This window comes from Nymphaea colorata, chromosome 12 (genome assembly GCF_008831285.2).
Source record: "Nymphaea colorata isolate Beijing-Zhang1983 chromosome 12, ASM883128v2, whole genome shotgun sequence".
Lineage (NCBI taxonomy): Eukaryota > Viridiplantae > Streptophyta > Magnoliopsida > Nymphaeales > Nymphaeaceae > Nymphaea > Nymphaea colorata.
In genome coordinates this window covers 9141864-9203354 of record NC_045149.1, presented here as the reverse complement: position 1 = coordinate 9203354, position 61491 = coordinate 9141864, and the positions used below count along the sequence as shown (strand labels likewise).

At 38.9% G+C, this 61491-nt stretch overlaps 1 protein-coding gene across 8 annotated transcripts; it reads right to left on the bottom strand.

Moving 5' to 3' along the window:
• Nucleotides 1-2451: 2451 nt before the first annotated feature.
• LOC116266449 (protein PTST homolog 3, chloroplastic) lies at nucleotides 2452-47899 on the bottom strand. 8 transcript variants are annotated; one of them, XR_007575115.1, is made up of 14 exons: nucleotides 47425-47899; nucleotides 45388-45525; nucleotides 30397-30542; nucleotides 30149-30328; nucleotides 21724-21970; nucleotides 20825-20879; nucleotides 20654-20704; nucleotides 20450-20503; nucleotides 17629-17748; nucleotides 13125-13249; nucleotides 11464-11515; nucleotides 4608-4715; nucleotides 3853-4018; nucleotides 2452-2877 (listed from the first exon to the last, which is right to left on the bottom strand). XR_007575115.1 is itself a non-coding variant. In XM_031647675.2 (13 exons), the coding sequence occupies exons 1-12, from the start codon at nucleotides 47553-47555 to the stop codon at nucleotides 4617-4619; spliced, it is 1398 nt and encodes a 465-aa protein (XP_031503535.1). In that variant the 5' UTR covers nucleotides 47556-47899; the 3' UTR covers nucleotides 2452-2877; nucleotides 4608-4616. The 8 variants fall into 8 exon arrangements, 6 of the variants coding, with proteins under 6 accessions (XP_031503535.1, XP_049937011.1, XP_049937013.1 ...); XR_007575116.1 differs by having other exon boundaries at nucleotides 2452-2832; XM_031647675.2 differs by lacking the exon at nucleotides 3853-4018.
• Between the last annotated feature and the right edge of the window lie 13592 nt (nucleotides 47900-61491).

Genomic DNA, 61491 nt, shown 5'->3' with positions numbered 1-61491 from the left:
TGCTGCTGGGCATTTAAGATCCATAAATTAATAGTTGGAGATGCCAGCGAAGTACGAATTTGATAAGACAAAGTTTTCCAGCCAAGATCCTGCTCTTCCACTTGCTCAATCTGTTTTGCATCATAATAACAACACAATCCCAATCAGCAGCAGTTAGGCGAGATGGGGATAGACCTATCGTTCAACCATATCGTTCACTGACAGTAGTAATGTCGCTATTGAAATAGCAAAGCTGAAAAAATTGGATTTCCAAGCATTAATTTTCATCACAGCAGAGTTCTCAAACTCCTTAAGAATCTCAACAAAGTAGAAAAAGAGCGAGGGGAAGCCTTAAGATAAAAAAACATATTATCCACATACAAAGTTGTAAACACGCCATCTACTCTTCGGCCAATCTTCGAAACATAAATTTTTTGCCTCCTACTAGCTGCCTGGTATTTCCTTGTAAAGATCTCAAGAGCAATAAGAAAAAGATATGGAGACAGTGGATCTTCTTGTCTTCGTTCACTATTAAAAAAGTTGCCCACTCTTCAATTGATAAGCATAGAGTAAGATGTGGTGACCACACAAGTCATAATTCTTTCAACCCAGATTGGATGAAACCCAAGATAGATCAGGAAGACCTTTAAAAAATCTCAGTATACTCTATCGTAGGCTTTTGACAAGTCAATCTTGACCCTGATGGTAGTTGACTTGCTTCGTGCCATAGCATGGATCATTTCATGCGCTAAAAGGTAAGATTGATGCATATTTCAGCCTTCTAAAACAGAACCCTGCTGCTTTGAAATAATCCTGTCTAGGATTGGCCTCATCCTTGCAACCATCACTTGAGATGTAAATTTAAACACACTATTTCCCAGGGCTATGGGCCTATAGTTAGTAATATGCTTTCACCTTTCTTAAGAATTAAAACCAAGTGGTTTTGACCAAGCTTCTTGACCATTCTATCCTTAGCGAAGAAACCAAACCAAGTGGTTCTCAAATTCGTACCGAACTTGAAGTTAGCGACCCAGAAGGATCACATTTAACTTTTTGAAAAGTAATTTTCTTGGTGTTCATTTGTAAAATGCTGAAATAATGCATAGAAGTAGGAATCTAAATGGTCTAGATTCAGGTACGGTTTCCTTTTTACCAAAATGGAGTTAATCAGACCCTAAATGTTCAGATTCAAATTCAGCCTTTGACATATCCTTATTTCTTTAAAACTAAAATTAGATCTGAATAACCTAAGTAACATTCATACATATTGATGTGAGAAATTAGACATCTAAGACCCATATTCAGTCATGAATCACATCGACCAGCAATTGGATTTGAATTTTCTTTACCAGATCCTTCTAGACGACAAAATTGGACCAGAAACAGGGTGATCATATTTAGCATTGCTCACATTTCAGGAGCCCTCTCAGCATGTCTTTAATTTTAAATAAACTATGGAGTGTTCAATTACTTCAAATTTTTTGATCTAATGTGGCATGCTTTGGCTGATGAGGCCAAAATATCCACATTAAAATATATGATTTTTTGTCAAACTAAGGATCATGTGCCAGACACAAGAACTATACTGGAGGTCCTATTTTTCTTGCATCAATCGAAGTTTGATTCAAAATCAGGGAGAAGAGAGTTAGATCATAAACCCAAGATATCAAATTTCAAGGATCACAAATCAAAGTAGATCAAAAGTCATCAATAGACTCCTAAGACAGTTAGCCTTGAATATATTACGCAAGACAGGAATGGGTGTTGGTCTGTTTCACATGTAGCGACATACTTTTTTTAAAGATATCGTTCTCTCATGTGAGAGAAAAGGTCAAGGAAATCTCTCTCGTGGACTGCCAGGGACTTCCACTAGGGACTAAATATGCATGGGTGTCCTCAAATTGCAAAGGCAAGTGGTACAGCCAAATATGTTGACGTACAGCAAGATCATTTGCCACTGCTTCATCTGCTTCTCTCACAGACCACAACAATTAATATTTATTGTCAACTGAGAATCCCAACCTTCAACTGTAAGTATTGCCCCAACCTCCGAGTGATGGCGCGCCGCTACATGTTGAATCCAACTCTCACTAATTCGTTAGATGGCTAACTGCTTTCTTTTAGACGTGGGAAGATGAGGGGGATTACTGTTCTTTTCTCATGCTTAGATGGTTGTCATTTTGTGTGTAATATCTTGCAATCTGGGAAGAGAACACTTTGTTTTGAAGTGCACACGCAGCCTAAATCAAAAGACAATGAAACGATTGACGGAAAAGAAAAACCAGTTTTTGTATTAGGTGTTCTGGTTATTCACTCTCCTTTTGAAAACCAGGTCTGTCAAGACTGAATTTTCCTGAAGGCTGAAACCCAGTCTTGACGTCACCCGAACACCGTTGTGAAGACAAAGTCATCTTGCCTCCAAAACGGCTTTTGGAGTGCCATCCACATGCCGCATGAGAAAATGGAACAAAATTCAGGCTTTCGATGGGATTTGCCATTCAAAAAGGCATCTACAGGTTATCAGTTACGACTAACAGTTTAAAAATGAACATACAAATTCAAAACTGAGTTTATTTATTTGACTTGACAGAGAAATCCAACCTTGAGAAATAGACGATAATGAACAATATATATTATCGGTTCAAAAGAACCTTAATTTCTGTACACCAGTTGGCGCGAAGCCATGCAGGCTTTGACGTCTCAGTTGTGCGAAACTGCTGTTTGTCACCTCTGTCCTAGTTGATGCCCCAACATCAGCTTCCAAGGAAAGCGTTAGACAGCAGAGAAAGTCACGTCTCAACCAGGGGCTTCAGGCCTCAACCATGGGTTTCATAGGCATCTGGCTCGTTGCACCTGCAGCCTCATTCCAGTACCATGAGGCAACTTTCCAAAAGAGACCTACCGTAGAAAGCAAAATATTTTGGAAGTAATTAAACATTAAGTAAATAGAAAGATGACACAAGATGGCAAGTCGCCATTTACTGAATGGTGAATTTAAACCTGAACTACATCAATTACCAATGCAAACAACAAAATGTCTGAAAGTGTCTTGAAGTCTAGTACAAGCAATTTCAAGAACAGCTATTTTATCCTCCCAAATTTGCAAAGACTTAACGAGACAGACAAATTCTAGCATTCTGAAGACAGGCCCTGGGTGGTCACAGTTGCCTTCCTCGAAGTATACATGTGATTAGCCAGAATATCATAATGCCTCTATCCTTGTGCAAAAAATAATACCAACCTTCCACAGTTCAGAGCTTACAAAACCAAGTTGCTTTTTTTTTTTTTTGTGCCAAGCCTGTATACGTCTGCATCTCAACATTTGGTTAATGTGAGTTGCATGTGGAGCATGCTCTGCTATTTAGCATGCCAGAACCATTACTCGCTTATGCTTTGATCTCCATAGCACAAAACTTTTGCAGCCGAGCTAACGAGATGTCCTTGTCAGCATATAGAGAAAGCTAAAGCACATGGTAGCTACCTTTATTTGTCTAACACATTAAACCAGTTGATATGACCATAATTAGAATTCATGAAAGGCAGTAGGAACAATAAAAAAGGGTAGGCATTTGGGCAGTTTGTCAGGACCCAACAAACTGGAGCATGTCAGGTGGGTCTAGAACAAGAAAACTCAAAATGTACACAACACCACTCGAGTGTGGCTCGGTAAACTATATCTTACATAGACGCATACTCAAGACAACCCACTCAACCAAATAACGGCGGGATACATGAGGCAATGGTAATAGACACCCTGTGTTAGGCCCAAGTTCTTGTCAGGCCTGTCCCCGAGCTCTGGCCTTAGTGATTAATAACTAAGAATCTTAAAACAACTCAACTAAAAACATTTTAAAATTTTCTAATCTCGCATACCCTGTTCCAAGTTCATGCACCTCATGGCAATTGAAGAGGCCTGTGTGCCCTCATGGATCAAGTCTTTTGGGAATCCACTTCAGGTGGTGAGCTGAAAATGGGCATAAATCTCCAGAAGTTCCAGCACTATGTCCCATACACCAACCATACAGGCTGAAATTTGTGCCTGTCCCCAAGAACCAGGAGAAAAAGCAGAGAAAGAAGAATGGGTGGGTAGAGGACTAAAACAAATTAGAGCAATAATTCTGTAACAGTTACAGTTTGAGAGCAACAAATGACAAAGTGCTCATCAAAGTCAGCAATAAGGAAACATATCCACAACTATAATTGCCACAACTGGTGGCAACCACAAGAAACTAAATATGTGATGACTCGTGCCTGAAATCTTATAGAATCGATTGGAGAAGATTTTTGTGTTAGGATCAGGCATCGGACCTCTTAGTAAATGGTTCTGTTGTTTGTCACTTTTCTGTCATTTAAAAACAGTCATAGTTTGAGATTTTTGCAAGAGATCAATCTCCAGTCTGCTGCTACTTACACAAGAGGATATCTTTTGTCCCCCAACCTGCCTTTCTCCATGAAATTTTCTGCCCATCATCGTCTAAAAGTAAAAACTAGTAGCAACATTAAAGCGACTCAAAGTGTACATCTAATATAAAGCTATCACAAAATACTGAAACAGAGTACTATTTCAGATATTGTAACTTTTGCATTTTCAGAACCATCAAAAGTTCCTGATCCCAAAAATTACTTACACAAACATATCAATCGCCCACTCTGAGAATGTTGTTCTCTATGTTCTCATGCTTCACACACTCTTGTTGAGAATCTACTTTCCAGATGCCATCAACAATAAATTTTATCTGTCAGGAGGGATAACAGATAATAGCATGGCTGTTAAAAGTGAAACGTTCCCTTGACAGCAAGGAGATAAATAACAAAGGGCATCATATACAGAAAAATAAAAATAAACATGTCTAAACTAATCAGTTGAAGGAATTTTAGAACAGAACCATGAACGAACAGGAATCCACATTAACCAAACAATCAAACACAGAGGTGAATCAGAAATGGCTAGTGAACTCCTCTCCTAATTACAAGATACAGTCAGAAGCCTCTCAGGGATATGATACATCATCGATGACTTAGGGTCTCTCATCCATTATTGACTTTCTCTAACTAATGAGTGGTCTACTAGTTCTTATTCATGATGATATATGTACGCGTGGTGCAAAGCTCATCAGTGCACAAGTTCTTAGAGCTGGATAAACTACAATCTGGGATTGTCTTCGTATGGAGGTTGGCTTCCAGTGCATTCCAAACATCAACATATTTTTACGATTTACATCTCTACAGCACAAACACTCCATGTGTTTGGGTTTGCATGTCCGAGATAGAAGTCAACCAAATTATCCAGTTGTAGTGCCAATACTTCTCCTGAACAATTTCCTTCAGGTCCAACACAAATAGGATGCTTCTGTGTGGCTATATTGTCATCTTAAATGCCAATATAATCTAATAATACATAACCAGCTTCCCAAGTTGGTTCACAAGATGACAAAGACTACCATTTCTTAACCAGCATGTAGCAATCATTCCATCACTACGTTACACAGAAAAGGAAAATGACATGAGACACAAAAGGGACAGTCTTTAAGTAACTAAAGATGACAAAGCATGAACGCTCTTTGCCAACTCTAATTCTAAATCATTAGGCTTACAAGCATTGGCAGTTAATTTTAAAATTCAAAAAAATTACTTAGTGGAAAAAGAAAGAAATATGAGACTTCATAAATTTAAAAAGATGAGATCATGTGTGTTATGGCACAGCGCCAACAATGTCTAGTACAGTTTGTCCATCAAGGCAAAAAATCAGGTTGGACCAGCTTATTTTACTGATCCAACCCTGTTAAAGGATATGTTTGGCCCAATTATTGAAGAAAATTGTTTGACAAAAGATCTGCCAGGAATAAAAGAATGATTCTTTACATTGGTTATTGTGAGTATCAACCAAATGCGGGACCTAGCAAAAGTACAATTGAGGAAAACATTGCTCTCTTACCATCCACACACAAAAACAATTGCACAAATATAGGGTTCATAGATTTGATAGTGAAAAAGGAGAAACTTGAGAGATTTGGTAGGCACATTTCATGCACCGCCAAAATAGTCACCCCTTTGAAAGGTTCGATGATTTCTTTCTTGATTAATTGAAGGACAGATATGATGGCAAAATTGTCACTCAATGATTAATCAGCAGCCATTGTCTTCTGTGAAATCAAAAGATTTTAATGACTAATGAAAGCCACAAAGCATACACATTTGCTTTTTCAGGATACTTGGAATGCCTCCTCTTCTAAATGAGATTGAGAAAACATTTTTGTTTAAATTTTACAACTTGCAAGTAAAATGCGTAATAGAAGAAGATGAGACTCATCAAGCTTCATCTATGTCTTGCCTTGGAATGTATTTGAACTTTCAGTATGTGTCCTCAGCTTTAGAGATCAAATATATAACATACAACATTACTTCCCTATAGTTTCTTTTCAAACTTTCAAGTCAACAACTACAATGTCCTGGTTTGCTACACAGATCTAATGAAACCATTGCATGCTACACGTAAAAATGTAATATTTTTCTTGATAATCACTACTGAGGTGATGCTAAAGTGGTACCTACACATAGATACACATATCTACACACACACACACACACACACACACACACACACATACATATATCGGGAAACTGAAATCAGCTGGCTGCTGGATGTGGCTAGATGGATGAATATCTAAACCCACCACTAAAAAGCACTATAACTGTTACTAAAAACACCATAACCGTGGCTATACCATAAACCATTGCTAATGCTCCTATAGCAGAGTACTTTTAAAGGCAGTTTTCAAATATTGTGCCATCAGACAACATTTGGCAGCCAGATGATTTCAATAGGTCTGGTTACCTAAGTAGTCTGGTTTTTACCAACTTTCCTATACATAATCCCCTCTGTTTCTTTCATGCACTCTCACCTGCTTTGTCTCTCTTTCCATCTTTTTCTTGCATTTCCTTTCCAAAACCATCCTCTCCACCCTAAGACCCATTGATCCTAGGGAAGGAAAGAGACCGGGAAAACCAATCCCAAAATAATTGCTGGTTAACGTATTTTCCCATGTGTATGTGTGTGTTTATGAACTATGAACACTTATTAGGATCATCTAAAAACATAGGTCCAAGTGCCAATCACCTTGGAGATGAATGTGATACAACATCCATATTACTTACCTTCCAACTTCTTTGAAGTTATGTTTTGCAATTAAGAAGCACTCAGTGCATTATGGCTTGTCAGTTACATGGAAAAACAACATATGAAGGGAAAAATGATACATCATCAGAAGATCAAGATCCTTGCATTTTTTGCACCAAATAAGATGTGAGCCTTGAATGTGAGAAATACCACTGTAGAAACAAAGACAAAGAAGAGAAACACGATGTAACGTGGAAAACCCCTCAACACGAGGGAAAAAACCACGGGTGAGGACTGGTGCCCACTAGCAACCAGACACTCTCTCTCTTAGATTTTCATTCACTTACTGAAAATTAGGGTTTACACCGGCTAAGTAGGGCTATAACAGCAATACACTGGATCGGGTCCAGATCCAAATCCAAATAGGTGACCCAAATATATCATACATCAACACTCCCCTTCAAGTTGAGCATACATATCAAACATGCCCAACTTGGATACATTTCTCTCAAACTGAGTCAAAGGTAAGGCTTTCGTCAGAACATCAGCAGTTTGATCTTCATACTTCATATATGGTAGAATCAACTCTCTGGCATCAATACTCTCCCGGATGAAGTGGCGGTCAATCTCGATATGTTTCGTTCGATCATGTAACACATGGTTGTTGGCCAGATTTATTGCGGACTTATTATCATAGTACATCTTCATAGGTCCTTCAATCTTTATACCAATATCAGTCAACAACACCTTCATCCATAGTAATTCTGACACTCCCATAGCAACAACCCTATATTAAGCCTCTGCACTTGAGCGAGAACAAACATCTTGTCTCTTGCTCCTCTAAACAACAAGATTTCCCTCCAAGTAGATGCAGTACCATGAAGTGGATCTTCTAGTATCAACACAGCCTGCACAGTCAGCATCAAAATACCTTTCAATCTCAATAAGCCCTTCTTTCACATATAGAAGCCCCTTGCCTGGATTCCCTTTCAAGTAACACAAAATCCTGTCAACTGCCTTCATGTGAACATCAGTTGGAGCATGCATGAACTGACTCATCACATTAACAACAAAGGTAATATCTAGTCTAGTCAGAGTAAGAGATATCAATCTTCCAACCAGACGTTGATAGTTGATACCTCCCCTTAGCCTCTTCACACAGAGGTTCTCCATCCTTAATACTTAGTTTGTGTCCAACATCTAGAGGAGTAGACGCCGGTCTACACCCTAGTTTTCTTGTCTCATTCAGTAAATCCAAGGTATACTTCCTTTGATTTAACACAAGTCGTACCTGATCTAGCAATTTCAATACCAAGAAAATATTTTAGTTTGCTAAGGTCCTTGAGATCAAATTCAGCAGCCAGTAAACCCTTTAATCTTGTTATCTCATCTTCATCATCACCTGTAACAATCATATCATCAACATAGATTAACAAAAGAGTAACCTTACCCTCCTTCCTCTTAACGAACAGAGTATGATCTCTGTTTCCTTGATTGTAGCCATGTCGTCTCATTACAAGTCTAAGACGTTCAAACCATGCTCGGGAAGACTGTTTGAGCACATACAAAGCCTTCCTCAGTTTACAGCATTTTCCCGGTTTCTCATATCCGGGGGGGCATACACATATACACTTCTTCTTCAAGATCTCCGTTGAGAAAAACATTCTTAACATCAAGTTGGTACATCTTCCACTCCTTCAACCCTGCTAGAGAAATAATAACTCTAACAGTCTTCTCATATCCGGGGGGCATACACATATACACTTCTTCTTCAAGATCTCTCCATTAAGTACATCTTTGCAAGAGGAGCAAACGTCTCCAAGTAGTCAATCCCATATTTCTGACTAAACCCCTTGGCAACCAGGCGAACTTTGTACCTCTCAACATTCTCATCTGGTTTGTACTTAATGGTGTAGACCCACTTGGATTCAACCAGATGAGCTGCTTCAGAGATTTCTACCACTTTCCATGTTTGATTTCTGTTCAAGGCTTCCATCCCTTATTGCATAGCATGAGTCCACTTGGGATCACTTCGAGCCTCTGTAACAATCCTGAGAATCAAAGCCAAAGAAAGAGATGATATAAAACATTTGTAATCTCTGCTCAGTCTAGAATATGACACAAAGTTACCAATAGGGTGTTGAGTACATGACCTGACACGCTTTCTAAGGGCAATGGGAAGCTCCTCATTTTCAGTTTCTGTCTGAATGTCTTCTTCAACAGGTTTATTTTGGGCATGACTTGGGTCATTCAGGGAAGAAGTAGGATTGAGATTAGGAGTAGAGTTCTTACCATCAGTCACCTTATCTGTACGAATTCTTCGCCTCGAGTACACCTGCCCAAACAAGCGACTAAATTCCTCTTCCGTCCCCGTGGAGCACCCTTCCTTCTTCTCATGTTCAAGCACCTCAACAACTGGTGGACTCTCTTCCCGCTTGTACTCTAAGAAATCTGTAAATTGAATTTCTTGGCTCGGAGAATACTCTTCCCTTGACATAGACTTCTCTCCCGGAAGAGGATTCTCACCAAAATAAGAGGCATGTTCCAAGAATGTGACATCCTTGGTAACGTAAACACGACCAGTGGTAGGATCAAGACATTTATACCCCTTTTGAGTAGGAGAGCCAACAAGTATTCCCTTGATTGACCTTGGATCAAGTTTTTTAACATTAGGGTTGTGATCATGAATGAAGCAAACACACCCAAAGACACGATGGGGTAGGTGAAAGGGTTGACGATTCCCTGAAAGCATAGAGTAGGGAGTCCGCCCATTTAACACATGACTAGGCATACAGTTAATCAAGTATGCACTAGTAAGAACAACATCTCCCCAATAATGTTTAGGAAGATTCCTTTGAAACAAGAGGTCTCTGGTGACATTAAGCAACTGACGATTTTTCCTCTCAGCGACCCCATTTTGAGGAGGGGTATAGCTACAAGAGGTCTCATGAACAATCCTCCTTTTCCGAAGGAAATCCTCCATAGTAGAACACGGTAGCAGGAGCGATGGCGGAGGATCAGCCGAAACTTCACGACAACAAGTCGAGCCAAATTTTTTTTTTCTAGAGATTTGGCTCTGATGCCATGTAGAAACAAAGACAAAGAAGAGAAACACGATGTAACGTGGAAAACCCCTCAACACGAGGGAAAAAACCACGGGTGAGGACTGGTGCCCACTAGCAACCAGACACTCTCTCTCTTAGATTTTCATTCACTTATTGAAAATTAGGGTTTACATGGGCTAAGTAGGGTTATAACAGCAATGCACTGGATCGGGTCCAGATCCAGACCCAAATAGGTGACCCAAATATATCATACGTCAACAACCACCAAGAATGTTCTATGTGACTTCTTTTGCACAAGTTTTCATGTAAGTTAAAAGGTTCGTGCAGTGATCAAAAGACCACCTAAATTTGCTGAATATTTTTCTCTAATGACCGACCATAGCTGCTACACTTGAAAATGGTACACTCAGCACCTAGTTTTTAACCATTTTCTTTTTCGATAAGGAAATATAATATATTTGTTTATAGTAAAGACTGCCTTGATTTGGAGAAAAAGAAGCATTAGCTTCTTAGAGTTCAAGGTATTCAACTCATATGTTGTCAAACACATTCAAAATATTGGACCTCAAATGGTCTTTATGCAAGCGTCATTGTTGGTCCAGCGTTCAAACAAAATTTTGACACTTCAACTTGAATACATAAAGAGGTCAAAACAAAAAGAGTCAATGTCATGATAGTTCTTATCAGCCAAAAATTGGCATCAGATCCAAATCCCACTATTGGTTCTAATATAAGGGAATGTCACAAGCATTTAAATTGTGCTTGCTGGCAGCACAAATTTATAGAGGAAACATTTCTTTTCATTTTTCAAATCATTAGTTCAATTGCTTATTGCAATAGAAAAAGGTTATGGTCATCACTTATGCAACGATGGATGTTCTGAGAATAGGAGTGTGCAATGGCATTTTGTTGTTTAAACTAGATTTAGCATGTTACTTTGTCATTTACAAATTATGAGAGAAAATGTATAGAAGGTAAAAGGCCCTTTTGGCAGCCTATGTCAAATTCTCATAAGAAAGATCACCAAGCAAGAAACTTAAGAATTATGATGAAGACTGACTAGTAAAATCCATAGAAACCACTAGCATGGTAGCAAAAATTAACGATGAATCAGACGAGTTGTTGGTCCAGAACCAGTCAAATGCACTGGCTAAACAAAATTTTACTAGTCATAGCCATTACCAAATTAACACAATTGACAATTCATTTAACGATATGACCACTATGAACCAACTTCATTTAGGGCATGAGACCATCAATTGAAACTATAGATCAATCAGGGAAATGTTTAATGCTTATGACCTCATAAACTCCAGGATAAAGCCATAAAATAGTTGACCATGACATTGGTAACCTGCAACAAATGTCAGTAAGAAAAGCAGAAATTAAGGACTGAAGTAAGGCTACCAAAACTTTACAATGCAAGAGAGAAAGAACACAACAATGGTGATCGCAAAAGAAGAAAAAGGAAATAGATAGACGTTAGAAAGAATATCTGCAAAAGTAAATATTCCACGGACCATAACTAAATATGCATAGGCAAAAAGAAGCATTATGAACTCTATGGATCTGTTGACTGACATGATTGATGATTTTACTGAGGAAAAAGACAAGGTGGAAAAGGAGCTTCTCATCCTTCTAATTGTACTTTTGCCAAACTTACATAAGGCTGAGACCAGCATTTTTAATTTTCATTTCCTGCTGTAATGCAACAGTTGGTTCACCTTTCCTGATGATGACATAGTTAAGTGGACTACAACAATTATGAATTACAAGCCGTCAAATTTAACATAAGGACTCTGTTAAGTAAAGTAACTTAATTTTTTTCCCCATATATGAGACTTTGTTCAAAGTGGCTTACCGTGCAATCAGGACTCTGAATAACAGATCAGATGCAAATTTCAAGACATCCAAGTTTGAAGTCACAATTTGCTTTATGGGATTTCTATCCTTAACAGATTTCCCTGTTTCATGTTTCTTACTCCAACAGAAGATTTTACTTCTTTGCATTTTGATGTCATAGTAGTAATCCACATCTGGCATTGCATTTGTTCATATATCATGAACTCTTGCATACAGATGTTTGAAGGGCAAGAGGCTCACAAGTGTATCACACCTTTCGGCAAAGCCATAAGGTATCATGGCCTTAAATTTCAAATCCTTTCTATAGAGCTCCATCCACCTTCCTGGGGGGGTTGAACTTAAGGCCCACAAATTGAATGAAATTAAGTGTTTCAGCACCTCAATTGTGCCTCTTGGCAGAGATCCATGATGATGTCATCTAATGATCTAAATTGGTGCCACATGCCGGGCTTAGCCTCCTTGGATTAGACACGTTTGAATGTGTAGATTTTAGTACTTGTGTTGTACATAAAAGCTCACAAATTTCTCAATGGTGAGGAGCCTTTGTACCAGGCACATGTTAGCAGCTAGTGGTTTCAAGTCAGGCTGCATTAAGCAACTTTGGTCCATCAAGTTTAAAAAAATTTCAGATATGGGATCATTATTCATTTGAATCTAGCCTAATTTGCTTACCATAAGATGAACTTTATAATGTAATTGAGAATTTAGCATGATGTTGAAGTACCTAACTTTACCTATACTTATATTAAGTTACAGAATAAACCTGACTAGGCCACAACCCCGAGCTGGCTTGTTGGAATGACAAGTCAGTGTATGGCAGATCAGATACTGGGTTACCAAAAGATCCAACCATGCATGGAAAAAGCAGCTTATTCTGTGTAAATGTGAGAAAAAAAAATATTCAAAACAATATGTTATTGGAAGGTGATAAGCTTTAACAGAATCAGATCAGCAACCACTCAAACCATAACATATTAGAATACTTTGAGGAGGTTAATGTTATACAAGTGAATTTTTTTATTCTAGGCACTACACAATGAGAAAATGAAACAGAATGTTCTTTAGATTGAGACATGGAAACAAAACTTCAATAGAAAAACCTTGCTCCACTTGTATTCTGGATCCCTGAAGTTGCATCTGCCTCCATTCTTATTGGATGATGCCAACCATTGAAGCTTCCAGCTACCTCAACCACTGCAGCATCACCATGGTACTCAACTCGAACCTAGAAAATGGGAATAGTGTGGTAATGCTATGGAAGGACAATCACAAATAACAAACAGCTTAGGAAGAAATAAGGAGCAGAGTTCATAGAAACTAGCAGCACACTCAATAGCTATGTCTGGACACTCCAAAGTCCAAAGAGCTTTCAGTGTTGGAGTATTTGACACTTTTACACACCAAGACTCTTTGGCACTTCATTTTATGAAATGGAAGTGTCAAAAAATGGGCAACACGATATGTCTGACATTTTAACTACGTGCCTTATATACAACGTTCCCATCTAGGGATAATTCATTTATTTGAGATGAAAGCAAACTTTCTTTTTCCTCTCATTCCATACTTGGAGAACCTTACCCATTACTAAAACCTTGCTGAAAAGATGCACGAAAAACACCTACTCTATCTCTTTCCAATTTGCAACTCACAAGCCATTGTCTCCATAAATGGTTCAATAGGAAGGCCCCACCCTTGGATAAAGGAGTAAGGCAGGGACGTTTCCTCTCCCCTGTGCTATTTGTCTTTGCTCTTGATAGCCTCAATGAATTGATCTTGTCGGATTCCCAAGAAATTCTTCGATTCTCTTCCAGAAGCATATGATTATTCATCTGCTATTCACTGAACTGATCTTATTTGGGCAGCTATTCAAGCAAACACCCTCTACTGGTTGCCATTTCAATCTTCACTGGGCCCATTCATTATGCAGACAACATCATCCACTTTTGGGGAACCATCACTGCAGAAATAGCTACCAATACCAAGCTTACATTATAAAGGTGTTCCGTACACTATTGGGTTTATCTCTACCAATAAAGCTAAGAGTGCCATTTGCTTATTCAAAGCTGATGAAAAAACAAGCCACACAGCCTCTCTTATTTCTGTCTGCCCCATTGTGCAGCTCCAAGCCTAAGTCACACGGGTGCGTCAACTATGGTGGCATACCCACACCCGCATCGGTGTTGGTGCTGGTGCGACCCTATTAGAATGCATGTGTCCATATATATATATATATACATATATATTCTGGTACTTAGGATATTTATGTAATTTTTTCTTTTTCCTTATGTATTTTCCTTTTTCTTTATGTATTTTTCATTTTGTTTATTTTATGTTTTTCCTTTTTGACTAGGCATTGACTAGTCCCAACGGCTAGATTTCTAGTCGTTGGAACCAGTCCAACGTCTAGTTCCTCTTCTCTCTTGTGTAGTCTCCCTCTATATAAAGGATGGCTATTCACTTGTTTTGTTAAGGCTATGAGGCCTGGTTTTGTATTCTATTGAAGGTTAATACATCCCAATGTAAAGCTTGTCAATTGGGAAAACACTATCGAGGTTCCTTTCCCTCCAATTAGAGTCTTTCAAGTTAGAGTCCTTTTGATTTGGTTCAATGGTTATTGATTCGTGTTCCAAATAGGTTCCAGTCTAAATATTATATGATCATTGTTAAGATTTTTCCATGTTATCTTGGGTTTTTCTAACAAAGGAGAGATCTGATGTAATTTCTATTCTCACAACTTTCATTCTTGAAAAAAAAACTCAGTTTGATTCTCTTGTCAAATGCGTTCGCATTGACAATACTCTTGAGCTCAAATCTGTTTAATTAATGCAATTTTATCAAAAAATGAGATTCAAACTCAATTTACATGCCCTCAAACCTCCTAGCAGAATGCCGTAGTGGAAAAAAAAAAACATAAGCGCCTTCTAGGTATTGCCCATACTCATGCTCCAATCAAGTATGCCCTCATCCTTTTGGGGAGATGTCATTCTTACTGCATGCTATCTCATAAAGTGTATGCCATCCTCAAATATTGATGAGCAAATATTTGGAACATTTACCCTGGCCGACCCTTATTTCTGATAACTCCTATAGTATTTGGCTGTGTCTATTTTGTTCATAAACTTGGACAAAACTAGGGCAAATTGACCGCTCAAACAATAAAGTGTGTTTTCATTGGCTACCCTAAGCAACAAAAGGGATTTCAAAGTTATGAACCCATCTCTAAAAAAGAGTATGTTAATGTGGATGTCACCTTCTTCGAAGTCAATCCCTTATTTTTTCCATGTTAAATTTTGTACTCAGGTTCATGTACAGGATTCTCTTCCTTTTGCCTATTCCTATAGAGTCTATTCCCTTGGACTTTGGAGTTAGCCCGGTAACTCACCCACCCCTTTACAAGAAAACCCAAGATGACACACGCACCCCCACGCCCTAATCCCAGATTAGGGCTTCTTCCTCCCAGAGGTAAAACTTTCTCAAAGCTGCGATCCTCCCCTGATCTGGCCTACCAACCCTATTTATAGTGGTTATCAGGTCAGTCCAATGGACCCGGCCTGTGATCCTATATCTGGTATCTAACACTCAGTTTCATCTTCTTCATGATATTAAAATCCACCACTGGTCTACACCAGAAAACTTCCTCCTAATCATGGTCCTTCGTCTTTGTCTTCTCTTGAGATAAGCACTCTTGAGCATGTTGGCAGTTCTAATATTTCTCCTAACTTCATAATAGATGACGATCTCCCTATAGGCTAGAGAAATGAGAAACGACAATGCAAACTGCATCCCATCTCTAACAGACTGAGACTGGGAAAGAGTATACGAAGTTACGAACCTCTATCTCAAATCTATTTGCCATATCTATTCCATTGAGCCATCACCAGGCACTATTAGATTCTCAATGGAAATAAGCCATGCAAGGAGAGATGGATCCACTGATTTCTAGAGGTACTTGGGAGTTTGTTGCACCTCTCTATAGCAGATGTTGACATTGTTGGATGCAAATGAGTGTACACAGTCATGTATAATCCAAATAGCACCATAGAAGATACAAGGCTAGACTAGTAGCCAAGGATTATATGCAGACATATGATGTAAATTTCTTCCAGACCTTCTCTCTTGTTGCCCCAAAATGATCACTATGCGATTGATTATCTTTATGGCAGGTCATTGTGGCTGGATTATAATTCAATTCGATGCAAAGAATGTTTTTCTTTATAAAGATTCGTCAAAAACTGTCTACATGTGGCAACCACCAGGGTTTGAAAGTAAGAGGGAGTGTGACAAGCTATGTCACATAGGTATGGGTGCCGGTGTTGGTACGGGTACGGACCATTTTTAAAAAACTTGGGTACGGGGGTACGGCCGTACACATCCAACAGAAAAAATAATCGTTGGTCGCATCACAAGATTAAGCGCAGCATCTTGTGCTTAGACAAATGGTCTGATAGTTGAGACCAGTTCTGTGGGCGTCAGGGCGTGTCAAATAAGCATAGAAGGAAAACGATGCATAGTTGGTCTGTACCCTAGCCTGTGAGCTACCTACAAACACTACTAAAATGACAGCCAAGTTCCCCTGCCTATTCCTTTTTACTTCTCCGTGTGTGCTCTGTTTCATGCTTTTAACTGCAAAGATAGTAAAGAACTAAATAATAAAATAAAGGGAACAAAAAAAGATCATCTAAAAGGGCACGACAGTTAAAAAAGGCTAATACTACAAGAAAAAGAAGAGGTCACATTAAATATAAATGCCGTTTCGATAACATGACACTGTCGAAAGAGGTTTCAATATTCAGGCAAGGATCGAGCAATAGGAGAGGGCTTCCGGCGAGTGTGCAGGTGGTCGCAGTCACCGTCGGCGATCATCGCCGGCGGTGAAGGCAGGGGTGGAGCCGATGAAAATGAAAAGAAAAATGAAAGAAAAAAAAAAATACCGTGAGAAAGAGGAACGAATGCTGTCGCTGGTCGCCGCTGCCGTCGCAGTCGCCGCTTCTGTTGCCAGTCGCCGCTGCCGCTGCACACTCGCCGGAAGTCGTCGCCAGTCGAAGGCTCGAAGCTGCCGTCGCTCGGTGAGAGGTAAGAAAGAGTAAAGTAGAATGTTTTAAGGGTTTTGTTTCTTTTTTTTTAACGTTAAAATGGTTTTAAAAGTTAAAATCAAATAATCGTTAAAAATAAAAAACGGACGGATTTGGACTCAGTCAAAGTTGACCGTATCCAAAAATGGACGGATACGGCCTTCGGTACGTTGACCGTACCCGGTACCCGTACCGGACGGGTACTCCTCCCTCCTAGCGGTACCCGTGTTACTTTGGTGACAAGGTATGCAGACTACGAAAAGCGATACATGGACCTAAACAAAGTCCAACAGCATCGTTTCAGAAATTATTCAGGGTGATGTTGGTCTTTGGCTTTCAGAGGCCATAGGTTGATTGAGGTGGCTAGCAACAACAACCTCTCTCCCTTCTTTCTCTTCTTTCCCCTTCTCCTCCAAACCTTCACCCTCGTGTCTCTTCTCATGCATATTTATATTACTTTCAAATTATTCCTTGTGGTTAACATATGCATCAATTCTTAGATAACAAAGACTGCAAGTCAGATACAAAGTACCTCTCTTAGACCTAACAGATCCTCTTCAACAGAATTTAAGAGAGCATCCTTTTCAGAAATAAGCTTCATTGCTTTGTCAACCTCATTTTTAGCTTTTTCTTGTAAAATGGATAAAGCAACCTGTAAACAAAGAAAAATCAGCTTTTGCTTGCCAAATGGATAAAATAACATCTACAAAAAAGCAAAATCATAATTTCATGCAAAATATATGTTTAAACAAGATGATTCATAATTAGGCTCCACAAAGACATATACGTAGATTTGATCTTCTGTTACCAGTGCATATTTTGCAGTTTCACCTTCATCAAAGATTAACATCAATTTTGTGTAAAAGCTCTTAGTTAGAAATTCAAAACAAATGTTTGGAACAGAGAGGCAGACAATGGCCTGATTTTGCCTTGGTTATCCAACACAAGGTACATCAAATTAAGCACCAAACAGCCTGAGAGTTTTTGTACTGATTATTGAAGACCAGGTACATCAATTGAGCACCAAACATGATCATGCACATACTGTACCTCGAAGACAAAAATAAATCACTATCTAAGCCACATGGGTAGGGATATGGTTCGGGTAAGGGTACGGAGATACGGGTACAGACATGGCAATTATAGAAAATGTGGGTACAAGGGTACGACATGATATAAATATGCATATATGCAAAATAACTAAAAAAAATCAAAATAAAAGCAACATTTAAAGAAACAAGTGATACAAATAAAAGACAGTACATGTTAATGAAAATAACTCTAAAAACATAATGAAACTAAGTTGGAAAAAATTAAAACAAGCCAAATTAAGCATTTTGGATCAATTTTGATCTAAAAGTACCCAACTGTGTCCAAGTACCCACTTTGGGTATGAGTACAATGACTTGGGTATGTGGACCTTACTGAAGTACCCATGTGACTTAGATCACAGCCACACTGTTTCGTCCAAATAAACTGGGATGGCCACAAACTGCATAAAAGTAAAAATAGATATATGGTTGTTACAGATATCTAGGCATAAAGGGTTATGAATCAGTTCCTTTGAAATAAACGAGCTTGTAGAGGGTGGGTGCAGAGATCATAGAAGGTCATCATTCTCATTTGGAAAGCGATGTAATAGGCATTCAACTTAACTCCTGGAAGTCATGCAAACTATGTCATTGAAATAAAGTTAATAAACTCATCTGAATGAAAATGGCTCAAAAAATTGCAGCAACAAAACCAACAGGATTGTGGTTACGGTCTGTAGCAACTAGCAAGTTGTCCATGATGACAAATATAACCAGACATTTTTAGATATATTCTGCCCATGAGCAGGCATTGTTTTGTTATATATGGCAACCACCAAAGCAAGATCTCGGCATACTGTTTGTTTGGAGCACTAGCCTAAGCATCAGTAAAAAATGCATAGAACAAACAAGCTGGAAACAACACCAAGAAGATGGGTTTTTTAGGCCCTTCACAAAAGCAATTCTTGGGACCAGAGCAAGTTCTGGTCCACCACGTTTCCATTTCCCTCACATGAAGTGGCCTACCTCATCATATTCCTGCCCTTTACATAAAAATGATTAATAACATGGAAGGTAGAAAAGGTCCAATTTTCATCTTGTTGGACTAACATCTGGTATATATGGAAGACAGAAGATCGAGTCGTATGTTTTGTGTGAACATATTAAGGACGACAAGCTTGTGTAACTTTTAAAAGGACGATAAGGTCTGCTATTATTTAAAAAAAAGCTTTATTTCATTCAACATAAAATTTTAACAATGGACTAAAATGACCTTCTAATACAATTTGATTTAGCCAAAAAAATATAAACATGCAACATTATTAATTAATTGATATATATATATATATATATATATATATATATATATATATATATATATATATATATATATATATATATATATATATATATATATGATTGTATGTTATATACAAACATACGTACTTGCAGAACCCATACCCAAGTTCTTTTAAAAATGCTCGTGTCTGCAGCTCACACCCATGTGACATAGTTCCATAGGCTGCACTTCTTTTATGTTCTCAGGACAATAAGCATACTAGCTTTCTTTTAAAATACTTGCAAAGCATTAAGTTGGGCAACATGGAAGGCCTATGCCAATAGAGAAGATTCTTCTCTATGTTCCTTCTGTCAAGAGAAGAGTTGCAGATAGAGAATCATTGAACAGGTGAACTGCCCCAGACATGATTAATTTTTCACAGTTTTTTATATTATGACCTGGGTGTGTTGCTTACTGAGTCATGGTTCTCTTCATTTGCATTGTTAACTGGACATGAGATTGTCACTAGCAAGTTTCTTCTTGATCTTTGCCTAAATTGCCTATGGTAGTTACATTTGTATCATTGATTCCATGTTCCTCTGAAAAGTAGAAGTGCCAAACCTTCATAACCACCAGTCATTGACAACTCTTCAGGTGCAAAAGTTAGAAAAAAAACCGTAATAGAAAGCATATATAATGGAGGCAGTGACAGAGGTCAAAGTTTAAGTCAGCAACCAGGCCATTGGCCCATTATATAGTAAAATGAAAAAAAAAAAGCTACAAGCAATATAATCTGATTTAACAAACTCTGATATCGACAAAAACTCAATGAAAAATGTACAATTCTTGAACCACAAACATACCAACACATATAAACGCGTGAATATCTCAGTTAATTATATTCTAGAAAAAAAATCATTAAACCACACACCAATGGCAAAGTTAAATAGTTCCGTACTCTCAATGGAAGCAGACTGCCATGTTCCAAATAGAATCCACTCTATCAGCAAAAGCAAAGAAGCAAAAGGTTGATTAATGATTACCTTTTCATTCTCGATCTGCTGCCTCAGTTCTAATAATTCAATCTCCTTCTGGTGCTACATTATTGGAAAAAAAAAAGTACTAATGACTTGATTATTTCATCAAAGCTAGTAAAACTTATAGGATGGGTGCATGTCTGTTTGTCTCTGTGTGTATTGGGGTGTGTCTGTGAGAGAGAGAGGAAGAGAGAAAGAGGATCACCATACAAGCATGGCTTTCAATTCATTAATTTCAAGCTGTTTATCACTCTTATTTACCTGCAGAAATGGCAATTGGCAAGTAGATGATGTCATATCCACAAAAGGGTTAAAAACTTAAAATTATAGGTTATGATACCAAACAAAACTTTAAGCAAAATCATTCACCCTAAAAGATACCTCTTCAACTGAGCTACTAGCATCAGCAAAATTGCTGTTGGTTGAAATTTCTTGCCTGCAATTCATTTGGGAGACATTATTTTGTGAGGAAACTGCTTCCAAGACTTTCAAGTTCCTGAAGACAGTATCTAACATCCATTTCATTCTACTCTACATGATTATTCAAACTCAATAAACAAGAACTAAATTCCAACTGAACATGAAAGATACAAAGAAAATGCTTAGAAGTTAAAAAAAAAAAACTTTTTATAGAATAAGCATGATTTTTCAATTTAGGGCATTCTCTTGAACTTGATTTAACTGAAGCCTCTGCAAATGCTGTGTGTTGTGGTTTCCATGAGTGACATAGGTCTTCATGGCAGATATCAAGATGGATACCACCAGGACCACATTTTCAGGAGGGTGTGGAAACTCTCCTACATTCTCCAGGTTCAAGATTTTGTAAACTTAATGCTCTGAGCAGAATTGGAGTTGTAGCTTCAGCATGAAAACCACGAAGACCTCAAACGTGGTATAAGAGATTGAGAAAGGAAGAAAAAAATTAGATCAGTTCAGTCAAGAGTCTACACCCTTGCTTTATATGCAAAAGCCTCAATCTTATCCCCTTAGATGTGTAACCAAAGACCATAAGATAGACTGTCCTTCCACAGGTACCAATTCAAGATATATCATCCATCATAGCCTCACCAGTCACCACTAGAAATCCTACAAATGCCCTCCATTCACAGTGTCCTAATAAAAAGGCGGCCCAGCCATGACCCTTTATGAAGGAAAAGTAAGTGGTTGACAATGGTGTATTATATATATGTATATGTGTGTGTGTGTTGAATGTGAAACTTTATTCCCTTTTAATTCTTTTATTTTTTTTCTTGAGTCAAAAACTCTGATATGGAACAAACCTGGATGGGTAGAGACCAGGAGGAAAAGTTGACCCATCATTAAACGCTGGATACTCTGAACTTTCTACAAAATGATCACTCAAGCTTCCTTCACTAGGACTGCTGATTGTGGCTCCTTTCAAGCCATTCAACCAAGTGATTGGTTGGTTGATTTCAGCAACAGAATTTTCCAGTCCATATTCCCCATCATGGACCATGGATAATTTATTGTCAGATTCCACGGTGCCTGTATCAAATAACATCACCACTGGTATCATATTAAACAAATTTACAAATAATAAGGGATGAAAAGAGAAAAACAAAAAACTGATAAGCAGGAAGGCAGCAAAAAAGAAGAGAGTACGAAAAAGGGCAAAAAAAAAAAAAAAAGAAGGTTATAACTTATAAGGCAGCACTGCTCATTGCCCCATGATAAACAAGAATACATAGATACACCTTATTAAGGGCATAAAAAAAGAAAGAAAAGAAAAGGTGATGGAGTCAGCTAGATATATGACATGGTCAGAGTTGTACGCACAATAAACATGAAATGACATCTATGTCCATTTCAGACACGTTAAGCTTGTCAAAATATTTGAATAATCCTCACTTTGAGTTAGAGTCAAAGTCCATGATTGTCCATTTTTATTTCTTTAAGTTAGGTGTTCTTTTATTTGTTATGTCTAAGGGTTAGGGTTTACTTTGTAAAGGGCTTCACTAACAAGGGGAATCTGATCTCTTGTTGCTTATTTAGTAAATAAGTTAGGGCTACAATCCTCGTATAGAATATGTTTTTTCTGTTCAGCAGCAAACCTGAAGTGCTGCTCCACTTGTATCAAAGAGAAGATTCTAATAACAGCAGATTTGATGGTTTTCATGGTTTCGGTTTGCAATATTCATCAAAGCTGAAGGTAACAATACAACGATATTTGCAAGTTAGGAACAAGGGTGAGATGTTAAGCAATAATGAATATTTGTAAGGAAACTTATCAGTTCGCTGTCAGTGTTCAGAGTGAACACAAGGGAAGGATAAAGTAGCATTGACATATTCTCCCCTACAACACAGGGACATGCCATTTTGGCCTTACGCCTAAATTTGACTTTTAGAATATCATAAATCAGAAATTTTATCAATATGTTTGAGTCACTGTCATTCCTTCAATAACAATACTTCCTACACTTCCAAGAATCCACGTGACTGGAAGCAACTCGGATGCTGATTGTGCATAGAAATGCATGCGGACGAGAGACGTATAAATCAGACTGCCAACAAGATGATACTAAATAGGATATTTATTAATAGGCTGGCCCTTCCAAAGTCCGGTTCCTTCGTGTCTTTATTACCAGATGAAATCATCATTAGCTTCTATTAGTGCATCAACATGTTTTACCTTATATCTGGTCCATCATGTACCACTACATTAGCTAAATAGGTATGCCATAAGATTCTAAACGGAATTCTTCAAGCCCAAAAAGAGAAAATTACGTTGCCTAAGGGCCTTTCTGAATAGTTGATCAAGGTAATGCTTAAACACTTAAAATCCACTTTATATCCAAGTGTTAATCCATAGTCTTATCATGTCATCTACACAAAAAAATAATAATTGTAAACATCAATTCTTGGATATAGATGAGATCTGTTGTAGGATCAAATAAATTTTTATGCATCAAAAAAAAAAAAAACAGCCATAGTAAAGTTATCAAATCAAGATGTTGGACGGAGCCCTGCAAGGCAAACATCCCACCTCCATGATTTATCATACTTAGAAGCCAACTCACGAGACTGTTTTAGATAGTCAGACAAAATCATTTATGTTATGACTGTTGTCACCACAAGCAGTCATGGTTACAACTCACCTGCAACTGTGGAATTGTAGCCTTTGGCTATCAATCCTGCGTTATCATCATATCTCATTGTCTATGTCATAAGGTGCAGGATGCAGTTGCAGATGCAGCTCTCTTACAAATAAAAATGGGTGTGGGTGTATATACAATATACAAAATAAGATTCAACATAAACTATGTTGCAGCGGAGAAGAAGAGAGTGAGAGAGAGAAGCTGCCGTGAGATTGAACTAAAAGAACCTTTTATTACGATAACCCTTATCTCTCTTATAAAAGAGATTAGGGTAAAAAGGGATTTACAAAATAACTCAATGGGAAATAAGGAAAATATTAAAGAGATCTTATAACTCTTTAATATTACAAGGAACCTCCTAAAACATAAAACTTTTCTTATTCAACACTCCCCCTCAAGCTGGAGCATACATATTAAACATGCTCAGCTTGTCACAACATCTAGAGAAATCACCAATAAGAAGATGTATACGTGAATTCATAGGTAAATTTGCCGGTTTAGCTCCTAGCATCCCTGTGTCCTGCAATAAATCAAGAACATACTTCCGTTGAGAGAGAACAACACCCTCCCCATTGCGAGCAACTTCTATTCCCAAGAAGTATCGTAGAGGACCCAGATCTTTCGTCACAGTGTTTTTGAAGAAACAGCTTTGCATCAGAAATTTCTTGATCAGAATCACCCGTCAGGATAATATCATCAACATAAACCACGAGAACAGTTATACCTCAGGAAGCCTTCTTGATAAACAAGGAATGATCAAGAGGAGATCTTACAAAGCCACACTGTGAGACTACCTCGGAAAACTTGTGAAACCACGCACGAGGACTCTATTTAAGTCCATAAATAGCTTTCTTCAGCTTGCACACTTTTCCACACTCCCCCTGTCGTTCAAATCCCGGTGGTTGTTGCATATAGACAGTCTCATCAAGATCACCATACAAAAAGGCGTTTTTGACATCCAGTTGATACATGTGTCAGTCATGGTGGACAGCCACAGAAATAATAAGACGAATGGTTCCCAACCGAGCAACTGGAGAGAAGGTCTCAAAGAAATCCACACCGTAGGTCTGCGTGTAGCCCTTAGCAACCAATCGAGCTTTGTATTGTTCCAAAGAACCATCAGAATTATACTTAACTGTGAATACCCACTTTGAGCCAACAATATCACATCGAGGAGGAGGATCAACAAGTTCCCAAGTGCCCCTCTGCACTAAGGCATCCATCTCATCTTGCATAGCCCGTCTCCATTGGGTGTCTAATAAGGTCTGCTGGTGACACGTAGGAACTGTATGAGCAGCCAAAGCATGAATGAATTGTTGCATATTTTTACCAACCCCATCAGTAGACACAAAATGAGATATAGGATGTAAAGTACATTGCCGTCTGCCTTTGCGAAGAGCAATAGGTAAGTCTTGACAAGGATCAGAATGAGTAGGGTTATGCGCTTCAGATGTACTTACCTCCTGAGAAACGGTTGACAAAAGATTATGAGAAGGGTCCTGTCGACGTGTGTAGACCAGCGGTGGATCACGAAACTTGGACACAACAGACGAAGGAGATTCAACAAGGAACGACTCCAAAGGAATAGGAGGAATAGGTAGTGGGTCTGGAGACCGTGGCATCTCAGTAGACATAGGAGTGAGGCTATAATAAGGTTTTTGAGAGTACATACGACTTCAAACCTTTCCTTCAAAAGGAAAACCCAGGTGACTCGAGAATAATCATCTACGATGACAAGAAAATAACGAAATCTTGACCTACTAGCAGCTCTGCTAGGACCCCACACATCAACATAAAGAAGATCAAATAGTCCACAACTGGACGTATTAAGACTCGATGAATAACTACTACGAGTGTGTTTGCCAAGTTGACAAGCTTCACACCGGAACGACTCAAGTAAGGAGAGACGTGGAAGGAGATGACGGAGCTTGGAGACAGATGGATGACCAAGTCTGAGATGCCACTGGAACGAGAAGGACAACGATGTGATCGATGATGCTGCAATACCCACGGGATCCGACAGGAAGTAGATGCCCCCTTTCTCATAGCCTCCACCAATCGTCTTCCCAGTTAGCAAGTCCTGAAATGAACATAAACCAGAGTCAAACGTAACACGACAATGTAAATCATTAACCAATTGTCCGACAGATAACAAATTTGTGGGAAACTTAGGAGCATATAACACATTGGGAATAGTCATAGATTGAGAGATCTTGATATCTCCATATCCCATAATGGGTGACAATCTACCATCTGCAAGTCTCACATGACGTATCTGAGGTAGTGAGTGTAGCACAGTAAACATAGAAGGCGTACTACAAAAGTGCCTCGATGCCCCTGAATCAATAATCCAAGTAGTACCTGTATCATGTGAGATAGTGTCAACAGACATAGCGCTGTCAGTCATAACTGTGGAGGCCGATGGCTGAGTAGATCTGTGTGCTAGAAAGTCCTCATACTCTGACTTATTGATACTCACAGTCATTGTCTCAGGCTGAGAAGAAGATAAAGACCCATCTACTACTGATGACGCTGCTTGGGCCGCTCCAATAGAAGACTGTAAAGAGTTCTTCCCCAGCTTTGATGTAAGATTTCTCCCTAAGGATGGCGCTGCAGTAGGACGACCATGTTTATCCCGACATCTGTCTTCCAAATGACCTATTTTCCCACAATAAGTGCACTGAAATCTCCCCTGACCTCCTCCTGACCCACGGCCCATGCCTCTTCCCCTGAATAAACCGCGTCCACGTCCTCCTGAAGCTGCTAAGGCAGAGGCATGGATATCACTGGCAGGTAAAGAGAGGGTCACAGCAAGACGACTAAGCCTGTTGTAGGCTTCAGCTAGATCAGGGATTTCTGCTCCAGTCAGCATCTGAGCCTTTGCTACTGTATATTCAGAGGAGAGACCCTGTAGGAATTTCGCAACCATAGACTGTTCACCATGGGTCTTATAACATGTTGGACATGGAGGACGTAATGCTTTAAGTCGCTCAGAGATGGATTTAAGGGAAGCGAAGTACTGAGCAAGACTTTGGTCACCCTGTTGCAGATTAAGTAGTTCCTCCTCTACCTGCAATATTTTGCTAATATTCCTGTCATTCGAGTAAGTCTGTTTCAAGAAATCCCACATTTGCTTAGCCGAGGTGTAGTATGCAATAGTTGATACAATTTGGGGTTGCACACTATTCATGATCCATGACATGACAATATTATTATCTCCCTTCCATGAACTATATTTTCCACTCTTTTCAACAGGTTCGTTTTCTTCTATAACATGCTCCTTTTGATGTCCAATCACAGACATCATAAACACAGGAGACCAAATCTCATAGTTAGATCCATCTAACTTTACAGTAGAACCATACGAAAATGGATTTCCTCCACTTTTAACTTCATGAGAAAAATCAGATTTATTACTTTCAGCCATCATAAATCTGTCCACAAGAGATCAACCACCAATAGCAAGAGAATATATATATATATATATTTCTATTGAAAAAGAAACTGATCAACAAGAACAGACGTCCCACACGGCAAAGTTAGATGCGCATAAACAATCAACCTGCTGTCCAACTGTTGACAGCATTACCACAACAAAGAGGACTGCAATCTGAAGACAGAAAAACGCTGCTATCAGCAAGCCCACAACTGAAAACGAATCCCCACTGTTTGTATTGTTTGTGCTGACCAACGACTTATCTATTTATGCATCTAACGCTGCTGTACCACAGTTTATCCTTCACAGATCATGAATAACGACAGCAAATAAAACCATCAACATAAACTTGCCATAGACGTCATAGATAGCAGTCCTCCACTTGGCTGCGTTGATCATATAACATATCAAATCATAGGCGATTAATCAGCGCAGACTCCCACACAGCTGCGATACTATATACACTTCTGAAAAAAAAAATCCACTGCTGGAGTCTATTCACGCATCTCTCCTAGCGTGAATAGACTCCTCCACACTATTCCGTTGCTGGAAAACAGCAACTAGAACAGGCGAGAGGTGAAGGAGAAAGAAACGGAGGAAGTAGAAGAGATCAAGCCTGAAAGGAGACGGAGGATCGCCGACGGTGTGCGTCACGTCCGCGCGCTGGCTGTGTGCTTCAAGTCTCCAGTCACGTCCGTAGCTCTGATACCATGTTGCAGCGGAGGAGAAGAGAGTGAGAGAGAGAAGCTGCCGTGAGATTGAACTAAAAGAACCTTTTATTACGATAACCCTTATCTCTCTTATAAAAGAGATTAGGGTAAAAAGGGATTTACAAAATAACTCAATGGGAAATAAGGAAAATATTAAAGAGATCTTATAACTCTTTAATATTACAAGGAACCTCCTAAAACATAAAACTTTTCTTATTCAACAAACTATATAACTATATAAGACAAATTTATTTTAGTTTTTTACCGAAATAATATTAAAAAAAGCCAGATAAAGAAAAGAAAATACTCATAGATTCCCGATACATATTCAATATGAACTCACATAGAAACCACATAAAACAGATCCATTCCAAATCAAAATGAGCTTCAAAACAAACCATACACGACATGTTCAGTTCTAATCAATATAAGCCACACAAAAAGTCACAGGCCACATGAAACCACAGAGAGGGAGGGGGGGTGGGGCAGGGGGGAGAGAGAGACGAGAGTAAGGGAGAAGGGTCGTGTTCTGGCTCTTTTTTACTTTTTTTGTGTTTTTTAAAATTTAAAAAATGACTACGGACTTTCTCAACATTGACTGGGTCTAATTTTTTAACATAAATAATCCAGGTGTGCAATTTGACCTGTAATGATTTTGTCCAATGTGCTGCTCACTCAAGTGCTGCTCACTCAAGTCAGGTGTACACCTAGTACGGACAAAAAATAGATGGGTGCAGCTGATTACACCCGAGTCCCTGACACAGTTTGAATCGGCATAGTCACAAAAACTTTCTCGCATTTTAAACAGCAAGGTTTTTTTTAGGTATACTATGGCAAGCTTGAAAAAAAGGGGAAAAATACAGATTTTTTTTTTTAAAAAAAAAACAAAAAATGAGGGGAAAATAAAATAAGTGAGAAACTGATAATACAAACATAAAGGTAAAAAAACAGTTTGGCATTAAAAAAAGTGAAAAAATGAATAAGATGGAAAAAAAGGAGAAAAAAACGTTTTTTCACTTTGACATTTTTTTGAAAAAAATGGCATTTTTAAAGTTTTAAACTGCTATTTTCGCATTTAAGAAAAAAACGTGTTTTTTATGACTACACTTTGACCGATACTTTTGCCACACAAAAATATATATGCACTGGAGATGTGTCAACTCAGGTGCGGAATTTAGCCAAGTCCATATGACATAGCTTACAATACCATCAGCATTTCTGCCCTCTCTTTTAAGCACCACTGTTTAGCAATAACTTACTGGGACTGAAGCTCAGAAGTGGCTTCAAATATAAGGTATATAATGATCAATATACTAGAATACCAAATCAAAAAGTCTTGAAAATGTATTCGTGGATGGTCAGCAACTATAGCAAATCTAAGAAAAGTTTGATTCTTCATATTCTTGGAGATTAGCAGTGCAAAGTAACTTGCTCTGTTAGAAAACTTCAACTATGGGCAACCGATTTTCTGAACAAGAGATCGAGATCCACCAGAGGACCTTGATTGAAAAATACACCTTTAAAGCTACTACACTACAAATCCTTATAGTTTTGGAACACACTTTTGCTGACATTAACCATACTAACTTTAGTTATGCATGTATGAGTCTACACATGGATATACATACATATATATACATACATGTGTGTGTGTATGTGTGTGTGTGTGTGTGTCTGCCAGCTTTGGTTCTTGACCTTCTCATAGGAAAATAGTATAAAAGCACAGAAAAAGAAAAACAACTGAAGCAAACCAATTGAGTTGGTGTAATGCTTGTTGCAACCCTACCACCTCCCTATCATCTTAAGATAAAAGGAGGAATAGCAAGACCACTTTTTGGTTTTAGTTACTAGCTCAGAGGGGGGTAGGCAGCATAAAAAGAAACATAAATACGAGGCCATCTGGTGGTAACCTGGTCTCCTTCTGTCAAAGTAGGTAATTTCATGGGTAAACAAATAAAAACAACTTCCACCATAAAACATATAGCATTCCTCGCATCGAACCAATTCTATCCGCCTAGTATACGCTCTCAAGTCTCAAGATGACCCAATCTCTGAACCAGTAACACCATTTCAAGGTTTGTCTGGTCTGTGAAATTCTTTAAGCCTGTTAATACACATCAGAAGCTGTTAAAATACACAATACATACCCATGTGATGTGCACATTAATTAAAAGCAGAGCCAGTGGTATTTTCATTAAAGCAATAGGTCAGCTCTAAAGAATACATACTTTGCAAGAAATAGAGTTCTTCAAAGTTTCGGTAATACTAAAGGTCACAAGTGCTATCACTTTTGTCCTTGTGCTAGTGTTATGTCAAAACTAACAGGAATTTAAAACTCGGTTATTCAGTGATACAGCACTAAACTATCATGTCCATATAATTACATGAATAGATGGTGTGATTTGTCGAATGCAACAAACTACAAACTTTAATTAATATTCACCTTCAGCTGATTCCAGCTCTCCGGTCATAACAAACCTCGCTGCCTTTTCATGCAATGATATGGGATGAGGAGATTCTTCTTGTTTGTGGATGTCATCAATACTATGAAATACATCATTAGAACCATGGAGATGAGAGAAATGATCACCTTCTGATGGAGAACTCCTGTCATCCTGACCTTCTACAATTTCATAAACTTTTAGTTTAAGCCTTAAAAGCACTAAGTCCCAAAAAGCGAAAGATAGGTACCTGAATTTTGCTGATCAAGCTGATTAATGAAATTAATTTCAGCCGTAGTGCTTGTGCCTGTCTTGCTATCAGTGTTTGCTGAACCTCTGAGGAGTTCACCTATCAACTTGTACCCCCTTCGCCTTACAATATTGGCAAGATCTTGCCTGTAAATGTAGCATAAGCATATTAATTGAATATGGTGTGGCTGCTAGCCGTATTACTTCACTAGAAGAAACAGCTATTAGAGAAATGTGAACACTCCCGGTTTGTGTGGGTCCGACAGGGGGAGGCCTCCCTCATTCTCTCTCTTTTGTTTTTCAATTTAAAAATTAAATAGATAAACAAGTGTGCTTTTACATAATATAAATACTTTTGTTAAACTAAGCACACATTCTGAGGATGATGGCTGATCAGACAGACATAGGCTCCAAAACAATGCAATCATGAAGCATGAATGATGACTTCAAGACAAAGTAATCTTGAACATAGGAAGAAGGATCCCCTTAGAAAATGTACATATTCTTCTATCTCCCCTTTATTGAATGCCTCTTTCGTCCATAAGTCCTTGAGGGACACAAAAGAGATTGAATTTCACAGAAGCATTTGTATCATCCAAAAGTTTGGAAACTAAAACAACATTTTTCTTGTTATTAGGAGCGTGAATGACATTCGACAAACAAATAAAAGAATATCATTGAGGAATAAAGACATTTCCCATGTGAAGCTGATAAGATCTGTCTCCAACTACAATAATGTTTTACTGAAAGAATGAATTAAATTGGAGAATTATCCTGCAGTGGCCTGTCATATGAGTCACTGCCCCAGAGTCAACATACTGCACCTCTTAATAATTTTATTTCAAGTTTAGTCCTGATAGTACATCAAGTAGAGCAGTTTTTCACATCTCCACCAGTCCATGACATATCTTGCTGTTTTCTATTTGACAATTACTCCCTTTTCTCAAATTTCCTCTGTGCTGCATTTGCCTTCATATGCCCCTCGTTTATTCCATAGGAAACATGGGGGACTGGTTCTTGAATTATGACTTCTTGCATCAATGTTAGGCTGCATTTCAGAAGTAGGCAATAACCATTAACCTGAGTAACATGGGTATGTGAGTCGCCTCGGCATACCCATGTCAATACTTTTTTTTTTGACATGGTAGGCTAGGGAAACTGGGTGCATTGTAGATTGGGTCTAGGTCAAACCCAGACCAAAATGTTAAAACTAAACATTTTGAACTCCGACCGCTTGACGTCTTCATCTATCTGTCGACACCTTTAGTGTTTTCTAACTGTCTCTCCCCGTTTAACATTCCTTAGGCAAGTTGATGTGATAACGATCGTTAGTGACAGAGACAATGATCCACTACCGATGATGACCGGTGTAGAAACAGTAAAAGCGAGAGAACAATGAACTAACACAGATGTAACGTGAAAAACCCCTCAACAAGAGGGAAAAAACTACGGGTGAGGAGGACTGGTGCCCACTAGCAACCAAACACTCTCTTAGATTTTCATTCACACATCAAAAAATTAGGGTTTACACAGGTTAAGAAGGGTCATAATAGTAACACACTGGATCGGGTCCAGATCCAGACCCTAATAGGTGATCCAAATACAATATATGTCAACACTCCCCCTCAAGTTGGGCATACATATCAAACATGTTAAACTTGGATACATTTCTCTCAAACTGAGTCAAAGGTAAGGTTTTAGTCAGAACATCAGCAGTTTGGTCTTCAGACTTCATATATGGTAGAATCAACTCTCTGACATCAATCCTCTCCCGGATGAAGTGGCGGTCAATCTCGACATGTTTTGTTCGGTCATGTAACACAGGGTTGTTGGCCAGATTGATTGCGGACTTGTTATCACAGTACATCTTCATAGGTCCTTCAGTCTCTATCCCAATATCAGTCAACAATACTTTCAGCCATAGTAATTCTGACACTCCCATAGCAACAACCCTATATTAAGCCTCTGCACTTGAGCGGGAACAAACATCTTGTCTCTTGCTCCTCCAAACAACAAGATTTCTCTCAAAGTAGACACAGTACCTTGAAGTAAATCTTCTAGTATCAACACAACCTGCCCAGTCTGCATCAGAATACTCTTCAATCCCAATAGGCCCTTGTTTCACATATAGAAGCTCATTGTCAGGATTCCTCTTCAAGTAGCACAAGATTCTGTCGACAGCCGCATCCGTAGGTACATACATGAACTGACTCATCACATTAACAACAAAGGTGATATCAAGTCTAGTCAGAGTGAGGTAGATCAATCTTCCAACCAGACGTTGATACCTCCCCTTAGCCTCTTCACAAAGAGGTTCTTCATCCTTAATGCTGAGTTTTATGTCCAGCATTCAGAGGAGTATAAGTCGACCTACACCCAAGTTTTCCTGTCTCCTTCAGTAAATCGAAGGTATACTTCCTTTGATTCAGCACAAGGGTCGTACCTATGATCTTTGTTTCCTTGACTATAGCCATGTTGTCTCATCACAAATCTAAGACGTTCAAACCATGTTCGGGGAGACTTGCTTGAGCCCATATAACGCTTTCTTCAGTTTGCAGTATTTTCCCTGTTTCTCATATCCTGGGGGCATATATATATACACTTCTTCTGTCTCTGTTGAGAAAAGCATTCTTAACGTCAAGTTGGTACATCTTCCACTCCTTCAACACTACTAGAGAAATGATAACTCTAACAGTCTTCATCTTAGCAACGGGAGCGAAAATCTCAAAGCAGTCAATCTCATACTTCTGACTAAACCCCTTGGCAACCAGGCAAGCTTTGTACCTCTCAACATTCCCATATGGTGTGTACTTAATGGTGTAGACCCACTTGGATCCAACCAAATGAGCCGCTTCAGGGATCTCTACCACTTCCCATGTCTGGGTTTTTGCTCAAGGCTTCCATCTCTTCTTGCATAACATGAGTCCACTTGGGATCACTATGAGCCTCTGTAACAGTCCTGGGAATCACAACCAAAGAAAGAGATGATACAAAACATTTGTAATCTTTGCTCAGTCTAGAATATGATACAAAGCTACCAATAGGGTGTTGAGTACATGACATGACACCGTTCCTCAGGGCAATGGGAAGCTCTTCATTTTCAGTTTCTGTTTTGTTAGATTATGTTGCTGTGGGAACCGGATCCATTCCTGGACCCGGTTCTATGGGGCGCGGGTACCGAGGCGGGCTCGGTACCCTAGGCGGCTTCTCCTCTCTCCCTCTTTATATTGTCACTTGTGTTTAGTGTTGAATTAAGTGAAATATAATTTTCTCTCTCCTAGGGTTGCGGTGTGCCCCTAGGTCAGAGCCTCCCCGTGGTTTTTCACCTCTTTCTGAGGTTTTCCACGTAGATTGTGTGTTCGTTCTCCACTCTCTCTCTTTGTGGTTCGTGTTTCTACATGGTATCAGAGCCAGCGGAGTTGGAGAAGCGTTTTTTCCGAGGATCGTCAAGTTTTTTCGTCGCCCGACGCCGTTGAAGTTCCGGCGCCGCCGCTGCTGCCCGTGTGACGTCGCCCTGCTCTGCCGCCGCTGTCCTTTGTTCCGCCGCCGCCGTCCTCTGTTCCGGCGTCGCTGCTGCCCTTGTGACGTCGCCCTGCTCTGCCGCCGCCGTCCTCTGTTCCGCCGCCGCCGTCCTCTGTTACGCCTCCGCGGTCCTCCGTTCGCCCCGTTCTTTGTTCCTGCCACCGTGGGTGGCCTCTGTGTTGCGCCGTCGCCTGCTTCCCGTTGCCGCTGCCTCATTCCCGCCGCCGTCGCCGCTGCCTCCTTCCCGTCGCCGTTGCCTCATTCCCGCTGCTGTGCCTCTTGTTGCTGTGTGCTTGTTTGTGATGGCAGAAGCGATGGGGACTCAAAAAGATGCCGTTCTGGACACGGGCAGCGCCTCCAAGACTGAGAACGTGCCGATCCAGGTCACCTCCATCCGTCTGACCAAGGACAATTACCTATCTTGGTCTGCCGCTCTCGAGATTGGGATTACTAGCCGTGGGCGTCTCTCTTACATCACTGGCGACAAACCTGCGCCCATCAAATCTGATCCTCAATGGGCGACGTGGGCGTTGGAGGACAGCCAAGTGAAGGTGTGGATTATCAGCTCCGTGTCATCCGATATTCAGCCCCTCATTCTGCGGAAGCCGACCTCTTTTGATATGTGGACTGTGCTTGCAAAGATGTATGGTCGCAAGAAGAGACATTTGCGCACCTATCAGATTAAACGCAGTATTTACTCTCTGACACAGGGTGATTTGTCTGTTGCTGCCTTCTATGCTGCCCTGAAGACCAAGTGGGAGGAGTTAGATTATCATGTGACTGATGAGTGGACATGCGGTTCAGATCATTCCCTCTACTGGGAAAAGGAATGGATGGACCGTACGTTTCTGTTTCTGGGAGGCCTGCGGGATGAATTTGAGTCTATTCGTAGCCAGATTCTTAATGGTGATGAGATTCCGGGGATAGAGGAAGTATATGCTCGTGTTGAGTCTGAAGAACAACGTCGCCAGGTGATGCATCTTGACACCGGTCATGGCCCTTCTGCCTTTGTCAGCCGTGCCTCAGGGACTGGGCAGCGTCCTGCCCGACATTGCACTCATTGCCACAAGTTGGGGCATTCGGTGGATTTCTGTTGGGATCTTCATCCCGAGAAGAGACTGGTCAGAGGTCGTCCCCCCTTTGGCAAGCGTAGCCCTTCTGTGTCTGACGCCAGTCAGAGCAATTCTTCTAGTGGTGCAAAGTCCAAGTTGTCCCCTGCTCAACTCAAGGAGCTACAGGCGTACATCAGCCGTCTATCTACTACCCCTGAGGAGTCCTCCACGTCTGAAGGGGCTCAGCTAGCCCAAGCTCTCGTTGCCTCGACTGATCAAGGTAACCCTTCTCTTGGTGATTGGATTGTTGATAGTGGAGCCACTCACCACATGACAGGGGACTCTAAACTCTTTCAAGAATATCAACTTTCCTCTGGCAAGCAACGCGTGTCTATGGCAGATGGGTCTTCTATCTCTGTGGCTGGGAAAGGGAGCTTGTCCCTGTTGAACAAATACCGTCTCCACAATGCCCTGCATGTTCCAAATATTCCTGTGAACTTACTCTCTGTCAGCAGTATTACTAAAGAATTAAACTGTAATCTGATTTTCTCTGCTGATCATTGTTCCCTGCAGGACTTGGTGACGGGGAAGAAGATTGGGATTGGTTCGGTTACTGATGGGCTCTACAGGCTGCCGGTACAAGTTGCTTCAGCATTGATTTCTGCCACGAGTGGTCACTTGTCTGGTGTGAACGATAGATCTACTGTTCTGCGATGGCACGAGCGTCTTGGACATCTACCCTTCCAGTTAATAAAGAAGTTATTTCCTCATTTGTTTGCTTCTGTCTCAATTGACTCCTTCGCTTGTGAAGTGTGTCAATTGGCTAAACATGTCAGGGCTTCGTACCCTATTTCTTTGAATAAAACCACTCATCCGTTTGCCTTAGTTCATTCCGATGTTTGGGGTCCTTCTGGAGTACCCACGTGTGGTGGTTGTCACTATTTTTTGACGCTTATTGATGATTACTCTAGATGTACGTTCGTGTACTTGTTGCGAGAACGTAGTGAGGTTCCAGCCGTTGTGAAAAACTTTGTTGCCTTTGTTGAGACTCAATTCCATACTACTGTTCAAGCTTTCCGTACGGATAATGCTAGGGAATATGTCTCCCAATCCCTTGATGAATTCTTGAAAGGCAAGGGTATTGTTCATGAAACCTCTTGTAGTTATACCCCTCCTCAAAATGGTATAGCTGAACGTAAAAATCGTCATCTATTGAATGTTACCCGGGCCATTATGTTCCAACGTCATGTCCCGAAGCGGTATTGGGGTGATGCACTTCTCACTAGTGCACATCTCATTAACCGTATGCCTACTAGGGTGTTGGATGGTCAGTCTCCTTATTCTACCCTGTGGCCCACTCAGAATCCGTGGCCTCTTACCCCTCGTGTCTTTGGGTGCAGGTGTTTTGTGCATAATCATAGCCCTACTCTCAAAAAACTTGATCCCCGGTCTATTAAAGGAGTTTTCTTGGGGTACTCTTCCACTCAGAAGGGGTATAAATGTGTGGATCCTACTACTTCCAAAGTGTATGTTTCGAGGGATGTCACATTTCATGAACATGAGTCATATTTTTCGGTGAATCCTCTTCAGGGGGAGTGTCTTGGGAACAAAGGGGAAGAGTATTCCTCTAATCAGCTAATTCAGTTTATGGAGTTTTTGGATTACAAGGTTAGTCCCAGTGTGATTGACACGGTCACGGTCAGTAATGAGAAGGGCAGCCATATGGAAGGGGTCACGGTGGATGCTCAGCCCATTGTTGCCCGGGATCACTTGTTTGGCCAGGTTTATGTCAGAAAGGAAAAAGCTACAGTGGAAGATGTTGGTGATGAGGATAGAACCAATCCCAATCCTGTGATCTCCCCGGATGACCCAAGTCCATCGAATGAAGAGCTCCCCATTGCTGTGCGCAAAGGCACCAGGTCATGTACTTCTCACCCTATTCAGAGATTTGTTTCTTATGCTAAGCTCAGTACAAATTACAAATGTTTTATCACAACCTTATCCAAAGTTGTTATTCCCAGGTCGGTGGATGATGCTAAGGATGATCCCAAGTGGTTACATGCTATGACAGAGGAGATGGGTGCGTTAGCTAAGAACAAAACATGGGAAGTTGTTGATATCCCTAAAGGGACACACTTAGTTGGCTCTAAGTGGGTTTACAACGTGAAGTACAAACCTGATGGCACTGTAGATCGATATAAAGCTCGTTTGGTTGCAAAGGGGTTCAGCCAGAAGTATGGGATCGACTATCTTGAGACCTTTGCCCCTGTTGCAAAGTTGAAGACCGTGAGGGTTATTCTTGCTCTTGCTGTGCACAGGAAGTGGCGCATGGACCAGCTTGATGTTAAAAATGCGTTCTTGAACGGCCATCTGGAGGAAGAAGTCTATATGAGCATGCCTCCCGGGTATGTTCAAGAGGGAAAATGTTGTCACCTCAAGAAAGCTTTGTATGGCTTGAAGCAGTCGCCTAGAGCTTGGTTTGAGAGACTAAGGATCGTTATGAAGTCTACTGGGTACAAGCAAGGAAATGGAGATCATACCCTATTCATAAAGCAGAGAGGTGGTCTGGTGAGTCTTTTCCTTGTCTACGTTGATGATATGATTGTCACTGGCAGTGACGAAGAAGAAAACAGAAAGATGAAGGAGAGATTAGCTAAAGAATTCGACCTCAAGGATCTGGGTAAGCTGAGATACTTTCTGGGGATAGAGATTGCTCGATCAGAGACAGGGCTGGTTATGAATCAAAGGAAGTACACTCTTGACTTACTAAAGGAGACAGGCAAACTTGGTTGTAGGCCCTATCTTACTCCTATAGAGTCGGGAACTAAGATAAGTATCAAGACGGGCACTATTCTGGATGAGGAAGGAAAAGGGCGATATCAGAGGCTAGTAGGTAAGCTTATCTATCTTACTCTAACTCGCCCTGATATCACGTATGCGGTAAATGTGCTAAGTCAATTTATGCATGCTCCCACGGATTGTCACTGGAAGAGTGCAGAAAGAGTGTTGGGATATCTAAAGAATGACCCAGGAAAAGGACTGTTGTATGCTCGACAAGACAAACTTACTATTGAGGGCTACTCAGATGCAGATTGGGCAGGTTGCACTGACACAAGGAGGTCTACTACAGGGTATTGTATCTTTCTTGGAGGTAACCTAGTTGTTTGGAGAAGTAAGAGGCAAGAAGTATGTTCGAGGTCTAGTGCTGAGGCTGAGTACAGGGCTGTTGCAATGGGGGTTACAGAGATGCTGTGGCTGAAGATTCTTTTGACTGATATTGGTGTGGAACTGGGAGATAAAATGAAGATGTACTGTGACAACAAGTCTGCGATTAATCTTGCCAATAATCCAGTTCTACATGACAGGACCAAACATGTGGAGATTGACCGTCATTTTATCCGGGAACGCATTGACTCAAAGGAGCTGATTCTGCCATATATGAAGTCTGAAGATCAAGTTGCAGACGTCCTAACTAAAGGGCTTTGTACTTCTTCATTCGAAAAGAATGTTAGCAAGCTTGGCATGTTTGACATGTATGCCAAGCTTGAGGGGAGTGTTAGATTATGTTGCTGTGGGAACCGGATCCATTCCTGGACCCGGTTCTATGGGGCGCGGGTACCGAGGCGGGCTCGGTACCCTAGGCGGCTTCTCCTCTCTCCCTCTTTATATTGTCACTTGTGTTTAGTGTTGAATTAAGTGAAATATAATTTTCTCTCTCCTAGGGTTGCGGTGTGCCCCTAGGTCAGAGCCTCCCCGTGGTTTTTCACCTCTTTCTGAGGTTTTCCACGTAGATTGTGTGTTCGTTCTCCACTCTCTCTCTTTGTGGTTCGTGTTTCTACATGTTTGAATATCTTTTTCAACCGGTTTCTCCTGAGCACGACTTGGGTCATCCAAGGAAGAAGTGGCATTGGGATTAGGAGCAGAATTCTCACCATCAGTCACCTCATCTGTACGAACTCCTCACCTAGAGTACACCTACCCAAACAAGCGATTGCGTTCCTCTTCCGTTCCAGTGGAACACGCTTCATTCCTCTTATGTTCAAACACATCTACAGCCGGAGGACTCTCCTCCCGCTTCTACCCCAAAAAATCTGTAAATTGAATTTCCTGACTCGAAGAATACTATTTCCCTGACATAGACTTCTCCCCTTGAAGAGGATTCTCACCAAAATATGAGACATGTTCTAAGAAAGTGACATCCTTGGTAACGTAAACACGACTAGTGGTAAGATCAAGACACTTATACCCTTTTTGAGTAGAAGGATACCCAACAAATATTCTCTTAATCGGCCTTGGATCAAGTTTTTTAACATTAGGACCGTGATCATGAATAAAGCAAACACATCCAAAGACACGAGGAGGGAGGTGAAAGGGTTGACGATCCCCTGGAAGCATAGAGTAGGGTGTCCGCCCATTTAGCACACGACTAGACATACAATTAATCAAATATGTACTAGTGAGAACAACATCTCCCCAATAATGTTTTGGAAGATTCCTTTGAAACAAGATGGCCCTGGTGACATTAAGCGGCTGACTATTTTTCCTCTCAGCAACCCCATTTTGAGGAGGGGTATAGGTACAAGATATCTCATGAACAATCCCCATTTTTTGAAGGAAATCCTCAACAGCTTGACATACATACTCACGAGCATTATCAGACTGAAAGGTCTTAACAAAACCACCATATTGGGACTCCACAAGAAGAATGAAGGTTTCTATAACATAGACACTTCACTACGGTCTTTCAACAGGTAAACAAAGGTACTCCTTGAGTAATCATCTATAAATGTTATAAAATATTGAAAACCACAACAAATATGAATTCCCGAAGGCCCACACATCAGAATGAATTAAGGAAAAAAACTTCATTAGCACGACCGTTGGAAACAGGGTATGAAACCCTAACATGTTTAGCAAACTGACATACATCACAAGATAACATAGATATGTCCAAACTAGAACATAAATCAAGAAATAACTGTTTCAAAACCCCAAAAGGGAGATGCCCAATGCGTTCATGCCAATACAAAGTAACTGAAGACAATCTTTTCTCTTCTTCTCTGTCCTGCTAACTGCTATCATAAAAGCTCTGGCCACACGAATCGGAAGACGATATAAAACTTCAGACACTAAACCAATCCCAATCCTCTTCCCAGTCTCCAAGTCCTGCAAAACATAACAATTTGCACAGAATATGAGTTCACAATTCAACTCCTTTGTAATCTTGCTGACAGACAAAAGATTCAAGGGAAGGTGAGGAACATGTAAGGCACCATGCACTAAAAATTTGTTTAACAAAGAAATACTCTTTTTTCATGCCACAGTGGTAAATGAACCATCAGTAAGAGAGACACGTTCCTTTCCAGATGATAGCTTATACTCGTGAAAGAGCTTAGGATTGCCAGTCATGTGATGGGTGGCACCACTGTCAACAATCCATTCTCCAATACAAGGATTATCTTTTTCGCCAGAAATGGCCAAAGCATGGTTAACCTTCACATCATCTGATACTTTGGCCTGACCAACATCAATCCGACTTAGATAAGCACGGAGCTCACAATATGTTCAACAGAGATAGAGGCTTTTCCTCCACTAGAGTTGGCAGCTTCAGAGATAGATTCCTTCCCACTAGAAGGTCTCCTTCGACTATTCTTCTTGTCTGGATGGAGGTCCCAACAAAAATCCACAGTATGACCAGTCTTCTTGCACTCAGTGCACTTGCGAGAAGGTCGGGCAGCTCCTACAGGGCCACGGCTAACAAGGGCAGACCTCTCATTATACGAGATGTGATCCCCTTTTTTCCCAGTAATAACAAGGCGTCTTTGCTCTTCAGCCTCTACACGGGAGTAGACATATTCAATACTCAACCCTTCTTCTGAATTAAAAATTTGACTCCTTACTCCTTTAAAGTCATCGTTCAGTCTAGCTAAGAATAAGAATACCCTATTCTCCCATTCTTTGGCTACATGACGTAGCTGGTCTTGGAGACAATTCCAAGTATCATCAGAGTAGTAGTCAAGTTCTTCCCACTTGGATTTTAAGGCTGTATAAAAGTCTGCCACAGAGAGATCTCCTTGTCGTAGAGCATAGACATCTTTCATCAGTTGATACACTCGAACAGTCTTCTTTTGGCCATACATCTGTTCTAAAATAACCCACATATCTCTCGCAATCCTCTTACGAAGGATAAGGGGTTGAATATCAGAAGATACAGAATTGACAATCCAAGTTTTAACTTGGTTGTCCTCAAGAAACCAAGTGTCCCAGGCAGCACTAGTCTCAACAGGTTCAACCTTCCTCCCATTAACATACGCAATCCTGCCCTGACCAACAATCCCCATAGTGCTAGCAATGGACCATTGGAGGTAATTTTCCTTGGTCAGACGAATAGTGGTAACCTGAACAGGTATGTTTTCAGTTCTAGCAACCCCAACCTCAATATGATCAATATTCATAGTAGAAGAGGATGAATCCCCCATCCCACAACAGTGATATAACCACCAACACCAAGGAGAGAGACAGCAAGAAGTAGCAACAAACACAGAACAGCAGGGCGGAAGATAAAAACAGAGAGAGATTACTTGCTGAAACGAGGACAGGCACCACTGGGACTGGATGACGCAGCAGAATTGGGCGACGTCTCAGACGATGAACAACAAGGGAACATCACGTCGAGCCAGAGAGGGGAGCAATAGGGAGGCAGCGGGAGCAAGAACGGGCAACTCTGAACGTTGGGGGCGACAACTAGAAGAGGCTGCAGGGAGGCAGAGAGACGCTGAAGAGATGGCAGACGCTGGGTGATAGTGGAGGCCTCCCGCTGGGCGATGGTGGAGGCGGTCGATGGTGAAGGAGCTCACAGAGGCGGGCGACGGTGGAGAAGCTCGCAAAGGCAGGCGACAATCTCGGGCCACAATGGAGGAGCTCGACGAGGCAGAGCAGAAGGAGCACCATCAAGCGATGTTGGGATCCCACAGCAAACCAGCAAGAGTCGATGGTGTCCATCGGAATTTCACGGCGACCGAGGGTCTTTCACCAAACAGAGTCGAGGGATTCTTCGTCAAATCTGAACAGTAATCTCAAAAACTACTCGGCTCCGATACCATGTAGAAACAGTAAAAATGAGAGAACAATGAACCCCTCAACAAGAAGAAAAAAACCACGGGTGAGGAGGACTGGTGCCCACTAGCAACCAGACACTCTCTCTTAGATTTTCATTCACACATTTACACAGGTTAAGAAGGACGATAACAGTAACACACTGGATCGGATCCAGATCCAAACCCGAATAGGCGACCCAAATACAATATGTGTCAACAACCGGCAATGGGATGTGATGGAGGCCAACAGACAGGCAAGGGACTTTTTTCCTTTTTTGTTTCTAAGTTCTACTGCTTTGGGGTTTACTATCCAAAACCATTTTTCACCCAATTTTCCCCTGATTTAGCATGCAAAACCTCATAAGGGATCTTTCAGGTTTGTGACCATTTTGAATTTTGTTTCCTTTTCCTTTATATCTTTTTCAATTTCTATCTTTCACTTTCAATTTCCCTTATATTTAAAAATGGAATAATAGCTAATTTCAATTCCTGTTGATTTCCATTGATTAAGTAGACACAAAAGTTGGTTACCTGTTAGCATCATATGTCCTTCAGAATATTCCTGACTTCCTGTTGATTTCAGTTTCTTTTTACTGTTGGATCTCTTGTTTCCAATGATTTACGAGGTCATGCTTACCTTTGTGTTCTATTGCTCTTATTTTAATGTGCTTCCAATTCATATTTGTAAAGATTTAAAGACTTAAAGAGTAGTACTCGGCTCACTAGCTTTCTATAATTGTGTATCTGGTATCCTATGCTTGTTCGACGATCTACTTGTTGATGTGATAATTTCAAAAATAAGATGCAACCATATTGATATATATTAATTTGATGAGGTTATATTACTACATATGAACTATCAAACTTGTAGATTAAGTTGTTCGATTAGCTTAATTTTGAATTTTTGAGGATTATGCATAATATATTTGTGTATCTTCTCCTGCACCTACATTTTCTAAAAATAATGTGTCCAAACCCATACTGCAATACCAGGCACTCATACACACACTCATATGTGACTTAGCCCTTGACTATGTCACATGTTTCTTCATCGACCTTTTTCTCCGTGAAAAATATCTTCTGTATACCCACATTAATGGGACATGCCAACACCAAGAACATCATGCATGTTGGGCTCCCAGACCAAAATAGCCAGTCATCTCTTTTAGAGTCATCGCTTATTTCAAAAGTTTTCTAGGTTGATCCTCAATGGATAGTAGACCTAGATAACATAAGACAGAGGTGGTGTGTAATCATTTGGCCCCAGGCCATTCAATGTCTGCTGCACTTTATTCTCATTAGAGACTTCACAACCAACAACAGCCAATCAATGCTTTAACCCAACTCAAGTATTCTAGCACCGACACAGAAACCCTTCCTAAGAAGCTAAAACTCCTGTTTGAGGAATAATACTCTAGGATCTGACACTTGAGAATAAGTTTGAACCAATTTATTCCACACCTCCATAGCTGAACAATCATTTGGAATGGTGACAAGTACCTCTTGAGATGAAGCCTTAGGTAATATATGTCAACTAAAGCTTGATCTCGCTTCCTCCAAGAAATAAAATCAGGATTCAAACAACTTTGGCAGAAGTTAGCAACAACCCTCTTTTCACCCGTCGCTTATTTGAGCAACAAATGCTGGTGGGTTGGAATTGATCCATCCAGGTGTCTAGGGAGATCCTAGGTCTTGATGCAAGGAGGTATCCATCTTTTCCAAGTCAAGGAATCAGAACTTTTGAGCTTTTCAAAAAATCAATTGACTTAAAAAATTGATGAGAGGCCAGACTGGGAATAGAAAGATTCCATGACCAATGAATAATTACGGACAAGGAAAGAGAAGAATGACTCAAGATAATTTAGGTCACAGCTGGATGTATTTACAATTTAGATAATGAAAGATATCCTCCACTTTTCTTTTTTCTTTTTGTCTGTAGAGTTTTGGGAGCACTAAACTAATCAGCAATTGAAGTGGATGGCAGATCAATCCCCAGTCAGATCAGTCAGCAACTTGGGACTGATCTCATGCGAACAAAGCAAGCATCTTGTAATAAGAGGAGCACTTAACACAATGCACTGAAGCAGGGACATGCCTCGCATGAACTAAATATAAACAACTTGGAGTAAAGAGAATGATGTAGACAATGAAGCCTGACATGAACACAAATCAGATTTAAGAAAAGCAAATTTGAGAAATTGAACCAGGAAAGCTTATTTGAAATAAGTAGAATGAGCAATAATACCAATTATGCTTGGGGAAAAGAATACAGGATTCGAAGAACTAAGGTTTTGAGGACAAGACCTAGTGAGAAAAAAGTTAATGCAATGATGACATTGATAAAACCCGAGTTGTGTTGAGAATCAAAGAAAACGAAACACAGATTTATACGGAAGTCAATAGAAGTAAAGGAGAGAAAGATAAGTGGCAGATTAGGGAAGAAAGGGACGAGATTTGGAAAAAGAAGAAAACCTTAACTTGAAGAAGACAATGGAGATCTATGGGGCACACCACACACCTTCTGGAGACCAACTCAGTCTTGGAATCTAACACTGCCCTGATACCATATCAGAAATCGATTGATTCACTAAAATCTGCTAACTGCAAGAGGAGAATGAGAGAGGAGCACAAAGAGGTGCTGAAAAGTTGCGATTCTCAATGTTGGTTATGCCATAATTTTATTTGCCTTATATTAAAATCTTTCCGATAAAACACAGGAAAAATAATACTCTCTCCATTATAAAACAGAAATTACAAGAATATACAACATGCCATGTACATACAACTCTTGTTTTATTTGTGTGGCAGCAAAAAATAATAACCTTTTGACTGCCTGTTCAAGTTTGAATCCATCTCCAAGGATTCATTGTTGCAATTACAACCAAAAACCTGCATTCAGGCAGTTTCTTCTCAAATGGCAAGAGCCCACTAGGAGTTGCTATTAAATCTGCCTTGAACCCATAGATGAGATTTGCATATCAAGCAAGTTCCATCTCTGTTACAGCATTGGAGACCATAATACAGACCTTTTAGTCCCTCATACAACTGTAAAAAGCATAAAAACAATGGCCACTGCAGTAAAAGTTACTATGTAATGAAATAAAATTAATAAATAGTCACAAGCTGAACCCCATCCCCCAATATGGTGAACACTTTCACGACACTTGGGCAAGGAATGAAATGGACTGCAGCATAACTTGGGTATGTATAGTTATAACCAAGTGCAAGAAAGAAAAGTCATTAATCATTTATGGGAAAAAAATATTTTAAGTTCTATTTATAACAAGATCTCTTTTTATGAAGCAACATCAGCAGAATGACCTTCCATGCTGAGAAAGCTCCTTCATTGATGGCACACGATTTGGAGGAAGACCAACTGACAAAAGGAATTCTTTCAGCTCCTTACAAAGATCTGCATTGCTCTTACCTGCTCTGGTAACCCTCAAACTTCTGCCACTCCTGCATTTCATACACCCAAAGGAAAAGCAGGAAGCAGCATTGAGCATTAAGTAAAGACACAAATTAACAAAAAGGAAATTTGGGAATATATATATAGTCTCATATTTGATTGGACTATGATGCTCTATGATGTGCAATAAAACTGCATAATCATAAAACGCTGACTTTGGATCCCCATTAATGAACTTGGCTAAATGAAGATGATTATTATGAAGCAAAAAAAGAAGACATGTGCCAAATCTTCTAGTCACAACTGTAATTAGAACTGTTTTAATAAATACTCGAGGTTAACATTCAGAAAGTTTTGATAACATCCAGTATGATAAGATTAACGTTACCTGATTGACTCTTTTGATCTGATCAATTTTGTCAACAATCAGCACGTCAATGTGCAACCATCCATGAGCACACAGTAGCACAAACATATGTTACTAATGCAACCTAATACAATTCTATGTACCAACATGGCATTACACGTAAATTACCCAAAGAAAATAATCATACATTATGACAGATACTTCCTATTTTGGAGAAAATGATATTTAAGGCATTTTTGTGCACCAAAACTTGGTCGTCTCATGATCCATACACCAGACTCAAACTCAAGAGGCAGAACTAATGGCCGCACCTAACAAAAGGAACTAACCATAGGTGGAATGCAAAGGAGGAAACCTATTTACTTCCATAGCTTTTATTGCTTGCATGAAACTGGAGACAGGTGTGGTGCTCGTATTCTCATAGCCCTTTTCTGATATTCAAATTTGAGATGATATTCAGAATTTTAATGCGCTAGAAGAGTTCAATTCCATAATTTAGCTCAGTATTTGAAAAATCGAAAGAACTAAAGGTTTCCTGAAGAGATTGAATAACGACGCTAGTTTACCCTTGTGTTAGACATCCTTGTAGCATTATGCAATGAACTGTAATTTGCTTCTATATCCCACCTTATTACATGTCCGATATGAAAAAGGTTATCTTGGTTGATTTATAGTTTATACCAGTAGCCTTCCTCAAGTTAAGAGCACACTTTCTTCTCATGGAACCTTACATTTAAAATACCAATTTCTTCCCTCAGTATGTCCTTCTGCAAATATATGACTAGCGTACTTTACCCTTTGTGAAGCGTTGATCAACCTGATATTTCTTTAAGTTTCTTATCTGTCGTACTACGAAAATTTTGATCCTTCAGTGGCAGGCAACTCGTTTTTTCCATATGATTCTTCCGTATACAGTAGAAAAGGTTTCATAGTGGAAATAGAGGAACCAATCATCCCCGATAAAGAAATCCCCACGGATGGAACAACATTCACCTGCCACGGCATTATCATGAGTTCGTGAAATGCTCTCGCCCGTCTTCTTGCCAATTGTTAATTACCAAGAACCGTATTCATCTAACGTTTAGCAGTTAATGCAGCAACAGCTCAGCTCTTTGAAATTTTTTGCCGGAAAACTTATAGCAACATTATTTGTCCCTTTTCCCGTCCACGGATCACATATGTAGCGAACAGTTATTTATCCCTTTTCCTGTTCACGGATCCAATCTACACGTCTGGTGAACGGATAATTACACTTTTGCGTACCAGAAGCCATCACCAAAGTACCGCATAGATGTCCCTAAGCTTTCAGTTTACACCGCAAGTGCCACAGCAATGATCATACTTAAAAGTTATGCAAATTGATTGACTAAGCAATGATAATACTTAAAAGTTGTGCAAATTGTTTCACTACATATGCCCATTGGTCCAGCAAATACCCGACATCGTAATGCACCAGCTAGTACAATCATCAACTCAAACGATTAGCGGGGCCGTTCTGTCACAGCTACGAAACCCAAAAGAGGGAAGAAAAATGGCGGGGGACAGGAAACAAAGGAGCAGCAAAGCGAGCAAGTGACCAAACCTTGAAGAACCTTTAGAAAAGGCAGCCGTGAAGAGCGAGATGCTGGAACTGGGTCTTCGACGAAACACCCAAGTGAATCCCCCAAGCTTAGGAGTACAGCATGGCGCCGGAGTGCCGCAGAGCAAGGCCATGGCGGTCAGACCCTTCTGCTGCTGCGGCTGATTCTTCTCACAAAGTTAAGGTTGGGAGGAACGACGTGGGTGGTCTTGGAGGACAGTGAATGAGATACAGCATTCTGCCTTGAGGGATTCCGCTTTTGGTTACCACTTTGCCTTTTGATTCCTGCTGTTCATTCAGGTCGGAAAGTGAAAAGCACAGGGCACCTTTCTGTTATGGGGATTGCCGAGGCAGGACGTCAGGCATCGACGTCCGCCTGTCCCGCTCAGGAAATTCCCCCGTTCACGTGTGTTGGCCATCGCGTGACTGAACCGAGCTCCTCAGAAGAGCTCGCAAGTCGCAACCGACATGGGCCTTGCGTCAATTTAATCCCTTTCACAGTTTTTAAAGGGACGTTTGGGTGACAGCCTCAAATTGCCTCAATTTAATCCCTTAGCAGTTTTTTTAAGGAGCGTTTGGATGACAACTTCAAAAACTTGGTTTTCACAAAACCTGCTTTTCACAAAACTTGGATTTTGTTAAAACCTAAGCTTTGTTTGGATACACTCCTTCAAAACCAGGTTTTTGTCAAAACCTGACTTTGTAAAACCAATTTTTTTAAAGAGTTTTGAAACCTTGGTTATACCGTTTGGGTAACGTGACAAAAACCAGGTTTTTGTTTGGATGATCAAAAATTGGTTTTCGAAGTTTGTTTAAAAAAACTTTTCAGCTGAATGGTAATTAAAAAACAGTTATCCTAAACAGTGAAACTGCTTTTTCCTTTTCTTGACCGTTAACAGAAACACAAAACGTTCGAACAGAGCATCGAATATCCAGTGAAAAAGAAAAGCAGAACATGCACATTAACATGTATAATATCATGATTGGTGTACTTCTTAATAGCAGTGAATGCATGATGCTCAACAATATGAGCTACACCACGTCCATCCTCCTCTTCTAAAACTGAGCTGTCAGCAAGATAAACCAACCAATTCTTTAATGCTTACATTGAAAACAGAGTCTGCTCAGCCAATCTAAGTGGATTTACAGCAGTAAACAGGCAGATGCTTTCTGGTTTTCAAAAACAAGGTTGCAAACTTGCACAACCTTCCTCGTTGAAAGGCAAGCTGCAGCAAGACAGCCCTCTAAAAGGTTATGCCGAAAGAACCACACTTGGGATATCAGGTTATCAGCCTTTTGCAACCTAAAAGGTTTCCAGTCCAACCTTCCATGCAGATTAGCTAGGAATTGAGGGATTACCAGTCAATCGACCTTTGCAAATTTGAAAAATCTGAGCTGCAATAAAAAAGGAGCCATGAACTTCATTCTTCTACAAAGTTTCACCAAACACACAGGCACAAGCTTGAAATGAATAGATTATTCATATCCTGCCAACAAGAAACTTAGTTCGTGAACAACAGTACTTGACAGAGTTTCTTATGAATAACTTTACACAACAAATTGATGAGGCACAAGATCTAAACTTATCGGCCAAACCAACCTCTTTGGGGTTGGATCTCTCCATCATTCATCAATTTATCAAGTACCACATTCAAGTTGACTGACTGACCATTCTCAGTCAGCTTCCCCAACTGTGGCACGGACTTGCTCTCTCGAGAATCCAGTAGTTGTAACCCTATCAACCACATCAGCAATGGGAACACGGTTTCTTGGCCCCAAACTTGAGCATAGTCACAAATAATATCTTAAAGTTTTAAGGGGCAGGTCTTTTTTGTGTATAATACGGCGAGCTTGAAAAAATATGGGAAAATAAGATAATTTTTTAAAAAAATTTAAAAACTAAAAATAGAATAAAAATAAAATAAATGCTAATAACACAAACCTCAAAAGATAAGTAGATTTGCAACAAAGAAAAGATAAAAATTAAAAAAATAACTATTTAACATTAAAAAAACTGAAAAAATGCATTTTTTTCATTTTCTACGTTTTTTTTTAAATGTGTGTTTTTTTTTTAGTTTTAAACAGGTACTCAATTTATGACTTTTGTTTAAAAAAAAAAAAACACATTTTGTGTGACTACTTAGAAGTGCATGAGGCACCATATGCTAATGTGAACATGAATACATGCATGTGAGCTGCATGCATTGTACAGATGGTGTCTTCTAATAAACCTCATCAGTCTTGGCCGCCTACAACATCCACAAGCACATAAAAACTTAACCTTCTAGTACAAATAGAGTATTCAAGTTCAGTCTTTTCCTGATATTGCCTAATTAATTGGGATTTGCATAATGAACCAATTGAGAATGTGTTCCCTAATACAAGACATCGATCCAAATAACTTATTTCAGTCTCAAAACTCATAAGTTCAAGGACTAACCATCAACCATCAATTTCTCTTCTGTAGTATCTTTGAACTTTAAAGTACACCAACCATCAAACATGGGTCAAACGTTCCCCATGCAAGATATTGGAATTTGGAGACTATAGATGCACCAGAACGTACATTAACTTAATATATTCATAGGTGATAGGACTAATCACAAATAAACAGAAGTAGAAATTTCATAGCAGTAGCCAAAGATAATAATGGTAAACCTTTCATTTTTTTCTTTAGCTTGTCCAATTTGATCCTTGATCTTGACAACTAGTGGCAAAACATGTCATTTCCGAAACCAGAAAACTCAACAATCCTGAAGCATGATAGTAACTATCCAGAATGTAGCATTCAAACTGTAACTTTTAGGTACTATTATATCCTACAAAAAGAACAATGATAGCACTTAGTGCTAGTGGAAATTATTTACGTTTATCTATTGTTATCACCACAAATTTTTCCAAAAAGACTGCATTCTTTTTACCCAAACGCAAACTCAAAACTCAACTTTAGACGCAGGATTTAAATCCAATCCAATTCTCGAATCCAAATAAGATCCAAAATTCAAATCTAGATTTGAATTCATTTTCAAACTCAAAATCCAAAACCGAAATCAAGGCAACAAAATTTGAATTTGTGAGCGTTGCGTGCACACACACGGACCTCCCCTTTGTTTATGCTTCGTTCTCACACCAAAATGTGTTTTCAAGCCTTAGTCACATGCTAGAACCCATCGACAAGCAACAGAACCCAGTCCAGATTTAAAACGAGTCCAGAGTCACTCGAAACAGAGTCGACCACAAAATTTAGAAAAAAAAATCAATTTTATACACATTTTAAATAAAGAATATATATATATATATATATATTTATGTTTTTTATATGAACATCCATATTTATTTATCTATTCATTTATTTTTTTAACTCATTTTATTTTGTTTTATTTCATTTTATACCATTTTTTATGTTATTCCATTAAAAAAAAAATCACTACGCAATCGCATTACGCAATTGCTATTGTGCTCGGCAGCACATCATCGTGTGCTGCCGCTGCGTCTCGTCGAGGCACCGAGCGTTGTGGTGCCTGGCGCACAACATCGCCTGAGCCGAGGAGTGCAGGCCTCCTTTTCTTGCAAAACCGATCCTTGGGAGGCGGTGTTTGAACTTTTTGGGTGGGCATTAGCTCTGCCCACACCCCAAAGGGGTATTTGTAGGGCTAAAGGCCAATCTCACTTAGTCAAAACCTATTTTTTAGAAAATTATTTGAAACTCGCATGAAAATGTTGTGAAATTCCAAAAAATTCACATTTTGAGTTTTAGCTCCAAAACTCTTTATAAATACACACACAATCTTCTCTCTTGGCTAGCTTTTGGGAAACCTCTAGTGCATTCCTACTTGAAGACATATATTTTTCCCTTACCTTTCTTTCTCAATTTCTCTCTTCTTCTTTCCTTTTCATTCATCTTCTCTTCCAATCTTGGGAGCAATCTTATACAAATTCTAATTCTTCAAAGGAGCACAAGGAGATCTCTTGAAGCAATATTTTCATCATTTTAGAGCTTCACTCAAGGCGAATCTAGGATCATTTGAAGAAAGGGTATTTATTTTCCTAAAATCAGTTTTGTTAGAGGTATGTAACTAACATCCCAATCATTTTCTTTCCTTACTCTTTTTTTCTAATTCATCTCCCGATGGCCATTCACTTCGGAGTTAAAAGCTATTCTTGAGTGCACTGAGAGCATGAAAAGTTGAAATGATATTTCATTTTATGATTGGAACATGTTGTTTCTTTTTTTGAATGTTGCTTTATTTTGGTTGTCTTACTTGTTCTATTCTTTATCTCCCCATGGCCATATAAGATAACTCTCAAATCTTCTTTTCGGAATCAAAAAGTTATTCTTGAGTGCATCGGGAGCATGAGAAGACGATACTTCTTTTTATGATTGGAACATGTTCTCTCTTTTTTAGAATGTTGCTTTATTTTGGAATATTATTCATGCATAGTTGAATGATTTTTCCATTTATATATGAATGAACGGTGAAAATGAGTGTTTGGGTTGGAATTCTTTTCTATTGTTATGTTAATGTTTGAGGCTGAGATTTGTTCAACCCCGAAAAACGTACATGTAATATGCATTTTCATGTCATTCTTACGTTTAGTTTCCCTCTTAATCACTTAATTAGGAACCCTAATGAGTGCCTTATTATGTTGCTTAATTTTCTTCCATACCCACCCAACAATAGAAAAAACATATTCCCTTGTAACAAACGAAAGAATTACGTTTTATGTTCAAATATAAAAATATTTGAAGTCATGCACTTCGAAAGATTTTCAAAAGAAAGAACCCTCTCTAATAAGACTTTGGAGACCTAGTTTAGGCTCTTGCATGAACCCAAGTTCTTCTCCAGCCTACATAAAATTTGAAGTTGAATAGTTTAAGTCATTTCTTGATTTTTGAATCTCATGAAGACACATACGTATATACATGTTAAATGCGTATATGTGCACATGATGATGTTCTTTATCCTTCTCTCTCTATGTTCCCACATTTTATTTTGCAAATTTTCATATACACATGAATGCATATATATATGTTTTATTTTCTCCCTTTCTCTCTTTTAAGAACTTCTTTTTCTTCTCTATTTAAGCTAATACTTCATTTTCAAAAGCTTTAACATACATACATGTACATATATGTAATATATATGTACATGCACGTATATACATATATATAGAGATATGTATCTCCTCCACTTTTAAAATCTTTTATTTAGTGATCTTTAAAATCTCTTTCTCTCTCTCTTTCTTTCTATGAGAGTATTTCATCTTTTCCGTTCTTTTGAATATTTTTTTTTCATGATCTTTTTATTTACCGACTTCATCAAAACTAAAACTCAAGTAATGACCCAATATTGGATTCATGATTGATGGTTTACAACTTCATTCCATTTTCAATTTTTTTTCTCTCTTCGTAACAATATTTATGACAATTTTATAAATAAAAAAAAGAGAAACTTAGACATATGTGATGGTAGAATGAATTATTCTCTACCAATTATGTAGGATCAATTTTTAATGCATTCACACTCACTTAAAATCGCTTATGATCATGAACTCCTCTTCAAAAGAACTTAAACAAAATGAGATGAGACTCTAATTAGGTTGTAACTAAATTAAAGAAAAATTTCAAATCTACTTAAAGTCTTAAGAGAACACCAAAGTGATTTTCAAAAATGATCTTCAAATGTTTCCAAACAATATTTGTAAAGATTTCTCAATTCAAGATTTTCTCAAATAAAAATGTTTTACACTCTCAAATGAGTCTTCAAGAACTTTTTCAAAAGTTTGAAACATCAAGTATTCAACATTTTCTCAAACATAATACCACATTTAGAATAAAAAGATGTTTAAGCCAAAATGAAATGCATCAAGAATAAGTGTTGCCCTTTGATTGATTACCCCCGATAAAGGCGTTGGGAATGATTGATCCTTGTACCGACAGACGAGTTCCTTTCTCTCTCATTTTTCTAGAGCACTCCAAAAACCAATAATTTTTTTGGGGATGTGAACATCTACTTGAGTTGTAAACTTTTCATTTATGGAAGAATAAATCGAAAGAATGTGTAGTCCACAGACTGTACACAGTGAAATCACCTATTAGGTGTTGCTGAAACGGACTGCAGCCTTCTAGTTGTAACCCTTATTTGATGTTACGTAAGTTTCACCTTGGTCAGTAATCATTTTTGCATGTTTTCACCAGTTGATTGTACATGCACCTACAAAAGAAGACACCTAAAATATATTCATAAATTGAAGAAAACAAATTTAGTGATCATTTATCTAACTATAATTTGAAAACCATGTCTTCAAGAAGCTAAGCACTCAATGGTATCCTTTTTCAACCTTCTCCTCCATCAGTAGTGTACAAAAAGACTAGGAAAGGTGGTTGCAATGAAAATTTCATTGTATGTCTCTAAGAAAGGCTCATTTTCGACAGCCACATAGTTATTTTACGTAAAATGTGCACATCTTAAATTCATGAACCTTGCATATTTCTTTGAGAAACCAAGTGAATGAAGGTTATCGAAAGCAACATAACTAGAGAGAGAAGTTTGGAAGAATTTCATTTGTTAAGAAACCAAAAAATGAACCTATTCAATTGTTGAGAAAGAGATAAAAACATATAAGAAAGATTGACCCCTTCCTAAAATATCGGATGGTGATCAAAATTGTAACCTCCTTCCTAAGATAGTGGATGATGATCAAAACTGCAATCAAGATCCTAAAAATGTGGATCTGATTTGTAAAAGCTATCTATTAAATAAAGAAAGCTCTCCCTTTCACCGCGTATGAGAGATTGAGAGAGAAAAAAACATTTATCGTGGATGTAAGCCAAGTCAAGGGCTGAACCACGTTAAAAATTCTTTTGCTTCCTCTTCTTCTTTCTCTTCTTTTCACATGGTATCAGAGCCACAAAAGTAGTCGTGAGGAACAGAGAAAGAATAGAGGAATCCAATGCCTGTCCTGTGGCTGCCGCCAGATGATCACCGACTTCAACTATTTTATCTGCTTTCTTCTATTCATGTGATTGTCTTTAGCAGGAGAGTTCTGCCTGTTTTCCAGTGAATTGTGAACTGCCGACGAGCAGCATTCATTCTAGAAACCTCTCTTTGATCAGAGGGTCTTTCCTGAGCAAATTAATCGATGTTGTTATTGGTGTAATGAACACCTAATTTCTTTCTTATGAATGCCTAAATTTCTACCTCTGTTTCGATACCACTGAAGAACAGAGGAGTCATCTACAAAACAGGGCATTTGTATCCACCGGCGTTGACTTCTCCGCTGGTTTTGGATGTCGAGCACTAGAATCTTGGATGACCAGGAATCTCCAAAACACCTCTATGCATTTTCAGATTTTTTTTGAAGCTCGTAGTGAGGAGCAATCATTTTTTTTTTAGGAACTACAGCTCAACCGCAATAGCCAGCATTCAGTTATTTCATACCCCATTCATTGTTCAATGGCTTTACCAAACTTGTCATCTTCAACAACAATTAGTCTTAGCCCTGCTACACGGTCAACTACTCAGTGGAGTTAAAAACCCAACACAAAATTTGGAAAGCATTGAAACAGCCCCATGCTGCTCACTCTCTATCCAGAGTCTTGAGTAAGGGAAATCAAACCATTGATGGATACATTCTTCGAGCCAAAGCCTTGTCTCACCAACTAGCCACATCAAAACCTATGTCCAATTGAGAAATTGATCCAAATTTTAAGAGGTTTATGCATTTACAACCTCCATTGAGACCTGATCATAATCAGTCTCTCTCAATGAGTTGAATAGCTTATTGTTGATTCAAGAGGCCCATATTAATGAAAATGAATATCAAGGTGAAATAATTTCTGTCAATGTTGTCTCTTGGTCCAATAAAGGTAAAGGTCAAAATCAGCAGTACCAAGGAAATAATCAACATGATCACAATGCAAGTAAAGATTTTTAGACATGGAAATGGTTGTTTTTCTTGCAAATATGGGTTCAAGTTCAACCAATAACTTCGTGGGTACAAGAACACATATAAGAATATTTGGAAAAAAAGGTCCGACCAGAATAAGGAAGACAAATACGTGTGACAAATTTATGAAAAGCAGGGTCAATTGGCCAAAACTTTGCTACAAATGTACAAATTTATTAAAGAAAGAAAGTAAGATTGTACATCTACAGTCTTACACTGTAGGTCCCGCATACAACTTGGGTGGTGAAGAAGAAGAGAATTGGTATCTTAATTCAAGAGCAAGCCACCATGTCATAAGCAATGTCAATAACTTGTCTATCTATGCTCCTTACCACAAAAATGTTTTTATAAAGTTAGGCGACGACTCAGGTTTGGTGACTTAGCATGTTGTCACGTCTCATATTTCCAATAATTTTAGACTTAAAGACATTCTACATGTGCCTAGTATTGCAAATAATCTTTTCTGGATACATAAATTTGTGAAAGATAACAATGTCAGTTTTGAATCCACTTCTGCTTCTTACATTAAGGAACATGATATCAACAAGATAATTCAACATGGAAAAAGTAGATGAGGTCTTTACCATATCAAACTACAATGTCAAAATAAAGAGGTGAAAAATGTAGATCGTGAGCCGACATTTTCCAACTTGGTATCCGTCAAGTTAGATCAAACAAATTATCTGTTATGGTGTTCTCAAATTACCAGCGTTATGAAGAGTCAAGGGCTACTAAGGTATATCAACGACACCATTACTGCTCCTCCTAAGCATCTTGACGTGAATCAAACCATAGTAAATTCTGATTTTGAAGTATGGGAATAGGTAGATTAATTAGCTTTAAGCTGGATTAAGGTTACAGTGTCCGAACATATTCTACCACAATTAATTTCATATTCCATTGCACGAGAGGCTTGGTGTGCTCTAGAACAACAATATGCTTCTCAATCTAACTTGCGAATCATTCAATTAAAAAGGGATTTATAGAACGTAAAGAAAGGAGATATGATGATGGCTGATTATTTGAATCATGTCAAATTCTTATGTGACTCTTTAGCTGCTGTTAATCATAAGGTCTCTGACACTGATTTGGTTTTATATACCCTCAACGGACTGTCCACCGAATATGAGGCCTTCATCACTACTGCAACTACATTCAAGACTCTACCAAGTTTAGGTGAAATTTTTGATATGCTCATTTCTCAAGAAAATCGTCGGCAAATTCTTTCACCGCCTCTTGATATTTCTCAAGAAGCTAAAACAGTTGCCATGGTTGCACATTGGACTGACAGCCATGGGAATTCTTATGCAAGAGGAAGAGGAGATCGGAACAATGGTGGTTGCAGCAACTATAATTCATACAATGGTAGTGGTCGCAACAACTTTGGCTCGTACAATGGAGGACATGGGAATACTATAGGCCGCAGGTATAATGGAGGCCATGGTAATATTTCTAACTATAAAATGCTTGCAGCAGTTACTTGCCAATACTGTGGTCGCAAGGGTTACAACGCTCGTTAGTGTTATGATATTCCAAAAGCTTTTATGGTCATGACTCTCAATACAAAAACAACTAATAGTACTGCTTCGTCATCGACTTCCTCTCTTAATGTGATGGATAACAATCAAGAATGGTATCCGGATATGGGTGCATCACATCATATGACAAATTGTGATCAAACTATAAAAGGTAAATCCTTATATCATGGAAAGAATTATGTTATTGTTGGCAACTGAGAAAAACTATCCATTAGAAACATCAATAATATGTCCTTACCATCCAAGCATATAAATTTTTGGTTAAAGAATGTTCTTCATGTTCTTATGATTCATAAGAATCTACTTTCTGTTGCTAAGTTCACTAGAGATAATGATTGCAAAATAGAATTTATGTCTCATGATTTTTCTGCCAGCAGACGGGGGAAATAATGCATAGGGACGGCTTAAGGATGAACTTTATGCATGGACAAACACTGGCATTGCTGAAAGAAAACTGCCTATGCAGACATGCAACTCTTATATTTCTTGTTTCAATAATGTTGCTCAAGTTCCTAGAGATACTTTTAAGCTTTGACATGAACATTTGGGACATGTAAATGACTCTTTATTGAATCACATGACCTCATTTAAGTATATTGCTGCCGATTCAATACCTAAAGAGTATTTTTGTTCCGTTTGTGCTTTAGCTAAGATGCATCAGTTGCCCTGTGATTCAATTGAGTTAAAAACGTTTTCTTCTTTAGAATTATTACATGTAGATTTACGTGGACCTTCACCATGTATATCTAGAAAAGGATACACATATTACTTGATAATAGTCAATGATTTTTCAAGGTTCACCTGAATTTAAATGCTACCAAAGAAGTCTGAAACATTCTCTTGCTTTCAGAACTTTCATAAGATCATAGAAAAACAACTTGAGTATAAGATTAAAGTTTTTTATAGTGATTGTGGAGGTGAGTTTATGAGTGCAAAATTTTCTATGTATTTTGCTTCTCATGGCATTTAAAGAACACTCTCATGTGCTTATACACCACAGCAAAATGGTGTAGGGAAACAAAAACATCACCACATTGTTGAATCTCATGGCATTTAATGCTTGTGTGCCAGCTTATTTTTTGGACTGATGCTTTTAGAATGGTAGTCTATACTATTAACAGGTTACTGATTAGAGCACAAGAATCAACTCCATATGAGAAACTTCTTGGTACTAAGCCACAACTGGAGAATCTTAGAGTTTTTGGATGCAATGTTTATCCATTAGTAAGTCCTCAAAATAAATCGAAACTTACTCCAAAGTCTCATGTGTGTCTTTTTTGGATTCCTAAAATGTTTTAAAGGCTACATGTGTTACAATCCCTTGAACAAGCATGTCACTATTTCAAGGCATGTTATATTTGATGAAAACACTTTTTTATACTCTGGAACACGACCATCCACTACTGCTCAAGAGATCACCTGCTGGTTAGCAACAGATCACTCCCAACCTACCACCGGTTCCCAAATTATCCACTTACCCAATCTTAGTGTGCCTAAGCTTAGTGACCCGTCAATCGTCCCTACAGATAGTCACATTTCCCACCAAACCAACACAGTAATTTCTGCACCCATCACCCAGGAAGAAACCAACCAAACTTTCCTACATTTTGAAAACCTCAGTCGCGTGAAAAACCACCCTATGATTACCTGCTCCTAAGATGGAACCTCTAGACCAAGAATGTTCACCTATCTTAGTGAGACTAAACCTATTGATACCGAAACTGAACCTCTTGACCTACAAGAAGCCCTACATGATGAACAATGGAAAGTAGCTATGAACAGTTAGATTGAAGCACTCCACAGAAATAAAACTTCGGACTTGGTTCATTGTATGCCTCAGTATAATGTAGTGGGTTGTCGATGGTCTACAAAGTCAAGCGACATGTTGATGGGTCTGTAGCTTGGTTCAAAGCACGCCGCCTCATAGCCAAATGATATGGTCAACATGAAGGGATTGATTACGTCGATACTTCCAGCCCAGTGGTGAAGCCCACTACTATTCATCTTGTTCTCTCTATTGCCACTAGTCGTAGATGGAAAATCCATCAAATGGATGTTGACAATGTGTTTCTTCATGAAACTCTAAAAGAAGTTTATATGAGTCAACCTCCAGGATTTGAAGACAAACGCAATCGACGACATGTGTGTAAGTCGAAGAAATCTCTATATGGCCTTAAACAAGCTCCATGGTTTGAAAGTTTGAACACATATTTTATACCCATGAGATTTAAAGGGTCCAAATCTGACTTATCCCTGTTCATATATTTGTGTACATCATACATTGCCTACATTCTTATCTATGTAGATGATATTATTGTGACATGAAGCTTTTCACAGGAATTGCAAAAAATCATCTATGACATTGGCAATAAGTTCTCCATCAAAGATCTTGGAGAAATTCATTACTTTCTTGGACTAGAGGTCAATCCCCAAGCTAATGGGCTCCTTTTATCACAACACAAATATATCAAAGATCTCCTAAAAAGAGCTCAAATGGAAGAAGCCAAGACAGTAGTCACACTGGCTGCACCCAATGTAGATCTATCCAAGTTTGAAAGAGATACACTCAAAGATGAAACTTTATACAGAAGTATTGTAGGTGCTTTGCAGTATGTGACTCTCACTCGCCCATATATTGCTTTTGCTATCAACAAAGCTTGCCAATTCCTTCATGAACCTACAATATATATTGGATTCATGTGAAGCGAATACTTCGCTATCTTCAAGGAACTCAACATTTTGGATTACATATAAAAAGAGCGACTTATTGGAAACTTGAAGCCTACTGTGTCGCAGATTGGACTAGATGCCCTGATGATAGGAGGTCAACAAGTGGATTCATTACCATGCTTGGAGGAAACATTATATCATGGGGATCTAACAAGCAGCATATTGTTGCTCGCTGAAGTACTGAAGCAGAATATAAAGCAATGGCTGGAGATGCAACTGAATTAATAAGGTTGCAACATCTTCTCAAAGATCTTCAAGTTCCTATACAAAAGGCACGAACACTATGGTGTGATAATCTAGGAGCAACATATCTTGCAGCTAATCCTGTGTTTCATGCCCATGCCAAACATATCGAAATTAATTTTCACTTTGTCAGAGAAAAAGTCTCAGCATGAGAGATTAAAATTGAGTTCATTAAATCTGAAGATCAGCTTGCAGATATTCTAACTAAGGCATTGGCCTGACCAAGGTTTCACGATCTCAAAAACAAGCTCAACCTTGTTCGAACAAGTGTTGGCTCGTGGGGGCTTGTTAAGAAAGAGATAAAAACAGATCAGAAAGATCGGAACCTTCCTAAGATATCAGATGGTGATCAAAATTATAACTTCCTTACTAAGATGGTGGATGATGATCAAAACTGCAATCAAGAGCCTAAAAATGTGTATCTGATTTGTAACAGCTATCTATTAAATAAAGAAAGCTCTCCCCTCACCGCGTATGAGAGATTGAGAGAGAAAAACCTTTATCGTAGATGTAAGCCAAGTCAAGGGCTGAACCACGTTAAAAATTCTTTTGCTTCCTCTTCTTCTTTCTCTTCTTTTCACATCAATACCCTCTCATTTCCATTGCAAAAATAAATAACAGCAATGATGACCATAACAACAAGCCAATGATGCTTTTATTTTCAAGAAGAGCCAACACAAATAAGGTGTCTATTAAGTCCACAAATATATATTCATACAAACCACACACATTAAGTCCCTATTAAGTTTACAAATATGAATCCATACAAATCGTAAAATATATATTAAGTCGATACAAACCATCACTATTATAATAAGAAAATATGGCTCTTGACATTGTGCTTGCAATATAAGAAACACTGTATAGTGTCTTCCCTCAACATAGTATTTTCATCATGCAGTTATCTTGACAATACCTTCAATATATAAGAAATTGAATTGCATTAACATCAACATGAAATTTGAAAATAATGTATAGTTTGTTTACTACACAAGAGCTAGTAAGGTAAAAGAGGAAAAACTGATGCATTATGCATTATCAATATCTATCTCTTCCAATAATATAATAATCCCATATCAACTGTGCAACTGATTTTCTAAAAGCTTTTGCTGCAACTGAGCATGTTGAAACATGTGCTCAACTGAACATCCTCTACACATATTCCCTACATATCTAATCATCAATCTTATTTATTCGAATATAATTATGCAGTATACAAGTTACAATAACAATATCTCTTTGTGTGTCAACAAGATGTAACTTGCACATTTAAATTAAAAAATTTATCTTTTAGAATTCTGAAACAATGTTCAATTTCATTTCTTTGTGATGAATGTCTAAAATTATATAATTCTTCATTATTATTGAATGATCATCGGTTTTTGAGTTCTTTTAAATAATATGAATAACCATGTTTTGGAGAAAGAAATTGAAAGTGTTGCCAGATCTCGAGTCAACAAGGTAATATTTATCTACATATAACAAATGTTATAGAAACTGAAGAAACTAATGAACATGGAATGTATGAGTCAAATAAGTGATTAAGTTATATTACCTTCTGAAATTGGCAGAAAACCCAAACTGCTATTGTATAGAAGTTCAACTAATA

Bases quoted from the DNA above. Each gene is read 5' to 3' on its own strand.
- LOC116266449 (XM_031647675.2), bottom strand. From the start codon at position 47,555: ATGGCCTTGCTCTGCGGCACTCCGGCGCCATGCTGTACTCCTAAGCTT. The intron at 30,329-30,396 runs GTACCTATCTTT...ATGAAATTGTAG, and splicing joins GCTTGATCAGCAAAATTCAG to AAGGTCAGGATGACAGGAGT. The intron at 11,516-13,124 runs GTTTTTCTATTG...CATTTGTTGCAG, and splicing joins CAGAATACAAGTGGAGCAAG to GTTACCAATGTCATGGTCAA.